This window comes from Gossypium arboreum, chromosome 5, assembly GCF_025698485.1.
Source record: "Gossypium arboreum isolate Shixiya-1 chromosome 5, ASM2569848v2, whole genome shotgun sequence".
NCBI classification, from domain to species: domain Eukaryota; kingdom Viridiplantae; phylum Streptophyta; class Magnoliopsida; order Malvales; family Malvaceae; genus Gossypium; species Gossypium arboreum.
This window is the reverse complement of record NC_069074.1, coordinates 18,751,968-18,824,056: the sequence shown is the minus strand read 5'-3', so window position 1 is coordinate 18,824,056 and position 72,089 is coordinate 18,751,968. Positions and strand designations below refer to the sequence as shown.

General features: G+C 33.8%; 5 protein-coding genes, 2 long non-coding RNA genes and 1 other non-coding gene across 10 annotated transcripts in view; 5 read left to right on the top strand and 3 right to left on the bottom strand.

The window, feature by feature from the left end:
- The window catches only part of LOC108452160 (cytochrome P450 81Q32-like), a 2,078-nt gene extending 70 nt beyond the window's left edge, over positions 1 to 2,008 (bottom strand). The window contains exons 1-2 of the mRNA XM_017749920.2: positions 786 to 2,008; positions 1 to 710 (exon numbers count right to left, since the gene is read on the bottom strand). The exon at positions 1 to 710 is cut by the window's left edge and continues 70 nt beyond it. Coding sequence (XP_017605409.2) covers positions 90 to 710; positions 786 to 1,793 — 1,629 coding nt within the window. The 5' untranslated portion in view covers positions 1,794 to 2,008 and the 3' untranslated portion in view covers positions 1 to 89. The remainder of the gene's footprint in view (positions 711 to 785) is intronic.
- Positions 2,009 to 17,621: 15,613 nt separating this feature from the next.
- Positions 17,622 to 17,694, top strand: TRNAR-CCU (transfer RNA arginine (anticodon CCU)). The gene has a single exon. It is a non-coding gene; the product is annotated as a tRNA-Arg (tRNA).
- A 1,576-nt stretch (positions 17,695 to 19,270) lies between these two features.
- Positions 19,271 to 21,673, top strand: LOC108450478 (agamous-like MADS-box protein AGL104). Of its 3 annotated transcripts, none has more exons than XM_053027778.1 (10): positions 19,271 to 19,585; positions 19,788 to 19,841; positions 19,969 to 19,984; positions 20,109 to 20,170; positions 20,283 to 20,310; positions 20,405 to 20,457; positions 20,591 to 20,690; positions 20,784 to 20,834; positions 20,933 to 21,060; positions 21,146 to 21,673. In XM_053027778.1, exons 1-10 carry the CDS (start codon positions 19,401 to 19,403, stop codon positions 21,384 to 21,386), a joined length of 918 nt encoding a protein of 305 aa, XP_052883738.1. In that variant the 5' UTR covers positions 19,271 to 19,400; the 3' UTR covers positions 21,387 to 21,673. The 3 variants fall into 3 exon arrangements, with proteins under 3 accessions (XP_052883738.1, XP_017603611.1, XP_052883739.1); XM_017748122.2 differs by having other exon boundaries at positions 20,396 to 20,457; XM_053027779.1 differs by having other exon boundaries at positions 19,273 to 19,585; positions 20,396 to 20,457; positions 20,933 to 21,045.
- A 3,081-nt stretch (positions 21,674 to 24,754) lies between these two features.
- LOC108450637 (putative cyclin-A3-1) lies at positions 24,755 to 27,439 on the top strand. The gene is made up of 8 exons (XM_017748354.2): positions 24,755 to 25,331; positions 25,651 to 25,883; positions 25,987 to 26,062; positions 26,171 to 26,247; positions 26,359 to 26,392; positions 26,484 to 26,633; positions 26,717 to 26,851; positions 26,945 to 27,439. The coding sequence occupies exons 1-8, from the start codon at positions 24,975 to 24,977 to the stop codon at positions 27,050 to 27,052; spliced, it is 1,170 nt and encodes a 389-aa protein (XP_017603843.1). The 5' UTR covers positions 24,755 to 24,974; the 3' UTR covers positions 27,053 to 27,439.
- A 588-nt stretch (positions 27,440 to 28,027) lies between these two features.
- On the bottom strand, positions 28,028 to 29,054 carry LOC108452675 (zinc finger protein 7-like). The gene is made up of 2 exons (XM_053028846.1): positions 28,775 to 29,054; positions 28,028 to 28,656 (listed from the first exon to the last, which is right to left on the bottom strand). The coding sequence occupies exon 2, from the start codon at positions 28,630 to 28,632 to the stop codon at positions 28,105 to 28,107; it is 528 nt and encodes a 175-aa protein (XP_052884806.1). The 5' UTR covers positions 28,633 to 28,656; positions 28,775 to 29,054; the 3' UTR covers positions 28,028 to 28,104.
- A 5,471-nt stretch (positions 29,055 to 34,525) lies between these two features.
- LOC128293189 (uncharacterized) lies at positions 34,526 to 37,024 on the top strand. Its single transcript, XR_008283297.1, has 3 exons — positions 34,526 to 34,657; positions 35,130 to 35,214; positions 36,768 to 37,024. It is a non-coding gene; the product is annotated as an uncharacterized LOC128293189 (long non-coding RNA).
- A 15,859-nt stretch (positions 37,025 to 52,883) lies between these two features.
- LOC108452596 (cytochrome P450 81Q32-like) lies at positions 52,884 to 55,525 on the top strand. Its single transcript, XM_017750398.2, has 2 exons — positions 52,884 to 53,888; positions 54,785 to 55,525. Exons 1-2 carry the CDS (start codon positions 52,953 to 52,955, stop codon positions 55,400 to 55,402), a joined length of 1,554 nt encoding a protein of 517 aa, XP_017605887.1. The 5' UTR covers positions 52,884 to 52,952; the 3' UTR covers positions 55,403 to 55,525.
- A 2,125-nt stretch (positions 55,526 to 57,650) lies between these two features.
- Positions 57,651 to 58,592, bottom strand: LOC128292640 (uncharacterized). Its single transcript, XR_008282608.1, has 2 exons — positions 58,543 to 58,592; positions 57,651 to 57,920 (listed from the first exon to the last, which is right to left on the bottom strand). It is a non-coding gene; the product is annotated as an uncharacterized LOC128292640 (long non-coding RNA).
- Positions 58,593 to 72,089: the final 13,497 nt, after the last annotated feature.

Here is a 72,089-nt window from a genome sequence, read left to right as displayed (position 1 = left end):
CAACATCTGGATGTTGGATTCATCGCATTTCCATATGCCTTAAGAAAAAAAATTATACAAATAATAAAGATTACACAAAACATCTTAGACTAAATTTGAGAGAGGAGGTTGATCATGGCTGGGCGTGGCCTACATTTTACAACCAAGGGCTGAGCCTTGGGCATGGTTAGCCCACTACCTTCACTCATATCCACCATCTCCTCACCAATTCTCTCCCACTCAAAGCACTGAATCAGAGATCCCAACGTCAAAGGAATCAATCCCATTGCCATGCTCTCTCCCGGACACCTCCTCCTGCCTGTCCCAAATGGCAACAACGTGAACCCATTATTTACCGCCTCTGGTCCTACAAACCTGTCGGGCTTAAATTCACTAGCCTTTTCCCATATTCCTGGATCATTCTGAATGGCCCAAATGTTTACCAACAGCATTGTGCCTCGCGGGATAGAGAACCCCCCCACGGTGCATTCCTCGGATGACTCGTGCGGTACCAAAACTGGGCTTACGGGGCACATCCTAAACGTCTCCTTTATGATGCCGTGGAGGTATGGGAGTCTACCAAGATCTGATTCCTCCATAAACCTGTTTTGTCCAATTTCCATGTCTATTTCTTCCCGAGCTTTAGAAAGGGTTTTTGGATTGTTTAGCAAAAGTGACAGAGCCCACTCCACGGTCCCAGCTGAAGTATCTGTTCCAGCTGATAATAATACCTATAGACAAAAGATAAATACAACATGAATTACAGGAGATATGGAAGCTGGATTTTACAATGGAGAATAGCTTACTTGCATCATGCCTCTGATGATATCATCTGTATAATATTCAGGATCAGTTTCTTGCAAAGATAATAGAACAGCAACCATTGTTTTGCTGCTCTGTTCAGAATATGAATCATTTGTTAATTTTCTACGTTCTTCAATCAAGCTCTGCATGAATCCGTCTCTCTTCCTCTGTAATGCTATCAGCTTTTTGTCAATTTGACTGAATCCAATCCATTTCAAAACCGGTAGAAAATCTCCAATACTTGTGGCTCCACTCAATTCAAAGGTCTCTGTCACAATTTCTTTGAACTTTCTTTCTTCCTCAAGTTCTTCCTCTCCTTCTCCATAATATCTCTTCCCAGTAATCATCCTCATCATAACATTAAGAGTTAACTCAATAAACATCGATTTCATCTCCACAACCTGAAACTCACCACCCTTTGAACTCCTCCTATAAAGCCTGAGAATCAAAGATCGGATTTCATCCATTCGTATCCCGCGATACTTTTGAACACGATTGGATGACAAGAGTTCAAGAACGGCCACACGCCTCAAGTTTCTCCAGTGGTCACCGTACGGGGCCCAGGGAAGAGTAGTATAATTGTAACCAAGGTGTTTGCCAGCGAGCAGGCGAGGGCGGTTTGCAAATACGATGTCGTTTTTGGTGAAACATTCTTCTGCAGCAGACGGAGAAGACACGACGAGGACAGGGCGAGACCCGAAATGAACGAAGAGAATTGGACCGTGCTGCTTCGAAAGCTTAGCAAGGGTGCGATGGAGGGGCCTTTTTATGAGATGGAGATGGCCTATGACGGGAAGGGAAAGAGCAGGGCTTGGTGGGAGACCTTTGTTTTGGAGCAACCTTCTGGTAAGAAAATAGAGGAAGAGAAAGAAGACAATGTAGCAGAACAGTGAGGCTTCCATGGCTAGATTAGATTTTACGCGGTAATCCATCCTGATAGAATCATTTATAGGAGAATGGCAGTTCGGCAACTGGTGATGGGAATTAATCTGAGTATGGGATAATATCATAATACTAAGGCTTGCGTCAGTTGCGTATGTTATCTATGCAGAAGCAGGCAGCTGTATCCTACAGCCACTAATCTTTATTACTGATATGGCGTTTCTAGCACAGCCGTATGATAAAGATGTGCCAAATTATATAGATCCACACGAGATCATTTGCCCTTCTCTTTATGAATCTATAGTCTATTTGGTAAGTTGGTCGGGGACAAGCTGAAGCTATGGCTCCAACTAAATACCGCCAACATTAAGGCGACAGTTTGCTACTCTGGTCCTGAATCTTGATTCCTAAAGTGGTCCAGCAAGTAGCCTAGCCTTGCCAAACTTGCATAACCAAAAGGAGTCTCTTGTAATGTCTGACACTATTTAGAAGCCAAGAAATGTGTATTTTGCCATTGAATTTTCGATGCTTCAGTCTTCACTTTCCTTGAGTGTTAATCTTCTGTCAAGTTCAAAGTACTGAAATGGAGTCTTGCAAAAAATTCATGTTAACAATCACGATCGTAGTATTTTAGTCAAGCCGTGATCAAATCAGGTTGAATATGATATAAGAATTCATAGTGTACAATTACAGGTCAACTCTGTGCAATCACCACAGTAAGCAACCTGTGATAGGAATCAATGGGAAAAGATCATAAAGAGGTATTGCGTGTAATATTTAATGCAAAAGCAAGCAGCTATCTTCAAAAGCCTTCAGTTTCTTTTCCTGATACAACATTTCTAGCAGTGCCGTACGAAGAAAATGTTCCAAATGATATACATCTACTCAGAATCATTTGCCCTGTTTTTTATGTATATAGATCATCTATTTGGTAAATTCGTCAAGGACAAGCTATTGTTCCAATTTAAATCCCTCCAACAACATGCTATTCCTTTAGACTACAGTCTAGAAGGCTTGAATTCTTCGACATCATATTAAACTGTCATCTATTTTAGTGACTTTTTTATTTTATTTCCCATAACACTAGAGAGCAGGAAGTTCAGCTGTTTGCAAAGTCTTCTGTAGATTACTAAATCCAGTCCAGAAATTAAAAACATCTTCCTGTCACAATCTTCTATTACAAAAAATGGGTGAGAATGGTGACACAAGCTTATTATATCCATTTAAAAAATGCAAGACTATGCCTTTTTCCAAGTGATAAAGATTTAAGAAAGCCGACTTAGCTGCTAGGACAAAACATATTCAAACTGCTAGAACTAACTATTAGCGTCAGGACAGATGTTCTTCAAAAAAGGCATCAAGGCAGATTATTCTCCCAGCACAAAAAGCCAAAATGGCACTCGGTTAGCTACGAGACTCCAAAACTTAAATTATTTATCTGTCACTATAATAAAAGTTCAAAATTGTTTTATACGAGTAAAAATTATATTTTATAATAAATTTATATTTTATTTTACTAATTTTGTTTACGTATCTAAAAGTTTGTTGGAAAATTATAATTTCCCAATATTTAATTAAATTATTTAATAATTATTATAAAGTATTTATACTAATTTTAACTAAATTACAAATTATTCTGATAATTAACTCAGACAAGAAATACAAATTTAATGTTAAAGAAAAATAATCCAAAAAGAATATGAAATGATAGAGTAATTAGATAACTTTACGTGAAATATTTATTTTCTTATTTAACTTTTTAATAATTGTATTATTGAATAATTTTTAGATTAACCTATTTATGATACTTTGATTTTAAGTTATGTTGTTTATTTAGAAAACAAATTTCTGAACACTTTTTTTATAATTTTTAGATTTTAGATTTTATAATTATATAATTATTATTAATTTATATTATAAAATATGATATAAAGAATGAAAATAAATTATATATCAAATACGTGCAAAGAATTATAATTATTATTTTAATAATTCCACTTTTATCTAATTATTTTTTACATCTAAACAGATCATTAAACATTGTATCATCAAAATACCAGTTGGGAATAAAAGTTTATGCTAAATCTAAAACACTGAAAGCCAGTAAACAAAATTATTGCATTTTCCAAGATCAAGCGAAAATTTAAATTGGTTATATAAAAACATTTTTCATTGCATGGGCAGGAGACGGGATTTTTATAAAAATAATACTAAAATTTAATTAATTACGAATATAGGTTGAGATAAATTATTTATGAAAATATGTGTTTGTACAATATTCGTTAGTGTCACTTAATACATCGACAACACCACCTCTTTTTCAATCAATCATCATGTAATCATTTAGTTAAAAAAAATATTGGTGCTGTCATTGTGTCTCGCGGCACCTATATCTTTATTTGTAAAAATGCGAGTATACCTATGAAAAAAAATTAATGGTGTTATCAGTCTATCAAGTGGCACCTGTGATGTTTATAAAAAAATATATGTAAAAAAAAAAGGCTGAGAAGAAAAAAATATTTTTTAATTAGTATTGTCGGTGTGCTAAGCATCATTGATGGTACTTTAAAAAAAAAAAAAAAGCTAACACTTTGCCGCCGATGTGACCGATCAGTCACAGGCTCCCTCCTTTATTTTGTTTTTCAAGTTTTTTTATTTTTCTTTTCTTCCCCCTTATAAAGAAGCCATGGTCCCTCCCCCACATGTTGAAAGAAAAAAAAATTGTTTTCTTTTTGTTAGTTGTTGGTGTTTTAAGGGAATATTGATTTGTATCGGTGGTTTAGAAAAAAAAATTGATAGTTTCTAATTATATTTTTAGATTTAATGTTTAAAATTATAAAAATGATATAAAAATTAAGTAATTATGAAAATGGGATGGGGAAATTAATTACAAGAATGAGTTGTTTGCTATGGTTTGTTTGTATTTATATTTATTTATTTTTATGGGTTATGATAAATTATTTTAATTTTTTGTTTAAATTGTTATTAAAATTGTTATTGTTTGTGCAAATATCAAAATGGATTCTTTGATCAAAATAATCTATCACGTGGCAATGATGATTAAAGTGCCGGTAAAAAAAATTGTTACTTGTTATTCATGAGTATATTTATAAAGTTGCACATCATTTTTTATTTAATTAACATATTTAATTAATGCAGTAATTTAATATGTACAGGGTGAATACCTTGTGTCCATGGTTCGAGCTACCGGCTGGACAAACATATTTTTCCATACTTGGATGTCGTCAGATTTGGAACATCAGCATTGATTCAAATGTTTGAGTTGAGGGCTAACTTTAATATCCGCATTAATTGAGCGGTAGTGTCCGGAGACCCACACATTTTATTTGTCGTGTAGGAAGTGCACCATCACCTTAGAAGATGTTGCATTGCAACTTGGGCTCCTAGTTAACAGTGATGCAATCACGGGTTCAAGTAAAGTGTTCAAACCTATGACGCTTTGCTATTAGTTGCTTGGACACTCGCCTACTAATGGTGAAGCTAGGTTTACCAATTTGAAAATTTCTTGATTAAGGTAAAATTTTGAAACCTTATTGAGTAGTGTCATTGAGTGGGAGAAGATGTATGTTGCTCAAACGTATATACTGTAGTTGATAGGGGTACTTATGTCGAACGCAAAATAATAATAAAGTCCACATCATGTACTTGTCTTTATTGGCCGATTTGCAAGTTGCCCGTTCGTACAGTTGGGGTTCAACAGTATTAGCAACGTTATATCGTAAATTTTGTCAAGCGACAAAACACGATACCCAAGATATAGGCGAGTGCATGATACTGCTGTAGTTTTGGGCACAGTACAGGATGTCATGTATTGCATTAGTGAGTCACCAACCATGCGTGTTCCCGCTGTAAATAGGTAAAAAAAAAAATTAAACTTCAATCAAGAATTTTATTTTATTTATGAAAGTGTTCTAATAAGTTTGCTTTATTTTTGGATTGTTTACTTGCCCTGGTATCGAGAAGTTCAAAATCATCATTGTCTACCAATAGACGATTGAGGCATACCTCGTGGAGGAGATAATTTTTCCAAAATAAAATTATATCCATGTCATGTGATTATTTTATTTATGTTATTTGACTCATGTCACTATAACAATGTTATTATTGTGCAATTTGTATGGATGCCATATACTGTGTCGGACGTTGCGACTCTCATTTCCCAATCGGCTTATCAACATTCACTCGTGTAGTGCATTAACACACCTATGTTGAATTTTTCAACTGTTGAGTGGTACAATGGGGATCGAGTTCTGCAACAAATCGTGTAATGACCCAAAATTCACGGGCATCGGAAAAGTACATTAACAGGCCTCCGTCTTAGTAAATCGAGTTCGAAATAATTACTAGAAATATTTATGAGTTTAGCGATGTGTTTGATTAGGTTTAAATTAGGTGAATTTAGCTTAATTTAGAGTAATTAGTAAAAATGACTAAATTGAATAATGAGTAAAAGTTTAATTATAAATTAGTAGGAAATAATAAGGACCAAATAGGAATTAAGCCTATTTGGGAAGATGAGGCGACAAAGGAGTAAAAAATCTAAGATTTTCCTTAGTTATATAGTATAATTTTGACAAGTGGATGGTAAAAAATAAATAATAAATAAATTATTATAATATATTATTAGCAACTAAAACAAATAAAAGAAAGAAAATAAAGTAAAGAACAAAGAAAAGAAACAGAATAGGCAAGAAAGAAAGAAGAAAGAAAAGAAAAAGGAGAATTAGGGTTTGAAGGTTTGAAAGTTTAATAGGTAAGTTAATTTAGCCCTTTTACTTAATTTTAATGTTTTAAAAGCTTTAGAACAAAGTTTTGATGAAATTAAATTAATATTTTGAAAGTTATTAGAATTCTAAATATTGTTCATGTTGAATAAAAAAAATGAAATAGGGGTTTAATTGAATGAAATTCAAGTTAAAATAGATATAAGGATTGAATTGAAAAGTAAGCTATAAGTTTTGTGTTTTAGGGACTAAATTGAGGAAAATTTCGGAATTAAGAAAATATGTTGAAAATTTAATAGTTAAATTTGAGTTTAAATGAAATTTGAATAGACATAAGGTGTGAATTGGTGTTATAAATTTGGTTATTAACATTTTACATCAAAACAGTTTTGGGAAGTAGCAATGCTCTGACTTTGAAAATTCACTAAAACTTTTATAAATTGAACTATAGGATGAAAAAATATGTAATTAAAACTTATTGAGTCTAGTTTCTTATAGTATAAATAGTGTAAGCAGTGAATTGATGAATCAAGAGATATTTGAAATTTTGTAAGACTGGTTTGGGGTGATTTCGAGATGCCCTATTTTAACTTTGGAAAATCATTATAAATTGTACAAAATTATTATGGAGTGTAATTTATATTTGTGAATTCCTTAATGAATCTAGTTTCAAAATAAGTAAACAAGAACCTTATTCGAGTTCTGTACAATGAGATAATTTATTTTAGTAGAGAGAGGTTAGAACTGTCAAATGAAATAACAGGGAGTATTTAATGAATAAACTGTACTAATTGGCTAGAACAAAAATTCTGAAAATCTTATGGTGAGAAGATATATGAGTCTAGTTTCAGGAAAATTAGTGGATCTTAATTTGGAGTTTCCTAGCTCAAGATATAAATAATTTAGTAACAATGACTCAAGTAGACAGCTTAATGGTGAAATTATATATATACATTAAAATGGTTAAATTTGCATGTTTAGGCTCATGGATTAAATTGAATTGTGTTATATTGATGATTATAAATTATTATTATTTTCAGTAGTTAACAAAGAACCCAAGACATCGGCGCACAAGGAAAGGAGAAAGCTATCGAGGATTAAAACGAGAAATTCACGGTTTGTATTACTATAATTCAAATTACTTTTTATTAAATGTTTTATATCAATTCTATATTTAATAAGTGAATTATAAGGTAAGTATTGATATTTGATTTGAATGAGAATTGAATTGAATGGTGAATGTGTATGTATAATTGAATTGTAAATTGATTTGAATGTGAAAATTTTAATTGAAAAGTAATCTTGGAATGGAAATGAAAGTGAATTGAGAATTGAAATACCCTATTAACTAGTCGGGCTAAGTCGGATATAATTGGCATGCCATAGGATATGGAAGTGTACGGATTTGCGGCTTTATCGATCGAGCACTTTATGTGTCGTATCGGGCACCTCGTGTGTTGTATCGGCACCTCGTGTGTCGTTTTAGGCACTTTATGTGTCGATATCGATCAGTACTATGTACCGTTTTAGGCACAATGTGCCGTACTGGTGTGTTTGGGTTGGAATCCGTGTATCCGTTAAAGTCCGAAATGTTAATAGGGTGAATAATTGAAATGAGAAGTTCAAATGAATTTGATCGATTGTACTAGTGAATATGAAAGAAATTAAAATTGTGGACTGAAAATTTAGATTGGAAATGAAATGCATGGATTTAAAATGATTGTGGTGATTAAAACACAGTAAATGTGATTTGTAACTAAAATTGAATAATAGCTAAAGATTGTTTATTTATTGTTATTTAATGATAACTTAAAAAAAAAAAGAATTGTTATTTGATCTGAGTTCTTATTTTATTTTTTAATTGCTATTGCAATTTAAATTATGGTAATACCATCGAGTATGAAATACTCAAAGATACTGATTGTTTGTTTCCGCATGCAGTTAATAGAAGTCTAGTGTCTGGTCCAAGATCCGAGTGATCCCGACTTCAATGAAAAGATTTTGGGTGATGTTTTCTTTCTTAATTGAAAGTGGCATGTACTAGGTGTTGTATAAGTTATATAGATATACTTGTAAAGTTAGTTATAAGAATGGTATACCATATTTTTGTTATTAGTTTGATAAAATGGTAAATATTATATTATATAATTTGGTATAAGTTGGAATGAAAAAAAAATGAATGAAGTTATTAGTTAATTTGGATTAATATTATGAATGTTTAGTTATTAAATGACTATGTTAATGAATTGGTTATGATTTAGATATATTTAGGTTTAAACTGCTTTTGATTGTGCCATTGGTTTTGGATTAGGTGGTTTTGGTTTGAATTTGCGGGGTTTTATGTAAAAAATTAAGAAGAAATGCTGTCGAAATTTTTGTAAAAAATATATATATTTCCCTGAATACTCGAACAAGTCCCGTTTCATTCCACTTTAATACTTGTGTTGGGCTTCGAAAGTCCATTATAGGGACATAATTCTTCAATTATACTATGAATGTTATAATAATTGTAAAATATCCATAAGTTGTCTGATATATCCGGTAATGCCTCGTAGCCCTGTTCCGGTGACGGTTTTGGGTTAGGGGGTGTTACATTTGTTGGTATCAGAGCTATCAGGTTTAGCTGATTCTCTGGCTATATCGAGCTCGAAATTGAGTCTAAAAGTACATGCCACTTTTGAGTCGAAATTGAGTCGGGATTTTGGATCTTGATCTATTTATTTGTTTTGTTTTATAGATTAAAGATGTCGATGAGAGAATAAATGATCTTGATGAAGAAATGCATCCTGGAGAAGAAGAATCTTACGGGTTAGATGAAACTGAATCGGTAACACCTAGTATTAACCCGATGAGAAACCAACCTCCTAGAGCAGAAAGAAGAAATGATAGAGATGATTCTGATACAAATAGAAAAATTGCCGATGCACTACAAAGAATAGTGGAAATTGTTCTGCTATGACTTCGGCCCAATTCAAAGACGGGCCCGATAAAGGAATTGAGAAAGTATGGTGCCAATGAATTTATGGGTGCGAAAGGAGTCGATCCATCTGAGTGAAAATTGGATGGAGTCGACCAAAAGAATTTTATGACAATTAGATTGTACCCAAGAGTGTTTGATTTGTCTTTGTATCGTTGTTACAAGAAGAAGCTTACTTATGGTGGGAATCGGTGGTTCGACACTTACCGAGAATCAGATAACTTGGGATCTATTTCGAAGGAGTTTCAAAAGAAATATATCGGAGAAATGTACATCGAAGACAAGAAACAAGAGTTTTTGACGTTACAACAGGGTGACATGTCAGTAATAGACTATGAGAGAGAATTCTCGAGACTCAGTAGATATGCCTCAGAGTTTATTCCAACTGAAACTGATAGTTGTAAGAGATTTTTACGGGGTCTACGAGATGAGATCAAATTACAATTGGTATCTCAACGTATTACTGAAATGGTAGATTTGATTGAGCGAGCTAAAATGGTAGAACAAGTGTTAGGTTTTAATAAAAAGACTCAAAGTGTTAGACCAGCTGGGAAGCGTACGGGAACTACCAGTTGGAACCCTCAGCCGAAAAGACCAAAAGAATCTCAGGGTGGTTGGAGATTCAGTTTTAGATCAGACAGAGGTGAAAGAAGCCAGGGAAAACAGACGACGGTATCCACTGGTAGTATACGGGGTCCACCTCGAGATGTTGACATTCCAGAATGTGGACATTGTGGAAAGAGACATTTGGGTGAATGTTGGAAAGTGACCGGAGGTTGTTTCGTTAATGGGTCGACGGAGACATTTTGTTAAAGACCGTCAGAAGAATAAAAATGATACTCTGTCACATCACGTAAATCGATATCTACTACTCGAGGCGAGGTCTAGGTAGAGGTAGTTCGGTTGCGGAGGAGGAGTGGTAGAAGGAGCGATGATATTATTACTCGCCGATCTGAAGCGAATACCAGCTAGAGCTTATGTGGTCAAAACTCGTGAAGAAGGCAATGCCCACGATGTGATAACAGGTATATTTTTATTGTATTCTGAGCCTGTTTATGCGTTAATTGATCCTGGATCTTCACATTCTTACATTAATTCAAATTTAGTTGAGTTGAGAAAATTAAAATCCGAAATGTCTAGAGTGTCTATTGAGGTGTCGAGTCCGTTGGGGCAAACAGTGTTAGTGAATCAGGTCTATCTAAGATGCCCGTTGATTATACAGAATAAAACTTTTCTGGTTGACTTGTTAATTATGCCATTTGGGGACTTTGATATAATTTTGGGCATGGATTGGTTATCCGAATATGGGGTGATTTTGGATTGTTACAAAAGAGGTTGAGATTCGAGACGAGAGGATGGGGACGAGTTGAAGTAAGTGGCATCCGTACGATTGGTCCGACACGCATCATTTCGATAATAAAAGCTAATAAATTGCTTCAAAGAGGTTGTTCAAAGATATTTGGCATATGTTATTAATTCGATTCGGTTAGAAGTCGGTGTAGTCAGATCAGGACTGTATGTGAGTTTTCAGATGTATTTCCTGAAGAATTGCTGAGCTTACCACCTAACAGAGAGGTTGAATTTGCTATTGAAGTGTATCTGGGTACAGCACCAATCTCTATACCTCCGTATCGAATGTCGCCCACTGAGTTGAAAGAGTTGAAGGTGCAGCTACAGGATTTACTAGATCGTGGATTTATCAGACCAAGCATTTCACCCTGGGGAGCTCCAGTATTGTTTGTTAAAAATAAAGATGGTTCTATGCGGTTATGCATTGATTATCGACAGTTGAATAAAGTGACGATCAAGAATCGGTATCTGTTGCCTCGTATAGATGATTTGTTTGATCAACTTAAGGAGCTTCAGATTCTCAAAAATTGATTTGAGATCCGGTATTATCACTAAAGGTGAAGGAAACCGATGTGCCTAAGACTGCCTTTCGTACTCGTTATGGTCATTATGAATTTTTGGTGATGCCGTTTGGGTTGACTAATGCCCCAGCTGCTTTCATGGATTTGATGAACCGCATTTTCAGGCGTATTTAGATCAGTTTGTGGTGATTTTTATTGATGATATATTGGTATATTCGAAGACAGAAGCAGAACATGATCAGCATCTTCGAATTGTTCTACAGATTTTACGAGAGAAACAATTGTATGGAAAGTTCAGTAAAGGTGAATTCTGGTTATCAGAGGTTGTATTTCTGAGACATGTAGTATCTGCAGACGGAATTCGGGTTGATCCAAAGAAAATTGAAGCGATTGTCCAATGGAAACCACCCAATAATATATCAGAGGTACGCAGTTTTCTCGGTCTAGCTGGGTATTACAAGAGGTTTGTAAATGGATTCTCAAAGATAGCACTACCAATGACTAAACTACTGCAAAAGAATGTTCCTTTTATCTGGGATGACCAGTGCCAGAAGAGTTTTGAGACTTTGAAGCAAATGTTGACAGAGGCACCCAGTATTAACATTACGAGTCGGGAAAAGATTTTGTCGTGTATAGTGATGCTTCTCTAAGCGGTCTGGGCTGTGTATTGATGCAAGATGGGAAAGTCGTAGCTTATGTATCTCGACAATTAAAAACACATGAACGTAACTACCCGACGCACGACTTGGAGCTAGCTGCAATAATTTTTGCTTTAAAGATTTAGAGGCATTACCTATATGGTGAAAAATGCTACATTTACACGGATCACAAAAGTCTTAAATATCTTCTGTCGCAGAAGGAGTTGAATTTAAGACAGAGACGGTGGATCGAACTTCGAAAGATTATGATTGTATTATAAATTACCACCCGGGAAAGGCAAATGTGGTAGGTGATGCATTGAGTAGAAAAGCGTTGGGGAATTAAGGGCAATATTTGCTCGACTTAGTATTAATGATGATGGAAGCTTGCTAGTGAATTAAGGGTTAAGCCGATGATGTTTGATCGATTAGAGCAAATTTCGGATGAAAGATGATAGATTATTGAAGAAAAGAGAAATGGTTCAAAATGGTACAACCAAGAGTTTTAGTATTGACGGTATGATTGTTTGAGGTTTCAAAATCGAGTTTGTGTTCCACTAATTCGAACTAAAGAGTTAATTCTTCGAGAAGCACATGATGTTGCTTTTGCTTTGCACCTCGGTGGAACAAAGATGTATTGTGATTTACGAGAATTATATTGGTGGCTGGAATGAAAAGGGACATAGTTGAATATGTCAAGAAATGTTTGACATGTCGTGAGTAAAGGCGAACATCAAGTTCCTACTGGATTACTTCAGCCTATTAGCATTCCTGAGTGGAAATGGGATCGTATTACAATGGATTTTGTTACAGGATTGCCATTGTCAGCAAGTAAAAAGAATGCAATTTGGGTAATTGTTGATCAGCTTACAAAATCAGCTCACTTTATAGCTGTTAGAACAGATTGGTCATTGCAGAAGCTTGCAGAAGTGTATATTCGAGAAATTGTTAGATTACACGGTATTCCGGTGTCAATAATCTCAGATCGAGATCCTCGGTTCACATCGAGATTTTGGAGACAGCTACATGAATCATTGGGTACTCGACTTAACTTTACTACGGCTTTTCATCCGCAAACAGATGGACAGTCCGAACGGGTAATACAAATATTAGAAGATATGCTTCGGGCTTGTATCATTGATTTTTAATCAGGTTGGGAACGTTATTTGCCATTAGCTGAATTTGTCTATAACAATAGTTTCCAATCTAGTATTCAAATGGCTCCGTATGAAGAATTATATGGTCGAAGGTGTCGATCACCGGTATGTTGGACAGAACTGAATGAAAGAAAAATGATTGGGCCAGCATTGATTTAAGAAACAGAAGAAACAGTTAAGAAGATTAAAGATAGATTGAAAGCAGCTTTTGATAGGCAGAAATCATATGCAGACTTGAAACGGCGAGACATTGAATATTCTGTTGGTGATAAAGTATTCCTCAAAGTATCACTTTGGAAGAAAGTTTTGAGATTTGGCCGAAAGGGTAAGTTAAGTCCACGTTTTATTGGGCCGTATGAGGTTGTGGAAAGAATTGGGCCTGTTGCCTACCGACTAGCTTTACCTCCAGAATTACAGAAAATTCATGATGTTTTTCATGTTTCGATGCTCCGGAGATATAGATCGGATCCTTCCCACATTATTCCTACTGAAAATATTGAATTTCGGTCTGATTTGACTTATGAAGAAGAGCAGGTTCAGATATTAGCTCGAGAAGTAAAAGAGCTGAGAAATAAACGGGTCCCTCTAGTAAAAGTGTTATGGAGGAGTCATAGTATGGAAGAAGCGACTTGGGAATCGGAAGAAACGATGAGAGCACAATATCCTCATCTATTCTCAGGTAAATTTCGAGGACGAAATTTATTAAGGGGGGAGAAATGTAATGACCCAAAATTCACGGGCATCGGAAAAGTACATTAACAGGCCTCCGTCTTAGTAAATCGAGTTCGAAATAATTACTAGAAATATTTATGAGTTTAGCGATGTGTTTGATTAGGTTTAAATTAGGTGAATTTAGCTTAATTTAGAGTAATTAGTAAAATGACTAAATTGAATAATGAGTAAAAGTTTAATTATAAATTAGTAGGAAATAATAAGGACCAAATAGGAATTAAGCCTATTTGGGAAGATGAGGCGACAAAGGAGTAAAAAATCTAAGATTTTACTTAGTTATATAGTATAATTTTGACAAGTGGATGGTAAAAAATAAATAATAAATAAATTATTATAATATATTATTAGCAACTAAAACAAATAAAAGAAAGAAAATAAAGTAAAGAACAAAGAAAAGAAACAGAATAGGCAAACGAAAAGCAGGGAAGGAAAGAAAGAAAGAAGAAAGAAAAGAAAAAGGGAGAATTAGGGTTTGAAGGTTTGAAAGTTTAATAGGTAAGTTAATTTAGCACTTTTACTTAATTTTAATGTTTTAAAAGCTTTAGAACAAAGTTTTGATGAAATTAAATTAATATTTTGAAAGTTATTAGAATTCTAAATATTGTTCATGTTGAATAAAAAAAATGAAATAGGGTTTAATTGAATGAAATTCAAGTTAAAATAAATATAAGGATTGAATTGAAAAGTAAGCTATAAGTTTTGTGTTTTAGGGACTAAATTGAGGAAAATTTCGGAATTAAGAAAATATGTTGAAAATTTAATAGTTAAATTTGAGTTTAAATGAAATTTGAATAGACATAAGGTGTGAATTGGTGTTATAAATTTGGTTATTAACATTTTACATCAAAACAGTTTTGGGAAGTAGCAATGCTCTGACTTTGAAAATTCACTAAAACTTTTATAAATTGAACTATAGGATGAAAAAAATATGTAATTAAAACTTATTGAGTCTAGTTTCTTATAGTATAAATAGTGTAAGCAGTGAATTGATGAATCAAGAGATATTTGAAATTTTGTAAGACTGGTTTGGGGTGATTTCGAGATGCCCTATTTTAACTTTGGAAAATCATTATAAATTGTACAAAAATTATTATGGAGTGTAATTTATATTTGTGAATTCCTTAATGAATCTAGTTTCAAAATAAGTAAACAAGAACCTTATTCGAGTTCTGTACAATGAGATAATTTATTTTTAGTAGAGAGAGGTCAGAACTGTCAAATGAAATAACAGGGGAGTATTTAATGAATAAACTGTACTAATTGGCTAGACCAAAAATTCTGAAAATCTTATGGTGAGAAGATATATGAGTCTAGTTTCAGGGAAAATTAGTGGATCTTAATTTGGAGTTTCCTAGCTCAAGATATAAATAATTTAGTAACAATGACTCAAGTAGACAGCTTAATGGTGAAATTATATATATACATTAAAAATGGTTAAATTTGCATGTTTAGGCTCATGGATTAAATTGAATTGTGTTATATTGATGATTATAAATTATTATTATTTTCGTAGTTAACAAAGAACCCAAGACATCGGCGCACAAGGGAAAGGAGAAAGCTATCGAGGATTAAAATGAGAAATTCACGGTTTGTATTACTATAATTCAAATTACTTTTTATTAAATGTTTTATATCAATTCTATATTTAATAAGTGAATTATAAGGTAAGTATTGATATTTGAGTTGAATGAGAATTGAATTGAATGGTGAATGTGTATGTATAATTGAATTGTAAATTGATTTGAATGTGAAAATTTTAATTGAAAAGTAATCTTGGAATGGAAATGAAAGTGAATTGAGAATTGAAATACCCTATTAACTAGTCGGGCTAAGTCGGATATAATTGGCATGCCATAGGATATGGAAGTGTACGGGATTTGCCGGCTTTATCGATCAGGCACTTTATGTGTCGTATCAGGCACCTCGTGTGTTGTATCAGGCACCTCGTGTGTCGTTTTAGGCACTTTATGTGTCGATCTCGATCAGTACTATGTCTTGTTTTAGGCACAATGAGCCGTACTGGTGTGTTTGGGTTGGAATCCGTGTATCCGTTAAAGTCCGAAATGTTAATAGGGTGAATAATTGAAATGAGAAGTTCAAATGAATTTGATCGACTGTACTAGTGAATATGAAAGAAATTAAAATTGTGGACTGAAAATTTAGATTGGAAATGAAATGCATGGATTTAAAATGATTGTGGTGATTAAAACCAGTAAATGTGATTTGTAACTAAAATTGAATAATAGCTAAAGATTGTTCATTTATTGTTATTTAATGATAACTTAAAAAAAAAAAGAATTGTTATTTGATGCTGAGTTCTTATTTTATTTTTTAATTGCTATTGCAATTTGAATTATGGTAATACCACCGAGTATGAAATACTCGCGTCACGGTTGTTTTTTCGCATGCAGTTAATAGAAGTCTAGTGTCCCGGTCCAAGATCCGAGTGATCCCGACTTCAATGAAAAGATTTTGGGTGATGTTCTCTTTCTTAATTGAAAGTGGCATGTACTAGGTGTTGTATAAGTTATATAGATATACTTGTAAAGCTAGTTATAAGAATGGTATACCATATTTTTGTTATTAGTTTGATAAAATGGTAAATATTATATTATATAATTTGGTATAAGTTGGAATGAAAAAAAAAATGAATGAAGTTATTAGTTAATTTGGATTAATATTATGAATGTTTAGTTATTAAATGACTATGTTAATGAATTGGTTATGATTTAGATATATTTAGGTTTAAATTGTTTTTGATTGTGCCATTGGTTTTGGATTAGGTGGTTTTTGGTTTGAATTTGCAGGGGGTTTTATGTAAAAAAATTAAGAAGAAATGGTGTCGAAATTTTTGTAAAAAAATATATATATATTTCCCTGAATACTCGAACAAGTCCCGTTTCATTCCACTTTAATACTTGTGTTGGGCTTCGAAAGTCCATTATAGGGACATAATTCTTCAATTATACTATGAATGTTATAATAATTGTAAAATATCCATAAGTTGTCTGATATATCCGGTAATACCTCGTAGCCCTGCTCCGGCAACGGTTTGGGGTTAGGGGGTGTTACAAATCGGGTGCAAACAAGATGTTTTGGTCATTCCACAGAACTTTGACAATGTCCACGGAATTACTAAGAAGGGAAAATAAGCAAATAATTTAGCATTGGAGCATCAACAATATATTGTATTGTGGAACAACCGAATGGAGAGGAAGCCTCTGTTCAAATCTTGTTTGTTTAATTTGACACCCTCGGTCCACTTACCAACGTTAGTACATGGAGAACGGGTTGCCTTATTTATATGGTGGTTAGTTTATGGTACAAAGTGGACCGAGTCAATCACATCTGCCTTTTGCTCCTCAACTCGAGCCCGAGTCAGAACTTGTGGGGTCATACATACAACCGGAGGGTAGTTCTTATCATCTAGAGTAGCGCTTTGACAATTTTGCTTTACGGTCCCAAGTCTACGTATATCTTCCAGAGATGCTCGATTGCACTATTTATTTTTTTGGTTTCTTTCCATTTGTATACCTGTATTTTCACTAGTATTTTAAAACAATACATACGGGTGTCATTTGATATAGTTGTGACACCAATAAAAAAATCAAATGATTATGTGATGATTGATTAAAAAAAGAGTATGGTGCCATCAATGTGTTACGTGGGACTGACGAGTACTGTAGAAAACAGCTCATTTTCATAAATAATTTGTCCCCAACCTATTTTCGTAATTAATTAATTTTTTATATTATTTTTATAGAAAAAATATCCAAGAGACTAATGGTTCGTCTAACTTTTATTTTAAACTTATTAGTTTCATATAAGTTAACAAGGCGCTTGTAGCTCAGTGGATAGAGCGTCTGTTTCCTAAGCAGAAGGTCGTAGGTTCGACCCCTACCTGGCGCGATTCAATATTTTTGCAGAGATTTTATTCGCGGTTGAAACTAAATCCAACGGACATTAGATATCATTATTTGTGTAAGCGTCAAGTTTTGGTACAATTCTAATATTAATTCCTTCAAATAACAACTTTGGTTTCAAATTCCTTCCATTTTAGGGTGAAAAGACTGACTAATTGCAAATTCTATTCAAACCAGTGGATGATCCAATGAAAAGAACACAAGCCAACTGACCTCATTGGAATTAATACGTTTATGAGTTCCCTTGAAAAAAACTATATATTTCTGGTAAGCGGCAGAGCTATATCTTGACATTCAATGGTGTGCGTCTGTGTTGGTTGGGAGTCTGGAGAGAAACAAAACAAGACAAAGATTGCCTGCTAGAAATATGCAGAGATGATCACACGTGTGGTCAGTTACTGGTACCAGGGAAGGCACGGCAAAATCATTGTTTCGAAGAGAACAAGAAACGGGCGACACGTTGCTAATTTATTTGGCTTTTTCTTTAAAGGGTTGTCATCTTCGTTAAAGAGGTCAAAGAAAAACACAACTGAAAGTGCGACACCATGTGCTGCCTGAGACCCCTTTCATCATGCATTCTTACAATTTATCTCGATCAGATCAAAACCAGAAAAAAGGATGCTTTCTTCCACTACTTTTTTTTAGTTTATTTGTAACTCAATCGAATTCTAGTTAAGATGGTCGATTTCTCTTGTTTTCTGATTTCACTCGACGAGGAATGTGGGTTTTGAAATTTCTTGGGAGATACCCTTTACTGTTTATTAACAACCATGTGATTATCAAGTCAAGGAAAATAATTTCTTTTATAATTTTGATGTCTATGTTGATTGTTATCGACGAGGAATATGTGTTCTATATAGGTTTTCCATAAAAAGTAATCTCTCTTATAAATAATAATTAATTACTATAATTGATACTATGGATCCATATTGTTGATATAAAATTAGTTACTAAATATTATGAGTTTTCTTTTTATAATCTGGGTTGTTAAGATCAAATTTAACCTGTTATGCTTATAACATAAAATTTTTACCAAGAGATTATTAACATCAATTTTGTTTAATTCAAAATTGATATTATAATTTTCATTTTAATATTTTTTAATAAAAAGGTATGAGTAATAAAATTTTCAATTCAATTATACAAATAAATAAAATTTGATTATAGTTCAATCATTTGACTGTTATACATAGAATCGTGATTCCACCATTCACACTAAAGCGTAAAGAGCTCGGAATGAAGAAGAATGAGTATAGAGTTGTACAAATATATATAGCTAGCTAATCGACCTTGTTTATCGCATGTTTAGACTACAAACTTCATATTTGTTTGATACAGATGGCAGTTTCTTTGATTAAAAGTAACTGGCCACAGGATCACACCGCCATCTGTCTCGTCATCTTCTGCGAATTGCCTGACAGTGACAAAATCCATTAATTATTTCCCTCATCTCATCTCATCTATCCTTTTCAAGCCTCTTCTACTCCTTCATTTATTGGCCGCCAAGAGGCTAAATACTATTAATGTAAATCCCAAAGCACTTCAGTATATATATTTAAGTGATGGTGTTTTTTATCCTTTTTCAAATACAACATTTTTCAACTTAACCATATCCTCCTCAAACGGTGCAGATTTGTTTGAAAAAGAAAAAGAAGTAAAAGCCAGGCCCGGGAAGGGGGGAATAACTAAGTGATGGGTAGAGTAAAGCTCCAGATCAAGAGGATTGAGAATACAACAAACAGGCAAGTCACTTTCTCAAAACGGAGAAATGGGCTTATCAAGAAAGCTTATGAACTTTCTGTTCTCTGTGATGTTGATGTCGCTCTTATCATGTTTTCCCCATCTGGAAGACTTAGTCTCTTCTCTGGTAATAAAAGGTCTGCTACAACCTACTACTTTTTCCATTTCTTAATTTTATCACTGCATATATTATATATCGAAATTGTTAAGTTGTCGCATCCTAATTATACACACACGTATATTAATTAAGATGATCAGAGAATAGGAACATAAATTGAATAGCTTTCTTATAATTAAGGAAAATCCTGTTATATCAGCTTTGGTTTTGTTGTACTGAAGCATTGAGGAGATTCTGGGACGGTATGTCAATCTCCCAGAGCATGAGCGAGGAAGGTAAGAGAAACTCAGTTTAGATATTTTCTGTTTTCTTTTTTTGCCCCTAGTGAGAGATTTATGCGGTGTTATCGCCATGATTGATGTTGGTGTGTGTTGGCTTGTTACAACGCGACCATACATGAAGGCTGCGTAATAAGGAGGTATAGACGACACCCAACCCACCCCCCCAAAAAAAGAAAAAAAACAAACAAACATATATCAGTGCCTGTTACTTTTCATGGCTTTTAAATTAAGATGCAATTTTGTGTTTTAACATATTTGCAGTTCCTAATAAAGGCACTTGGTAAGCTAAGGAATGAAGCCGATCAAACCTCCCAACCAACCAGGTTTTGGATTCTCAATTTCTCCAAATCAAGTCCTCTGATTTCTCATTTTTGTTTCTTCTAACTTGATTATAGTTTCCCTTTATATATATTTTTGTCTTTGCATGTGAAGCAGCCCGGAGAGCATCAATCCCCAACTTGAGGTAATTGGCGGAGAGAACATTATAATACGATGCTAATAAATTGTTTGATTTCTTAGGTAATCACATCGTTTGACTTAAATTTTAGGAGTTTCAGCAAGAGATTATAAACTGCAAGTCTCGGATTGCCAATATGGAGAAACGATTAAGGTTACTTAAACTCTTGTATTAGCATTAATTTAGACCATAGAACCTACATTAATCAAGACCCTCATCACATCATGCTCTTTTTGTTGGTTTTTTTTTTTCACTGAAATTAGCTAAACAAGAAAACTTGTTTCAGAATATTTGAAGGCGATGCTTCCGAAATCACAACGTTGATTCAGGCCGACTACCACGAGCAGATCCTGGAGGAAACACTGAAACAAGTGCGCTTACACAAGGTATAGAACAGCATATATAGCATTTATTTTTAGCTGCCTCTACATGGTATATAAATATATGCTGAAGTTAATGAAATTTTGTTACCCAAACAGCAAGTTTTAGAGGAAAAATATACTTCTCCTGGTCCTCCGCCAACTACAAAGGTATTATTAAATGAGTAAAATGCTCTTTTCATATACAGATTTGATATATTAGAAGTAATATTTATAAGATGAGGTTATAAAATCCAATATATTTCTAGGTAAAACTTCCACCAGATGCTGGAGATGTAAATGGCTTTGTTACAGCAAGTTCCAGCAGTATCTCCAACCATTTCTTGAACTTTTTGGATTCAAATGGTCTTCTTCCTCCAGGGTGTGCATCAATTATGTATAGGCTTTACTGAAATATTTTTTTTCTTCGCTTGAAAAGAGAAATTTTTTTTTTTAAACAGCTTTAATTTTATATTTTGCAGAGATGAGGCACCAGCTATAGCTGAAATCTTACCACCACATTCCACTGATCTCCTGAATGAAGAAGAAATAAATGTTGAGGAGCATTTAAGTCTCACAAGAGGTTTAGAGAACCACAATAAAGTACAACATCCTGAATTTGGACAAGTTAATGATGTCATGTTCCCTTGGACTCAACTCTATCCAACAGGTAGTACTTGGGGACCAAACAAACTAGTTCGTGGTTGGGCTTTTGAAGCTTAATTGTCCTACTTCTCTTACAAACTTATGGCCCGGACAATTCTCCATATTAAAGGATATGGGGTAATATATAAAATCTAGAATTAGAATGGAGATTTTGATATTTTATACATGGAAATGAAACAAAAATAACAAAAAATGGATCATTGTTATATTGTACTTTATATACAATACGATAATGTTTTTAGCAATAGACATTACATTTTATTATCTTTTTAATGATAAATGTATACACCGAGAATTTATCACATAATTTTTATTTTTTACATAATATTTAGAATTATCTATAATTTTTTCTAATTTATAAATAGAAGGATAATTTATTTCAATTCATACCTTCTCATGTCTACTTGAGATAGTGCATATGTATTCTCATGTCTACTTGAGATAGTGCATATGTACAGGAAAGTAATAGGGTGGCCGACAGTTTTGGCAACCTTGCCGCAACAGGTTTTGGGGCTCTATATTTCTGCTGGCCCTCCCGATTTTGTTCCTAATGTTTTGCATGATAACATTAATCGTTTAGCATCTAGGCTGGTTATTATGTAATTTCCATGCTCTTTACTAATTTTTATTAAAAAAATAGAGAGCAAAGGGATCAATTCTATCTATGCCAAATTTGTTACTTTAATTCAGTGAGTTATAGATATGATAATATTTAAAAATGAAAATATATCTTATTGTTGACTTATTTTGTCGAAATATCCTTGAAAATTCCATTAAACATTTTCAAGATTTTAAAATTCTAAAAACATTTTAAAATAATTCGACATGTCAATCCAAAACTATTTTCAAAGTGTTTTTAAACGCATTTCAAAAAGTTTTACAATATATGATCAACCTATTTCTTTATAGAATTGATCTTTCCTCAAGTCTTTCTAAAATGGCAATGGAACGATCCCTCCCTCTAGAGGATTAATCACGAAGATTGGTCCCTTTTCTTCTGGAATAGATCACTTGTGTTTAATAGTTATATTTTTAATGTAAATAATCGATCTCCCTTTTTAGAGGATCAATTCCTTTACATATAGCAGTGTCTAAAATTGTGACTTTTTATGCTACAATGGCTATAAAATGAATGTGATATACTCAAACACACTCCAATAAGCAAGGGATGCATACTCAAAACAAAAAATCAAGAGAAATCAAGAGAAAACACATTTGAGTTTTAACTTTCTATATTTTTCTCTTGGACATTTTTCGTAAGAGTTTTACTGTAAATTTTTGTACAAATTTTTATTCATTTTCATTGAGAGCTTACACTTTATAAACACCCATTTTAAAGAAGTCTTTTTTAATTATTGTAAATGAATCAACTGAGTTTTATCTATTGATGAAAACACATTAACTTCGATCTCATATTCTCATGTTCAGTTCGAATTTAGTGTTTTAAGTTGTGTCGTTGGGATCATAGATTTAAGTTGAAGATGAGTCTCGAGCTTCAAATTGACTGTTTGAATGTCAAACAAAACGATGAAGAATCGCCAATAAATTATTCAAGCTTTGGTGCTTGGTTATGGAAATGGGAGATTTATTCATAGTTGCAACGAGGCAGCTTGAGCCCAAAACAATTTTGGAATGGAAAATAAAATTCAAACCTTGCATTAAGATATGTAGCACGTCACTTTTTTTTATCTACAAAATATTATTAAGTTTTTAAGTACACACTTGAAATATCTGGAGGGTGAAAACATAAGGAAAAACAAGTTTTGTAAAATTTAATATCTATATTTTAGAAAATAAATCATGTGACCCATGAGTATAAAGAGATTTGTTAAATTTTTTTTAAATAAAATAATGTATCAAGTTTCGATAAATATTGTCTGAAGATTGGATTGATTAATTTGGCATTGGTTTATTAATGGTTGTTATTTGATTAAGTTGAAGTACCATTTAGCTCTTGATATGTACACTAATTTATCTCTTGTTAGGTAGAATGGACCTTGATTAAGGTTATGGAATGAACAAATTCCCTCAAAAGTAAATAATTTTATATGGTGATGTATGACGAATTGTGTCCCAACCAAAATGAGACTTATTGAAAAGCATTTTAGTGTGAGCAATAGTTGTGTTGGTTGTGGGGAAGTGGAGACTTCGGATCATGTCCTTTTCTCGTGTTCCATAGCTTAATCAATCTAGAATAAGGTGAACGGAGAGCAGTCGAAGTTGTCGACACAAGGTGTTACAGATTCTGATCAATTCGACGGGTTCGTCTTATGTACGTCGTTATTTAACCATTTGTTGGAGCATGTGGACCCATCATAATTTGTTGATATGAAAGGGTACTAACTTGATGGTTGAGGATATTGTTTGAGTGACTGATAATTTCTTATAGCAATGAGAATTTGCATAGAATGTTTTCAACAGTACTTACGTACCCACGACGTTGGATGCTACAACGGCAGCCAGTTGGAGTCGCCTGACAGCTGGTAAGCTTAAATGTAACATAAATACAACATTTTTTCAGGAGGCAAGATGGTTGAGTTCTGTTGCGGTAGTGTGAGATCATGTTAATCAGTTGCTGGGAAGTTTATTGAGCACCTTGCTGTTGTAAGGAACCCTCATATAGCCGAGATAAGTGCCATTCATGAAGTGTTGAAATGGCTTTGTAAGCATAACATTGATGATCTGATTGTTGAGTTGGGCTGTAAGATTGCGGTTAATGCGCTTAAGGAAAATCAAACTGACTTGTTTGGATTTGAATTGTTGGTCTAGGATTGTCTGTTTCTTTAATCCGAATTTACCAATTTATCTTTTAGTTGGATAAAACAGGAAGCTAATAAGATGGCTCATTAAGTAGCGAGGGCGTCTTTATTGCTAACTCCCTACTATGAGTTTGAGGTTACGTTAGAGTTTTTATCATCTATTATTCATGTTGATTTAACTGTTACTCGGACAAGAGAGTAGAGCATATAAAAGTGGGTGTATGGATTTTGATCTGTTATTTGCTTGATGCGTTTAATTAATGATATTTGAGCTTGTTAAAAAAAATGTTAAATTTATAATACTTCTACCATGGCATTAAAACTTAAACCAAAGTCTTCAAAAAAAAAAATGTAAACCAATTATAAAACTTACAGGCCTGCCTTTGAAGAGCAGAAAGCAGAAAATTGAATCGGGTTGGGCTGTATACTTTAGGCCTTCTAAGAGAAATTAAGAACAGCGGGCGGCTGAATTGTGGAAAACTATAAACTTGAAAGTAAAACACCCGCGGTGGTACCATTACTAAATCCCCCGCCTCCAAACCTCTCCTCCTTTGTTTTCAAATTTCAGAACCCCCAAAAAAAAAAGAAAATCATTTAAAAATTAAAACATAGAGAGAGCCCGCAAAAAACAAATCCCCAAACTCAAAAAAAACTTAAAACTGAGCGGTGGGTTTTATTACCAAATGCCGCCAACCCCCCCAAGTTTTGAAAACAAAATCCCAAATGGCGCTTCTCATTTTTACTCCTTTTATTCCCCTCCCTCTTTTTCCCTCACTTCAACCCCCCTCCCCATCTCTCTCTTCTCTTCGTTTCCAGATCTTCCCCCTTCCTCTTTCTTTCTTTCTCTCTGCAACTGCAACAGGTTGGCTGAAGAGTGAGAGAGACAATGGCGGATCAGGAGAACTGTGTGAGAGTGACAAGGGCCGCGGCCAGGAAGCGAGCTGCCGAGTCGGCGGGATTGATGGAAGGGAGAGTCATGAACAAGAAAAGGGTTGTCTTGGGGGACCTTTCCAACTTGTCCAATGTTGATGTCTCTGCGAATAAAGTTCAGGGGAAGGAAAACAAAAAGAAGCAAGCTAAAGGGAAGCTGAAATCAAAGGCGGAAGTCGCAAAGCCGGCTTTGGAGGTGAAAACAGATGAGGTTTCAGTTGATAAACCGGTGGATATCGATGCTAAATCTGTTGACCCACAAATGTGTGGGTATTACGTATCTGATATCTATGAATATCTTCGCCAAATGGAGGTATTTTTTCCTCTCTCATTCACTATTTTTAAACATGATCTTCTTAAGGTATCCCAAATTTATAGTGTCTTAAGCAACGAATCTTTTTAGATTGAAAAAAAAAATCTGTTTGCCCTTAGCCATTATTTAAAACTTCACGGGCTTTGATCTGGGATATTGCTTTACTCTGACCATAGTAACTAAAATAGGCAATTTGGGTTTGATTAATATGTAAACGTTGGCAATAGTTTAGGGATATATTGGTAGTCAGTCTGTTGCATTTAAGCTTCTCCGATCAGTTCACTAAAGGACTTTTTTTGGGTGATGCAATTAATATTAGGCGGATCCGAAGAGAAGACCTTTACCTGATTATATCGAGAAGGTACAGAAGGATGTTAGTACAAATATGAGAGGGATTTTGGTGGATTGGTTGGTGGAAGTTGCAGAAGAATACAAGCTTGTTTCGGATACTTTATATATAACAGTTTCCTACATCGATAGATACCTGTCTTTAAATGCTCTCAATAGGCAAAGGCTTCAGTTGTTGGGTGTATCTTCAATGCTGATTGCCTCGTAAGCCTTTGACTTCTTTGGTAATTGGTGTTTTTTCTTTATTTGAAATTGTGGGATATGTTGTACTCACTTTTTGCTCTTTTTCTGTGATTGTTTCAAGTAGAAAGTACGAAGAAATCAACCCTCCAAATGTGGAAGATTTTTGCTATATAACAGATAATACATACAGGAAAGATGAGGTATTTTTTTTTCCTTCTTTATACTTGACTACATTTACCCTTTTCACTTTCCATATGTATAGTACATTGCATGATTCATTGCCTGAAAGTTATTGCCTCAATTTGAAGGTGGTGAAAATGGAGGCTGATATACTCAAGTCCTTGAAGTTTGAATTGGGCAATCCTACTGTTAAAACATTTCTGAGGTAAGAATGTTTTAGGATGTGGATTTGTGTTGACAATACATATCAAGTAATGCCAATCACCAGAAACTTAATGCTTTGCTTCTGGTTTTTGTTTTCTCTGATGTTTTTCAGGAGATTTACCAGGGTTGCACAAGAGGATTACAAAGTAGGAAAAATGCCTTTTTTTTTTTGCAATTGTTAAGTCAAAGTTGTTAATATCTGTTATTGACTGTATAATTTCTTTTGATCTTCCTCAGGATTCCAGCTTGCAGCTAGAATGCCTTGGATGTTACCTTGCAGAGTTGAGTTTGTTGGACTATGGCTGTGTAAAGTTTTTACCATCAATGGTTGCTGCTTCTGTTATATTCCTTGCAAGATTCATAATTGAACCTAAGATGCATCCTTGGGTAAGAGTTTCTTCTTTCATGCCATTTTAGGTGTTGATTTGTCCATAGGTGGTGAATTTTTACTTACCATTTGTGTCTTGCAGAGCTCTGCTGTGCAAGAGTACTCGGGCTACAAAGCCTCTGATCTAAAAGAATGTGTCCTTATCATACATGACTTATATTTGAGTAGAAGAGGAGGTGCACTTCAAGCAGTTAGAGAAAAATACAAGCAGCATAAGGTATGTACACTAAATACTATGCATTGATACAATAATCATTTATATTGTCATGTGGTAGTCTTATTGAAATGACGTTGATTTCTTTGGGAGCAGTTCAAATGTGTTGCAACCATGCCTGCTTCTCCAGAGATTCCAGCTTCTTATTTTGAAGATGTTCAAGAAGTTGATGTTTCATATGTTGAAGATGTTCAAAGCAGTTAAGAGTTTGACATATGCTATTTCTGATGTGTAACTTCTATAGAAGGCCTAAATGTGGGTGAAAAGAATATTTGAACTTAAAATGGACTGGCACTTGAGCTTGCTAATCTTTTATTGGTTGAAGAACTCTCTATGGGTGTGGCATCTATGATGTAAGCGATTGTTGGTAGTGATACTAACTTGGCAAACATTTTCTCACATGAGCAGGACTTTAGTATGTTAATGATTCATAGAAATCAATATTGAAACATGATTGGCAGATTGTAAGTATTTCTTTTGGCTTCTACTGCTTTTGAAAAGTTGAACAGTCAATCTCCAAGCTTTGTGGTTAACTGAATTATGTGAAACTGTTTTGTTGATAAATGGATGTCATTCTCTGGAAGCAATAAATATACATTTACCCTTTCTCTAAGATTAACTATATGTCTGGTTTTCATCTAATTGATAAGTTATCAGATCTAATTCTGGCATAACAATTTGTTGAGATGTTCAAGACTTGTGATTGTTGTTGTTGTACTGAAACTTCATTCTGGGTTTGGGTTGTTTCTATATAACCGAACTTGGATCTTAAATTGTTATCCCTTTGCTTTCTGTTTGATAAATGTCAAGCCAATCAGTTTTATATTTCTCAATTCCATTCCCCCCCGTGGATCTCCTGGCATAGGGTTAGGAAAAAAAATGCAATTTCTTTTATGGATAGCTGTCTGAAGTGATAATCTATGGTTTTCAACAGGTTCGCACATAAGAAAGGTTATGCTTCTTGGGTTGGATATTGGAGTAGGGCGTTCATGCTCTGAAATCAGAATTATGCTTCTTACCAAGCCAGTTATACTGCTATTAACGCAAAACTTCCTTTTGCAAGAAGTGATATGTGCTTTGGAATTTTGTTCATCCGTGCAATATCGATAAAGTATGAAATGGTACTGCCACCAGTTCTAATGAACATATCTGTGCTTTGGAAGTGATCGAAACATAAAGTTTTGGTTGTTAAAAGTGCACTAGAAATCTCATGAAATAGGCATTACAGAACATTTCATTTAATTTATGGAAGGAGATTATAACCGGAGGTCCAAGTCGATTTTTAGCAACTCTTCTGGTGATTTCAAGGATTGCGAGTCCACATGATAACTTCCTGGCCAGTTCAAACTTGTATCTCTGTCAATGGATCCAGTCCATGCCCCCACAATCTCTTTGTTGGAATCATTGAATCTTGCAACCACAGGTCTCCAAGCTGTGTTCAGTTGGCGCGCAACTGAATGGGGCTGAACACCAAGTGATCGGGGCATTGGCCTATTTACAGGCAAACCCACCCTTGCTATCAGTGTCTCCGACTGATACCGTCTAACTACTCCCCTCTCCCGTTTGTGGGCGTTCTGGTGGCCACCGAGTGCTTGTGAACTGCAGAACTTCCTCCTGCAGAAGTTGCAAGAGAAGACCTTGTTGGGAACATATTTTGATTGGAAACCACCCTTTGGTGCAACAATATCTCCGTGCCTGCCGAGACTCAAGTTAAGCCACTCTGTTGAATTGTCTCTGTCGTCGCCTTCATCCCGTCTTTCATCCATTTGATGATTGCTTTTCATTTCTGCCACCCCTCGAGTTGAAACCTGGAAGGTCTTAAAAGCTTTTTAAGATTAACGAAACTATAGGATCATCGAGGAACGCCCTACAATATGTAAGCAGATATGTAAAGGAAAAAGAAGTGGCAACAGAGATGTCTCCCACCTTTATCACGTTTCTCAGTGAATGGATCCATTTATTTCGAGTACTCTTGGGGCACTGTTCATGTCTTGTCACCTTTTTTTTCCCAGGAAAACCTTTTCTGTTTATATCTTTTCATAGCACTTGGATTCCTAGCAATTCAAGAATCAATGTGGTGCAACAACAATTTCGACACAGTCATATCATAATCTTAAAAATTATACGAATTGCCTGCCATGATATATGTGTTACTCTTGTCAAAAGATTCCAATGCCAGGTTATGTTTAAAAGCAAAAGTTCATTCAGCGAGTTATCAGCTGTTCACACTAGCTAAACCAGCCTATCAACAGTCAATCCATAACTTTTTATTGACCAGATGCTTGCTTTTGGCTATTAATGTGTCGTACAGGTATAATTTGATTGGACATAATAGCGTTTTCACGACAACAGCATTCCCTGGTGATATTGACAGTGCTATTAATGTGTCGTACAGGTATAATTTGATTGGACATAATAGCGTTTCACGACAACAGCACTCTCTATTGATGGTGCTTTCTGCTGTAGCATTATATGACGAAGACATTCTCCAGCAACAATGTTCTTTGGTGAAAACAGTGCTTGGATGAGTACAGTCAAGGCGCCAATTAAGTACCAAGCTCTCATTTTGGTTTGATTTTCTGCAGCAAGGTTACAGATTGATAGATATTGATGCTCAAAACACCGTACTATATATACTTATCGTCAAGGTTTATATGTTCTCCAGCTGATTTAAGTACCAAAAGTAGTTCATACATGTCAACTTGCTGTAAAATCATACACCAAATGCCATGAAATGAGTGAACACTGTTTGGTCTCCTTTTCACGTGGCTTGATAGTTGCAACATCCCAGGTGGGGGCTGATCCTATATAGATTTCCACGTTCTTTGTCGTTCCATAAAGAAACATTAATTCGACATTCCCTCAACTCATGGGTGAACTGGAGGGTAATGCCAATGGAATACGTAGTTGTTTTCCATATGGCAAAGAGTGGTTTTAACTTTTAAGTTGGATATTTATATAGGCAAGTGCATTGACCACAACTTCATTAAAAATGTGGCATCCTGTATGACATATGACTTGGATAGAGGGTGACCTAACTTGAAGTTATCTTACATGTAAAATAAATATATGATGCTTGAAATTTAGAAAGTTTTGATACAAAATAAGTATTAAATGGTACGAGGATGAAAATAGAAGAATTGATGATAATTTTCTTCTTTAGCTTCCCTGTTACATATTCTCTCCCCAGCTGTGTTCCTCCATCGACCGAGGAACCCATAAGAAAAAAAAAAAAATCCTGAAAAAAAAAAATCCTGAAATGAAGTTGGCAGCTTCGTAGGTACAAAGAATCTTGCTGTTTTGTTGCACTGAGACAGGGAATTATATCTGAACTAACAGGTTAAAGTGTGTGTGATGGCAATCCCTGATTAGGTGGTAAGTTGTTGCCGACTCTTGAAGATGAAGCTTGGTAGTGATGGAAAGGGAAGATTAGTGGATTGATGAGTCAGGGTAATGAGGTTGAAGCTGAGGGGCACCTTATCCTAAACAAAAAAGCAATAAGTTAGTGGGTGAAAGGGTCTGACATTATTGCATGTGGTGTTCCTCTCAAAATGGAATGCGCCAAAGTACCAAACACCCAACTTAATTCATCAAAAGACTGATGGGATGGTTCCCTAATGCATCATCCATCACTTCCTGAAACTCTCTCCCCTCAATGAACCACTCGAGTTTGAAGCCTAAAAGCAGGACCGGAATTCAGCCTTTTCTGTCATAGTTCAACAATACATAACTAGGCTACAAATGCTTTTATTTTTGTATGGCGCAAATCTAAATAATGGGGGCTGCTGGGCTAATGAAACAAGGCGTTGTGTTGGGTGAAATTTTAGCTTTACACTTCCCCCACTCAACATTAATGCTTAGAATTTCCAGTCAAAAACGTAAGCAAACGTATAGTATTTGTATTCCTATTTTCAACGAATCCATAATTGTACTGGCCCAAATGGCCGTATGGACATGGTTGATCTAAGTTGAACAATTGGGCCCAATTATGAGTTACGCTGGATGGTTGCCCTTAATTATTCATTGGTTATTTTATTTAAATTTAATGACTTTATTAAAAAGAGAATTAAATTTTAAAGGGATAGGCCAACTTGAGCTGAGCTGTAGCTTTAAAGGAAGGTAAGTGTTATTAATACTGTTTCTTTTCTTCACTAAATTTGAGCTTAATCGCTACTTAAAAAAAACATCAAACTACTTATTATTCAATTTAATAAATTGGATTCAATATCACCTTTTCGCCAAATTCGAGTACATAAGAAAACAAAACCGCCTTTAATCAGCGATATCTTCCCTAATTACTCTTGCAGATGGGGTACTTCATTTTCCATACAGTAGTCGGTTGAGTGGATATCGTAAATTCCTCTGCTAGTCTTATCACGATTCAACAGTTTGTTTTTACACTATTCTAAACTATAGGCTACACTATCTAAAACTTGGTTGAATTTCGGATATGTATTCTAAATTATTTATTTATTTTAAAAAAAAATTACTTTTGGCCTTTGCCTGGACATGAAACGTGCTTTTGCATGTGTAAGGAAAAATGTTCTATCCTATCCCTATGGAAGAATGGCATGGCTAATAGCTACTTCATTACTTTCCAAATCAGACAAAATAAAAAAAACCCACACAAAGGGTAAAATCATAAGAGCCAAGATTTGTATACCAAAGAACTATCAGTTATCAAATTCCATAACTTGGAGGTGGAACTCCCCCCCCCCCCTCCTTATTTTAGGGACTGAATTCCATAATAGGAAGAAATAAGATTCTAGGAAAGCACGCAAGAGCATATTCTACTGTACACAAAAAACAAAAGTGTTCTTCTTCGTGAGATGCGTCCCATGTTTGCAGGGTATACGTCTCAAACAAAACTACCATCTCCTTTTTCTGAATTTTCCTAACAAACCCCACTTTGCTTTCTCTGCTTACTGCTTTTTCAGTTTTCACTCCAATCCTCGTCATCATTGGACATCCCATTTTCTTTCTTTGATCGATCATATGCTGTAAGATCTTAAATATCTCTTTCTCTCTTTTTTTCTCCCACGCTAAGAAGAAGGAAAAAGAGACCAGGATATATTTCACTCAAGGCAATACAACATGCAGCACTTTCAACAGTCTCTGCAAGTGGGGTTGTTGCAGACACTAATGATGGGAATGTTGGTACTCTCTGTGTTCGTGTCTGTCTCAGGGTATCAGAAGGAAGAGCCAGTGGTTGTTGGCATGAAGGGTCATAATCCACCACATGATAAACACAAGCAACCTGTGAAGGTCAAGCAGCAGCACCACCAACGTTTTAGGCATTCCTTTGATGTATTCTATTCAAGCAAGAGGGAAGTTCCAAACGCCTCAGATCCACTCCACAACCGTTGAAGCTTATTTTGATCTGTAGTGTTTATGTTGATGCTGGTGACTTTGTGATGGATTAGTTAGACTATGGAACACGTGAATTGTTTTTTGGTGCATTTTGTCAACGATGGTGGAGTTCTTGTGGGGGAACTCTGTTTTATCTTTATATGAACTCTAATGACTCGAATTTTAAGGTTATCAAAAAAATATATTTTTGGTTTTCGTTTTTGAAAAATAGATTAGTAAATAATTATTAAAAATATTTATGAAGTTAGTCGAGTGGTTAATTAGAGTTTAATGAAGTAAATTTAGCTTAATTAAGGATAAATGAATAAAATGATTAAATTGAATGAAGTGTGAAAATTTAATTATAGAATAAAGAAAATTGAGGGGATTAAATAAGCAAATAAGTCAAAGTAATAAGCAAATAAGTCAAAGTAAGTGCCAAGTGTGTGATAATAATAAAATACATGTGTGATAAATAATATACATACATTTGTAATACATGTATGTATTTACTTATTATTTAAGTAAGTATTAATGTATTTATTATTATTAAATTGATATTATATGATAAATAAATAAAAGAAAGGCAAGTGTATGAAAATGATTTGATATAAGTGTATAAATAAAATATACACATTTGTAATACAAGTATTTGGTAATAAATAGATATTTATTTAAATATTAAATTATTACTATAATTATTAATTAATATTAATGTTATATTATATTATGAAATAAATTAAAATAGTGACAAATGTGTGGTAATTATAAAATACATGTGTAATAAATTGAATACATACATTTGTAATATGTATATTTAATTATTAGTAGATATTTATTATTTATAAAAGATATTTATTAATTAAATATTTATATTATAAGATTTTTATGTAATAAATATATTAAATTATGACAAGTGTGTGGATAATAAATGGATACAAATGTAAAATAAATATTTGATATTAATTAGATATTTATTAAGTTATCATATATATATATATATATATATATATATATATATATAAAGTAAAACAAAAGAAAAAGAAATGAAAAAAAAAAGATAGAAAAGAAACAGAATGAAACGAAACAGAGAGCAAGGAAGGAAAGAAAAGAAAGGAAGGGAGAAAAGGGAAATTTGATATTTCAAGGTTTGAAAGTTTAATTGTCAATGTGATATTGGAAATCTCGGCTAAAAAAGGACAAGACAAAGTCAACGGGAGTTACCTCGAAAATTATGGTTTGTATTTTTATAACCCGAACTTAATATTTAATTATTGAATTTATTATTTATTATGTATGGTAGGTGCATTGATTAAATTATTTGAAATAAAATGAATATTGATTGAAATTGAAGGGTGAATTTAATTAATAATTGTTGTATTTTAATTGAATGTTATGGTAAATAATTAAAGTATGAATTATTGGTATTGTGTTTTTATTAAAATGATTTGATTTGAAAATGTGGTGAAATAATTATGAACATGTGTTTATTGTGGAATTTAATTATATGAAAATGAAAAGTAAATTGAATTGTATTAAATTATGAATTAATGTGAATAATTGAAATATATATATTGATTTGAATGAAAATGTATGAGATTGTGAAAATGTGTGAATATATGTAATTATTGGAATGGTATATTAAGGAAAGAATTATTGAATTGAGAAAGTGAATTATAATTGATACTGAACTAAGATAGAAATTATACTGAAAAGTGAGTTAAATACCCTATCAACTAGTCGGGCTAGTCGGATATAGTTGGCATGCCATAGGATATGAAAGAGTACGGGTTTTTGCGCCATCGATCGAGCACTTATGTGCCGACTCATTTATTCATCATTACCATTACTGTTGCCGATTTGGCACTTTGTGTGTCGAATACTGTTATATTTACCGTTATCGATTCAGCACTTTGTGTGTTGAATATTGTTACTGTTACTGTTACTGTTCAGAATTTGTTTCGATGAGGTACTCTGTGTACCGTATTGTAACAGCCCGATTTTGGGCCTAGTCGGAACAATGGTTTCGGGACCACTATTCCGAGGCCAGAGAAAATTATTTTAGTATTATTTTATGTGTTATAATATAATTTTATAAGTGCATGTAAATTTTGGTAAGTTAATTTTAGCAATTTCTAGTCCAATTTCGAAAAAGGACTAAATCGCGTAAAAGGTAAAAGTTGTGTTTTAATACCTAAAGGTATTAAATTGCCTTGTATCTTAAATTGGGGGTCTTTAAAGTGAAATTAGGCCATTGAAATTGTGATGGCCGGCCATGGGAGACAAAAAAAATTGTTGAAAAGTCAAAATTAGGCGAAATTGGTCACCAATTTTGACTAGTTTTATTATTAACAAATTAAAAAGAAAAAGCTATCATTTTTTTCTTCTCCTCCACCTAAAATGGCAGAAAAGAAAGGGGTTTTGAAGCTCTGAAATATCAGCCACTTACATCCCTTGCTAGTAAGTGATTTTTAATGTCTTTCTTGATGATTTTTACATTTTTGGAACCCCTAAAGCATAAGCTTTCATATGAGGGGTTTATTTTGCAAAATGATGAAGAGTCCAGGGTTTTGCCATGAGAGTAAATGTGTTGTTTTCTGTGTTTTTATGGAAGATTATGAGTCCTAGTTGTCTAATAAACAACTTTTGTGAAAGAAATTACATGAAAACACCTTAAAAAAGGCTAGATTGCTAAGTTGTAAAATGAGTTGTAAATGTGTGAAATAGTTGAAATTATGAGTTGCTATAGTTATGAAAATGGTTCATCTAGACTCAAGGAGTAAAGAAATGTGATAAAAATTATTTTACGAGCCTAGGGGTAATTTGGTAATTTTGGCAAAATATAGGGGCAAAATTGTAAAAATTGCTCAAGTGTGTCAATGGACTAATTTGATCAGTACATTGTTTTAATAAGTTGAATGTGATATTTTAGATGATGAAAATCGAGATTTGGACCTAGAACGGAAAGAAATCGATTAAGGGATAATTACGTCTTTTTTTACCTTTGTGGTATCGAGGTAAGTTCATATGTAAATGTTGGTAACATAGTTATTATTTTAAATGTTTTGATGTTATTTAAATGATATGATAATTATTATGAGATATTATACTTGTGATAATTGTTTGATAATATGTCAAATTATATGATATACTTGGAAAATGTGAAATACTACCGAGTATTGGTATCGGCATTCCGTAGAAGATGGTTGAGACACCTGATTGGGAAAAAGGTCCCGTTGAACCTTAGGAATCGATTAGGATACAAGTGACATGTCACTGAAATATTTGGGCATCCGAGCTCGTTGAGTTGAGTCCGAGTTCACTTATGGATGCGAATGTTCGAACTCGTTGAGTTGAGTCCGAGTTCACTTATGGATGCTGTCCGAGTTTACTTATGGGCGGGTTACATGGTAGCTTGGCTACATATGTGGCATTTATGTGCAAACTTTCCATGTATCCGAATTATATTCCGATGTGTTCAATGGGTAAAATTCTACTCAAATGGAGGAATACTCGAGATGAAAGGGACGTATTGATAAATGTTGTGAAATGGATACTTTGAACAGGTATGTACTTAACCCTCGGGTTGAAAACTCGACATAACAACAAAATGGTAAGATGGTAAATGAAAATGTGATATGAATGTCTCGGTGATGATTATACAAATGATGTTGTATTAATTTTGTGAACAATGATCATGAATGAGTAATTTAGCCTTGACAGATTTGAATTACTGCAGTAGTGTAACTTTGAAAATACACTAAAAATAGTGGAAAGTGAGTTAGAGGCAGAATAAAATATGGGATTAAAGCTTAATAAGTTTATTTTCACATGAAAGAAACAGGGGAAGAAAAAGAATTCCATATTGTGTGATATTTGAATTCTTGTGAAATAGGGTCTGAATGAATTCGAGATCCCCTATTCTGACTTTAGAAATTCACCAAAAATTATACAAAAATTATTAAGAGTCATAATTTACATTCATGGATTCCTTATTGAGTCTATTTTTAGGGGAAATAAACGGAATGGTCGTTGAAATTCTGTACAGGGAGAAATTTGGTTTGTAGTGCACAGGGGTCAAAGTGGTCATACCCTGAAATAGGGGAGAATTTAACTAATAAACTGTACTAATTGGCCCAACCGAAAATTCTAGAAAAAAATTATTAAGTATAAATATGAGTCTAGTTTCAAGAGAAATAGACGAGAACATTATTTGAGTCTTGTACTATGAGATAATTGAACTTTAGTACAGAAGGGTCAGAACTGTTAGACAGTGAATCAGGGGTAAATTTGAGGAATAAACTGTACTATTTGGCTTAACCAAAAATTCTGGAAATTTTATGGAAGAAAGGAAAATAAGTCTAGTTTCATGGAAAATTAACGGAACTTAATTCGGAGTTTCGTAGCTCCAGATATAAATAATTTAGTTACTATTACTCAGAAAGACAACTTGTAGTGAACTTGAGAATGTGTTGTAAACATTGATAAAACAAGTTAATGAGTTGCTTATTGTTTTCATATGAACTTACTAAGCGAAAGCTTACCCCCCCTTCTTTCCCATGTTTCCTAGGGTTGTCAGGTTAGCTCGGGTTGGAGTTCGTCAGAGATATTATCACACTGTCAAGCTAATGTTATTGGTGTAGTGATTTCAAGTTCTTTGAGCCTATGGCATGTATAGGAGTTTAAATATTAGAGTATGTGATATGGCTTTAGCCATATGTGTTGGCCTATTTTGATTATGGGGTTGTAAATCCATTTTAATTATGCATGCATGTGCTATGGTATTATGTGATGAGTTTATAATGATTATAGCATGAATGTGGTAAAGATGTGAGTAAAATCTATGATATCTATTGCATGTGAAATTGCCATAATCATGACATGTTAGGAATGTTTAAGTACCTAATTTTGCCATGTTGTATGTTATTGTATAAGTATGAGTGCATCTGTTGTGAGTGTGACAAAATGGCTTGGAAAATAGCCTTGTATTTGTCTAGGTTTTTGGACACGGGTTCGGGACACGGGCGTGTCCCTAGCACACGGGCATGTGCTCTATACCCACACGGGCGTATGAAGCCTTGATGCAAGAGATTTTCTAAGTTTTTCATGAGTTCCCGGTTGGGTCCCGAACCACTCCAGATGTATGTTTTGGGCCTCGTAAGCCCGTATATGGGATAAATTGTATGTGAAAAGAAACGTTTTTAATTATTTAAGATTTCATGGCCTTGTTTAGTATAGAAGTGTTAGTAAAAGTCAGGTAGCACCTCGAACCCCGTCCCGGCGTCGGATGCGGGTGAGGGGTGTTACACGTATTGCTACTGTTACTGTTACTGTTCCGACTTCGGCCGATGAGGCACTATGTGCCGTATTGGTGTGTTGGTTGGATCCGTGTATCCGTTTGAGTCCGAGTAATGTTAATAGGGGTAAATAAATGTATAAAATAACTGATTATTTCTGAATAATTTACTGTTACTGAATAATTGACCGTTACTGGATAATAGACTGTTACTGAATAACTGAATATTACTGAATAAATGATCATTACTGAATAACTGATTGTCACTGAATAACTTAATTGCTACTGAATATCTGATTTTACTAAATAATTGACTGTTACTGGATAACCAATCAATTGATCGATACTGAATAACTGGTTATTATTGAATAATTGATTGTTGCCGAATAACTGACTGTTACTGAATAAATAATTGTTCTAATTGTTAATGAACATTACTGATTGATTAATTGCTATTGAAATTAATAAATGATTTGAAATTTAAAGTAGACCAAAACATTGGTTGAAAAGTGAATGTTTGAATACTCATTGAGTTTGAATAGTTCGATATATATAAATTAATAAGTTTTATAATTGCTTAAGTGTTCAGATTATAGAAATACCACTGAGTGTATACTCATTGACGGTTTGTTTCGTGCATGAGTTAAGTTAAGGCTAGACTGTTGAATCAACATCCCGCATCGATCCCGAATTCAATGAGGTAAAGTATGTTGAGTATTGATAATGGCATGTACCTAGGATGTTTAATGAGAGTCATTTAGGTTGTAAAAGTATTGATGAAATAAGTAAATTATGGTTGGCAACGGTATATAGTATGAATTTTGAAATTTATTAAAAATTCGTAGTGATTCTAAATTAGTTCCAAATTGGATTTACTGTTCATATTGAACCGCGAGGGCCCATTAAAGGGACAACATCTTAAAACTAGGATGAGTGTGAATATTTATTTTAATTAATGACCGGAATTGGATTGTACTGACTGGTAATGTCTCGTAACCCTGTTTCGGCGACTGTAAAGGGTTAGGGGACGTTACATGAACTGCAAGCAATGGTGGGGTTTTGCATTTCCAAAATCTTGTTGAATTTTGTGGACTTCACCGCACCATATGTGTAAATGAAATATATTACTAGTAAGTAATGAATAAAATAAATTTTTTTGATAGAATGAAGAAAACTTGGTCTAACAATTATTTAACTGTGTGTTGCTTCCGTCGGCTAATTGCCACTTTCTAACACCAAAATTGTCGTTTACTTTATGTTGCCCTCCATAGTTGATTTGCTTGCTGTTCACTTTTACGTTCAGATGGTTTTGGTGGTATCTAAGAATAATTTCTCTAAATATAATACCTCGATATTTGATCCGATCATTGGGTTTGAGTTACGCGATGTCACATTTGTTACCGAAGCAACTACGATAAATTATATTCAATTTTATACCATTAAACATTCAAATACAAGTAATATAAGCATATGATACGATATATAATCATTTTCGGGTCATAAACGAGCTTATGAAAGCTCTAATGCTAAGTTCGAATTAGGATCAAACTGTAAAGTTTTCAAAATCTTAGGTTGACGTTTTAACTTCGGGGATTCCTTGCCATGACATAACTCACTAACTTGGTCACGTCGTGACGACGCTAAATGTAACACCCCATAGCGGTCCCGATTGTCAGGTCTGAGCTATAGGATGCCATATTCGTTGTTGGAGCAACTACAATCAAATATATTCAATTTATACCATTATACATTTAAATAAAAGTAATACATGCATATGATATGATATACAATCATTTTCGAGTCTTACACGAGCTTATGAAAACTTTATTGCTAACTCGAGGTCCAGTTAGGACCAAATCATAAAGATTTCAAAATCTAGGGTTGACATCGCGACTTTAGGGGTTCCTCGTCACAATGCAATATATTAACTAGGTCTCATCACGACGACAAGGGTCCAACGTTGCGACGTGACCATCTGTTTGCAAATAGTCTAAAATGGCACCAACTTACACTTACCTAAATAAAAATTCAACATTTCTAATGTACTTTTCCAACAAAATACATATGTTTCAAAAGTTCAATTCTATACAATAGTACCTTATTCACAAATGTACTAATACAATGCAACCATTTCATCAATACCATACAACTTATAAGCTAATTTTCATAGTACCACCATTTAAGCATTTGACATATATATACATATTCAAATAGATCATAAACATATCAACTAATTTATGCATTTCAAATCCTGTGACCATTTCCAAAATACCAATTCTAACTTCACAAATAAACATGACCACATATTATGCCAAAATTAACTCAACCTAGGTACATAACAAAACAGAACTATACAAACATTGTTGAGTCGAAGACCTCTAGCTGGATGCTAGATTATGCTTAAAAACTTTAGAATTTAACTGTGTCTGGAGAAAACAAATCGTTCGCTGAGTGATAAAACTTAGTGGTATTCCATGATTCAAGTCAATATATAGTACAAGTATAAATAAATGCAAACATTCTACTCTATTTCAATTATAGCCAAATCGCATACATACTCATGCCAAAACTTCCATTACCATATAGCTTGCACATATCCATTTTGCACATCAATTTATTACATAAATACCTAAACATATCAGTCATGCTATTCAACATTAAGGTATTCTTTTGTAACATATCAACTAATAACATAAACCTAACCATGAATTCATATAATTAAACTATGCCATATATACATATACTTGTCATATTATCTTTCATTCATTTCACATTATCATCCATAAGCATATACTTATTCAAACACAGTCATTAACTTGTACGCAGACACCTTAGGGCTCGTTTTTAACTTATTTAGCATGATCTTGCCCATGATGTCGAATATCGCATTTCATATGCGTGCAATTGTACCAAATCAATCACATTTCATTTCAATTTACCATGTATACAAATCGTGTTTATATAACCCTATTAACTAGACATAGACTCAGAACGGATACACAGATTTGTCACCCCGGGTGGCCCGACAACAATGACTCTAAACATGTACAACCACCTCGGGTTGCCGAGAAACGATGACTCAACATGTCATTTTACCACCCCAAGTTGCTTGGCAACAATGGTTTTAAATCAATATCCTGACCTTATAGTATGCCAACTATATCTAACTCTGTCAGAATAACTAATAGGGTAACCAATTTTCCAATTTCATTATATGATTCAATTTATATTCTAACCTTCTCAAATCATCATCATTTCACAGTTTCATCACATTTTATAACATGTTTCAATTCATTTTCAAGCCACATATCACATTTCAATCAAATCATTTTACTTTCTATTTCATTCAATTCAGTCCACTTTTTGGATATCCAATCTCAATTATAATAATTCAAGTCAAACAACGATTATTAACTCATTTCAATACCACATTATGCAAAATATCATGAATATGCAATATCTGGTTTGATCTCGAATCATAGAAATACAAACCAAAATTTTGCGCCACTCGTTGTCGACTCTCGTTTTCCTTTCCCTCTCGACAGCACAGTGTTGTCTTTAGCTACGAATAATAATTAAGCAATGTCACAATATCAAAGTCAATCAAATCACATTCAAATATAAAGCCAAACATATTTTGCAATGTAACACCCCTAACCCGTATCCGCTGTCAGAACAGGGTTTCGGAGCATTACTACCATTTACAGATCACTAAAAAAAAATTTAAATACTTACCGATTCAATGCATCATATAAATAAATATATTATCATTCAATCAACAGTTTGACACTTGTATAAGCATCAAACGGCAACATTGTTAGTATACTTGCACATATCTCATATAAATTCAACATTGATATATCTATTTTCTCGACATATCGCACTTGAGTTTAATAATAGTCTCAACTTACATAATTTCCTTGTATCAACATATCAAAGATAATCATATATGTACATGTCATGAAACATATCATGCTCTTACCGTTTCTTCATAAGCATATATCATTCATTTCATTATATCAATATTTCATGCTCCATCATTTCCATATATTTTATGTATATTTATTAGGTAATAGCTTATATCAAACTTAACATAAATTATATTCCATGTACTTATACTTATTTCGTTTATCTATCTTCATAATTATTTCATATAACCATTCGTCATCGATACATATTACACGAATATCAATTGTTCAACAGATGTTAGGCGTCTCCCATCCACGGTCTTATTTATCTTTGACATGATGCCATAGTGTCTTTCAACTATAGTCTTACTCATTTCTGTCATGTTGCCATGGTATCTTTCAACCATGGTCTTGTTCATTTCATATCACATTGCCATGGTATCTTTCAACCATGGTTTTACACATTTCATATCAGGTTGCCATGGTATCTTTCAACCATGGTCTTACACATTTCATATCAGGTTGCCATGGTATCTTTCAACCATGGTCTTACACATTTCATATCAGAGAGCACACTCCCGCGAACCTCATCCTTACAGTGAAATTACCAGTCCAGGCTAAATCCCCTGTAATATAAAGTTATAGAGTATTGTCGGGATTACCAGTCCAGGCTAAATCCCCTGCAACGACAATTACTCTAATGAGCTTGGATCAGAATTACTAGTCCAGGCTAAATCCCCTGCAACGACAATTACTCTAATGAGCTTGGATCAGAATTAATCAGGCTAAATTCAGACCCTAATTCGGATTACCCGTCCGGGCTAAATCCATTTTACACGTATTCTTCGAGAGGGCTATATCAGAATAGGATCACCCGTCCGGGCTAGATCTTTTTTACCATCAATTCCTTTCCAGAGATCCATCGAATTTTTCTTTCATTCAACTGTGATTTATTTTCAATTTATATCGAATATTATCAATATTTCATCAAATATCATGAATTGAACATTCAAATCATATTTTCATCACATAACCACATATTTCAAGTATTTAAAATACAATTCAAGTTACACAAACTTACCTCATTGCTTGTTTGTGTTTATAATTTCATTAATCCGATATCTTTTCTTTTCCACGATCAAGTCTCATATTTGAGTCGTCCGGATCTTTATAAATAAATTTGATCATCATTTTCATTCATTTCATCTTCTAATGCATTTAATTAATGCTCTAGGCAAAATTACCATTTTACCCCTAAACTTTTAATTAATGACGATTTCGTCCTTAGGGTCAGGAAAATAAAATTCTTGCAATTTAATCCTTATTTCCAGCTATTATTCTCATATATATTGATAACAGTCCATGAATTCTATAAAATATCAGAATTTTCTATAATTTCAACACTTTTCAATTTAATCCCTAAAACATGTTTTCCCCCGATCTTGAACTAAATTAATAATTTCATTCAATTTTGTAATTTAAATAATAAAATAATCCATTTCATGCAATTTGGTCGTTTCTGACATTTTTACAAAATTACCCATAAAGTTTTACTTTTATTCAATTTAGTCCCTAAGCCTAAAATATGCAAATTAGCCATGCTTAATGAATATTCATATATGTTTTCCTCCTCCTCCTCTCCATTCCACATCCTTGATGTATGTAGCACACTTGTAAGTAACATTATCTATAATCTTTATTATTTACTTTTATGAATATTCAAGCTGTCCATCTGTGTCATAGTCACTAAATTATTTATATCTGGAGCTATAGGACTCCAAATTAAGATCTGCTAATTTTTCCTGAAACTAGACTTATATATATTCTTACCATAAAATTTTCAGAATTTTTGGTTTAGTCAATAAGTACAGTTTATTCTTTAAAGTTACCCCTATTCTGCTGTCTGACAGTTGTGACCCTTTTTCAATAAAAATTAATTAACTCATTGTACAGAATTCGAATGATGTTCATATTTGTTTCTATTGAAAATAGACTCATTCAGGATTATGAACATATAAATTTAAGGCCCTAATTATTTTTATCCAATTTTTTTATGATTTTACAAATTCAGAATAGGGGAACCCGAAATCATTCTGACCTTGTCTCACAAAATTCATCATATCTCATGATTTAGAATTCCATTGCTTACATAATTTCTTCTATAAGAAAGAGACTTAATAAGATTTAATTTCATATTTTATTCATCCTATAATTAGATTTCTACAATTTTTGATGATTTTTCAAATTTAGACTACTGCTGCTGTCCAAAACTGTTTTAGTACAAGATATTAATTACCATGTTATAACATCCTTATTTTCTTTTCTACACCATTTCTCATCACTTTCTCTTATTTTTCTTCACTAACATATCAAGAACATAGGACCTTATGTAAGAAAACTCTACTATAACATTATTTCCAAGCTTTATCAATAATAACAAACTTAAAAACATATTGAAATCTTGATGTACTTACTTTTTCTTATTGACTTCAATCTTTAACTTGATTTTTCTCTCTCCTCCAGCTTCGATTTCTTGAATCCAACTTGATATTCTTGCTCCCCATCATCTCCTTGCTATTTTTCTCTCTTGATGGCTATGGAAATTCTTTCAATTTTTAGGTGAAAATAATGAATTTTTGGTAGAAGGACTAAATTGTAAAGAAAGCAAACTTCTTTTCTTCTTCTTATTTTACGTTAGTTTGCATGGGAAAGGAAATGTGTTGATAATTCTTCATCTTTCCTTCCTTTTATACTAAATAAATAATAATATAATAATAATAAATATCTCATAAAATATTAATAAAATAATATTTATCTAATTAATTAATTTAAAATATCATCAACATAATCATTACATTCTAGAATTCTCTCTCTTACTAATTGACCATTTTGCCCTTCATGATCTTTTAGAATTCCATCCTTGAGTCATCACTTAATTTGGTAAAATTACGATTTAGTCCCTCATAATTTTTTTACCTATTCAATTTGGTCCTAATTCATCAATTTTTCTTGGTTTCTAGATCATTCCACCCTTAAAATATTTTCACCATTAGTCCTTCAACTTTTTTATATTTACACTTCAACCCCTTAATTTTTGAGTATTTACTCTTGTGCAACAAGACTTTTCTCATCTTTGCAATTTAGTCTTTTCTTGAATTAATATATCATAATATACTTCTCTATATTGACATCACTCAAAAATTCCCTTTTTGTCACTTTATTTCCTTATTTTACTATATCACGGATAATATTTTACTGTAAAAATTTTTGAGGTATTACATGCAATTTATTTAATTTAGTCTCTAAACTTGGGACAAACGTAATTTCGGTATAGAGCTTCGAATTAAAATTTGATTTCAAATTTATTCATTAAGGACCTTATAATTTCTATTCTTATTACTATTTCATAACGTATTTTTATTTTATTCAATTTGGTCCATAATGTACAAAGCTAACAATTAAGCTTTACAATTTAGTCTTTTTCATAATCTAAGCTTAATTTCTATTAATTTCACACCTAATTCATCCAATTCTCAACAATGAAAACTTATCAAAATTTCAACAATTAAACAAATTGATACATGGACAAGCTAAATCAAGCTCCCATGATCATAATTCTATAAAATTTACATAAAACTAGCTTAATTTACATTGTTAATTTGTAATAGTTGAGTGCTTTTAAGCTCAACAATGATGGTTTTTGTTTTCCTTCAAGTGGACGATGAGGCTTGATAAAGATGATGGTTTTATTTCATCTTTCCATGAACTTTAATGCATATACATTAATTAAGATTTAATTAATCTAATTTAATTAAGTTAATTAAGATTTAATCATGTTTATTTTATTCTTAATTAGTCTAAGTGGAAACATCATCATGTGATTAGAAATGGTTAAATAACCATGTTTGCCGATTTGGTTAATTGCTATATAGGTTTTCAAGCCTTTTCCTAATTAAAACTCTATAGCGATTGAACTTTTACAATTTAGTTGTAACACCACGATACCTGATCCAATCGTCGGGTCCTAACTACAAGATGCCACATTTGTTGCCCAAGCAACTACGATCAATTATATTCAATTACATAATATTAGACATTCAAATACAAGTAACACATATGTATAATACGATATGAAAACGAGTTTACAATAGTTCTTCTGCTAACTTGAGATCGAAATAGGATCAAATTGTAAATATATTAAAGTACCAAGATATTTTGAATTGTTAATAAATATTTTAGTAAAATCAATTGGGAATTGAATGGTTAATTTTAAAATTAATTTTATAGTGCATAATTTAAATCTCTAACAAATATTTATATAAAAAGTAAAATATGTATCAGGATTAATATGTCAATATTAATTTTTCCAAAATTATGACTGTGATTTTGATCGAATATATTGAAACTTGTTTTCGACTAATTAAATGTGAGCTTATAAGAAATAATAAACAAAGGAATATATAAAATTGGGTAAGTCTGAAGGAAATCGAAATTTTGGAAAGCATATATATGAGTATGCAACCAATTAACAAACATATATAGAGAGTTAGATAAGTCTTTTAGGATTTTGTAATTCAAGAATTAAAAGAGAGTGTTAGATAAGTTGGTTTAGGACTTGATAAAATATATATTTTTAATATAAAATTTGTATTAAAATTATAATTTTTTTTATATAATCACAAGTGTTTTTATTCGTTTATAGTGTAAAATCGATATTGTCTAAGTTGGGAATGATATTCAGATAAAATCTTTTTAATAGTGATGATTTTGAATTCGAACTTGATTTAGGGACAAAATTCATTATCACTCTCTCTAATTACTTGTTGACTTAATAACAATTACATGAAAACAAAAAACCTTTGAAATAATATAAAAGCTAAAAAAACACATGAAACCAAAGATATTAAAGTTTTAATTAAAATACATATGCAATATTTAATAGTTGAAAAAAGGAAAAAAATACGTTTAGTTTAAAAACTTTTATTTGATATCTAAAAGTTGAAATAAAGAAACAAACAAAATTAATATTTAAAAGTTGGAAAAGGTTTTAGGATTAAAAATCTTGTATTAAAAATGACGTAATTTGAAATAATTTAATATTTAAACATTAATGAAAAAGAAAATCAAATGAAACTCAATATTATATTAATTTTAATTAAAAGTGTGACATTCGACCCGTTATCGAATCTGATTGTGTGACGTCATATTATGTTATTAAAACAATTCAGATTTATTTCACATAATTTTATAAAGTTAATTTCATAATCGTCGTTAAAAACAATAAACCAGAAATACAAACATTCATAGTACACTGCTCATGGTTAATGCCTGGGCCATCCACAGGGATCCTAGTATATGGGAAGACCCAACCGAATTCAAGCCTGAAATGTTTGAGGGAAGTTCGGAAGAGAAAGAAGGATCGAAATTTCTTCCATTTGGACTTGGGAGGAGAGCCTGTCCTGGCGCTACCATGGGCTTGTGTCACGGACTTAGGATTCTTGCCTCACTATCCGTGCGGCCTTAGGCAGTTTCTTACTCCAAAAACGCCTAAGTCAGCCTAACTTCTACAAAAGAAGGATTCAACAGAATTTTTCCCAAAACACAACTTAAGCGAAAGCACCTTAAAGCCAAACAAGATGAAAGAAGAACGAGACAAGAACAAGCCAAAGAAAATAAGAACACAAGAGAGAGATTTGAGAGAATGCTCTCAAGAATTCTTATTGCTCAAAACTCAAGTGATTTACAATGAGGAAGAGGTCTCTTATTTATAGTTGAGCCTCTCCAAATCCAACAGTACAAAATTAAGTACATCAATGGCTAAGATTAAAAGGCACCTACCACCAAATATAAAATCATATCTTCTAAGATTACATATCTTATCTAAGATATGTAATCTTATAAAATAATATCTTGTAAGATCATGTTTCCATATTTGTCTAACTTGTAGATGGGCCTTCAATCTCTTCAAGCAATGGCCCGATCGATTGGGCCAAATAACCTCCTTCCTTCTTGATAGTTCACACAGATGTGTCATGGTTGCGGGCTCCCATGCGCAACCCGTGACATTCTCCCCCACCAAATCTAGCGACGCCCTCGTCGCGTCTTCCGCATGGTATCGATCTATCTTGTCTTGGAATTGCCACAAGGCTTCAAAGGGTTCCCAACTCATCTCACTATCCGGAATCCTTCCATCGGACTAAGTATTCACGGCCATGCCGGTAGTACTTACGCCCCGACCACGATCCGCTTCAATGTTCTCGACCTCTCGATCATAGGCGACTTTTACCCCATTGGTGCTCGTTCGGACTTGCTTCGATTTGGGTCTCCTCCATCTTCATGGAATGGCTTAAGCATACTCACATGGAATCTTGGATGAACTTTAAGCTTTTCAGCAACTCAAGCTTGTAGGCCACCTTGCCTACCTTCTTCACAATTCGAAATGGCCCTCATACCGAACGAGTCCTTTGTGTAACCCATCATGTCGCAGAATCGGTGTAGTTTGGCAAGCGGGTCACCAACTCGAAATTGCACGTCCCTTCGATTTTGGTCCGCCCATTTCTTGTTGCGCTTACTTGCCTTATGTAGACAAGCTCTAGCTAGATCGTTTTGCTCTTGCCAATCCCTTGCAAATCGATAAGTCTTTGGATTCGATCTGCATAACGAGTTGCAATCGCATTGGGTGTAAGCGGTACATTGCCCGTCACTATCTCTCAAACGGACTCGGTTCGTTGCCCACTTCGTTGTAAATTGTATGAAAACGGGCCACATCCAACAACTTTGGCCAATCCTTTTGTGTTGCACTTACATAGTGTCAAGATACGTCTCCAACAATGCATTCACTCGTTCGGTTTGCCCATCGGTTTGTGGATGCATGCTAGTAGAAAAGTTTAGGTCTCGAGCCCATTAACTTGAACAACTCGTCCAAAATCGACCCGTGAACCGCCCATCTCGATCATCGATGATAGATTGTGGTACTCCCAATACTTCACCACATGTTTAAGGAATAAGCGAGCTGCCTCCTCAAGAGACACTCCTTGGTTGCGGGATGAAAGTTGCATACTTCGAAAACCTATCCACCACAACAAAAATACTCGCAAATCCATCAGATTTAGGCAAGCCTGTGATAAAATCCATGGACAAACTCTCCCATGGGCGCTCCGGAATGGGCAACGGTTGTAACAAACCAGCAGGGGCTTTCAACTCAACCTTATCTTGTTGGCATATTAAACAAGTTTTCACATAGGTCTCCACATCATCACCCATGTGAGGCCAATAAAATCGATCCTCCAATAGAGCCAAGGTGCGGTGTACTCCGGGATGGCCAGCCCATTTTGAATCATGACATTCCTTCATGACTTCTTTTCGTAAATTCCCATGTTGAGGCACATATAGACGTCGCCCATGAGTGTATAGTAATTCTCCCTCGAGCCAAAATCGCCTTGTCTTTCCATCTCTAGCAAGCTCCATCAGATTTTTGGCCGTGGGATCATGGGACAGTCCTTCTTGAATGCGCTTTAATAAGGGACTCTCGGGTTGGCTTATCGTTGCAAATTCCATTTTTCGGCTAAGTGCATCGGCCACAATGTTGGCACTCCCCGGCTTGTATTCCATGGTAAAATCAAACTCTGCTAGGAAAACCTGCCAACGAGCCTGCTTGGGGGACAACTTTTTCTGGGTTAAGAAATAGCTATTTGCAACATTATCAGTGAATACCACAAACCTGGAACCCAGCAAATAGTGTCTCCATGTGCGTAAACAATGCACCACTGCCGTCATCTCTTTTTCTTGCACCGTGTATCTTCGTTCTGTCTCGTTAAGCTTTCGACTCTCGAAAGCAATCGGATGCCCATCTTGCATCAACACCCTCCAATCGCATACTCAAGGCGTCGTATGCGTACCTCATACGCCTTTGAAAAATTTGGCAATGCGAGATACAGCTCACTCGTCATCGCTTGCTTCACTTGGTTGAAGGCTTTCTTACACCGAGGTCCCAATCCCACACTTTGCCCTTTTTCAACAGTCCGTCAAGGGTGCGATGATCTTGGAATAGCCTTCAATGAAGCGACGGTAGTAATTTGCTAATCCAAGGAAAGACCGCAACTCCGTCACCTTGGTTGGTGGCTCCCAATCGGCAATTGCTTGAACTTTACTTTCATCCATTCAATCGTGCCACCTCCCACAATATGGCCTAGAAATGGCACCTCTCGTTGGGCAAAGGAACATTTCTCCTTTTGACATATAGCTCATTTTCTCGTAGAGTTTGGAACACTTTCCCAAGTGTCCCACATGTTCTTCGAGCGTCTTACTATACACCACAATATCGTCAAGATAAACAACCACAAAACGATCCAAGAAAGGTTGTAATACCTTATTCATTAGGGTACAGAATGTGGCCGGAGCATTTGTCAACCCAAACGGCATCACCAAGAACTCAAAGGACCCATATCTAGTTACACAGGCTGTCTTGGGCTCATCCCCTTCGGCTATTCTCACTTGGTGGTACCCCGATCGCAAATCCAACTTAGTAAACCATCTCGCGCTACCAAGTTGATCGAACAAATCTGCAATAAGAGGAATGGGATACCTGTTTTTTATAGTGATTTTGTTTAGGGCCCTGTAGTCGATGCACATTCTCAAAGATCCATCATGCTTCTTTTGAAATAACACAGGTGCACCAAATGGGGCTTTAGATGGTCTAATGAACCCGGCATCTAAAAGCTCTATCAACTGCTTCCGCAATTCCTCTAGTTCCGGTGGAGCCATTCGATATGGTGCCCTTGCTGGCGGTTCAGTATTGGGCAACAGCTCAATCTTGTGGTCCACCTCCCTCTTTGGTGGCAATCTTTTGGGCAACTCCATGGGCATTACATCTTGAAATGACTTTAGCAACCGTTCCACTTCCTTTGGAATTTCCCCCTCAAATTTATCATCCATATTGTCTCTCAAGGTAGCTAGGTAGGAGACTTCATTTCGACGGACTCCTTTGGCAAATTGGATTGCCGATAAGGTTTTTCCCTCCATGCTTCCCTTCCTTTTCATTCTCACCATATATCGTTGATTTGCATCGGAGATTGTCATGTAGTTCTCGGAAGGGTGAATATCCGCATTAAGCCTATCAAGTAAACTTAATCCAACTACAAAATCGTAATCATCAAGTGGGATTACCTTAATGGTCGCTTTGCCCGTCCACTCGCCAAGTTTGAGTTCCACCCCTTTTGCCACCCCCGTTATGGGAATGCTTTCTGAATTTACCGTTTTGATTCGTCCCGAATCTTCCTCGATTCTAAGGCCCAGTTCCTTTGCCATTTCTTTAGACATGAATAAATCAGATGCACCAGTATCAACAAGTGCATTCAATCTTTTGCCAGCTACGATGATGTCCACAAACATCAGCCCATTGCTTGACTTCTCTTCGACACCTCCTAATATCGAATTGAGGCTTTTGGTGTCATCTTCGGTCTCCTTGCGTGCCTCCATGGCATGAAAAGCGGCTCTCTTTGGACAGACACTTATTCTATGTGGGCCTTGGCAGAGATAGCACTTCATTGGTCCTTTTCTATCCCAAGGCTTACCTTGACTAGACTTTGGGCCTTCGTCGCTCTTTTCCCTTTGATCCTTGTTTCCCCCACCATTGTCTTTTGGTCCCGACTTGGGTTTGGAAGAATCGTTATTATCAAACTTTCTTCCCCCAACATCATAGAAATTTTCTGCCTTTGCCATAGCTTCGGTCAATTCGGTGATATCTAGGCGACGCAACTCTTGCTTGGCCCACATTTTTAAACCATCCTCGAACCAATAGAATGCTTCTTTCTCATTCAAGTCTGAGATCTGAAGCATCAACTCGCTGAATTCCCGAACATAATCTCGAACAGTACCTTGTTGCGTAAGTTTACGCAACTTAGCACGAGCCTCCTTTTCGGCATGTTGTGGATAAACGCTTCTTCAACTCTCTTTGGAACTCCTCCCAAGTTCCAATGGTCGTTCCTCCACGTTTCTCATCCGTGGACCCACGTCTCCACCACAAGAGAGCAACATCGAAAAGTAAATGGAAGCGGTGTTTACCTTGGTGGCATCATCCTCAATGCCAATTGCTCGAAAATATTGCTCCAATTCCCACAAGAAGTTGTCCACTTCTCTCGCGGACCTAACTCCCTTGAACTTCTCGGGTTTTGGAACATCCACATGACGTTGCTTCGGTCCCGAAGCCAACATCCCACTTCCAGGCGCCTTACGATTTCGAGCTCCCCTGCTCAAGCAATCTCTTCTTTCATGGCAGTCAACAGGGCCTCAAGAGCTTCATCCCTCCCTGTCAGTTTGTCCGAAGTGGATCTGAGGGAGTCCAACACAAACTCCTTGCTATCTTCCCTCAGTTCCTCCATACGGGTTAGGACCTCTTCGAGTGTCTCCTTCATGTCACCAACGGACTCCTCGAGATTGACCACTCGAATCTCCAAGCTCGACAGCATATCCCTCGATCGACTAGCCTTTCTAGCCCTCCCACGGGTCTCCATTGGCTCATTCTGATCAACAACTTCTTTCGACATATCTCGAAAGTGCTTTCGAACCGGCTCTGATACCAACTGTCACGGACTTAGGATTCTTGCCTCACTATCCGTGCGGCCTTAGGCAGTTTCTTACTCCAAAAACGCCTAAGTCAGCCTAACTTCTACAAAAGAAGGATTCAACAGAATTTTTCCCAAAACACAACTTAAGCGAAAGCACCTTAAAGCCAAACAAGATGAAAGAAGAACGAGACAAGAACAAGCCAAAGAAAATAAGAACACAAGAGAGAGATTTGAGAGAATGCTCTCAAGAATTCTTATTGCTCAAAACTCAAGTGATTTACAATGAGGGAAGAGGTCTCTTATTTATAGTTGAGCCTCTCCAAATCCAACGGTACAAAATTAAGTACATCAATGGCTAAGATTAAAAGGCACCTACCACCAAATATAAAATCATATCTTCTAAGATTACATATCTTATCTAAGATATGTAATCTTATAAAATAATATCTTGTAAGATCATGTTTCCATATTTGTCTAACTTGTAGATGGGCCTTCAATCTCTTCAAGCAATGGCCCGGTCTGATTGGGCCAAATAACCTCCTTCCTTCTTGATAGTTCACACAGATGTGTCATGGTTGCGGGCTCCCATGCGCAACCCGTGACACTTGCGGTTGGTTTTATTGGCACTTGGTGCAGCTATGCAATGGTTTGAATGGGAAAGGGTAGGGTCAGCCGAAGTAGATATGACCCCTGGTACTGGACCAGCTTTGTCCAAGGGTACGCCATTGGAGGCTCTGTGTTCTCCACGGCCTGATTTGATTAAACTCCTCTCTCATAATTGAAGTTTGAGTGCCACAGAGAATAGCCTAGCCTTAAATAGTTTGGTGGTAATAGTGTGATACATACAGCTATACAATAAGTGCTGTTTGTTACGTGTATAATAAATATATTCCATTCTGATCTGTACACTTGACATCGGTATATGTATAAGCTGGAGGATTAATTTGATATTTAGGAGAGAGAGTTGCCCCCCAGCATTAGAAAATATGGAAGTAACTTTGTTCAACATCATACTCTGCATCTCCATTTTCCTCTTTGCATTAGTTTTCAAATCCATCGTACAAAAATGTCCAACTCCAAGAAATTTACCACCTAGCCCTCCAGCTTTGCCAATCATAGGCCATCTCCATCTTCTAAAAGAACCATTTCATCGAACTCTTCATCAACTTTCACAAAAATATGGCCCCATTCTCCTCCTTCAGTTCGGAACTCGTAAAGTCCTTATAGTCTCCTCAGCATCAGCAGCCGAAGAGTGCTTTACAAAAAATGATATCATCTTTGCAAATCGCCCTCAGATGCTTGCTGGCAAACACCTCAATTATAACTATTCTACTATAGGATTAGCACCCTATGGTGATTATTGGCGTAACCTTAAGCGTCTCACTACCGTGGAGCTCTTCTCCACAAGCCGGCTCGCCATGTTTGCCGGCATCCGGCAAGAGGAAATGCAGTTATTGCTAAAGGAACTATTCCTGGCCTCCACCAGGAAACCGGCAAAGGTGGAACTTTCATCAAAGCTTATGGACCTTGTTTTCAATATTATTCTAAGGATGATTGCTGGAAAGCGATATTATGGTAAAGATGTAGTGGATAAAAAAGCCATGGAGTTTCAAGACATCATGAAAGAGGCCACGGAGCTCCATGGAAGCACAAATTTGAACGACTTTTTTCCTGTGCTTCAGTGGGTTGATTTCCAAGGTGTAGAGAGGAAGATGAAGGGAACCATGAAGAAACTTGACAAATTCCTACAGTTCCTTCTTGAAGAGCATAGAGAGATGAGGGCAGACTCAACCCATCAGTCTTCGGGTTCATCTGATGCGAGCAACAAAGCCACAAAAACAACTTTGATCGATGTCATGTTATCCTTGCAACAAACTGAACCGGAATTCTATACTGATGAAACCATAAAAGGAACTATATTGGTAAGATCCATGAATCTTGAAGTATGGACTTCTTTTTATGTTTTTGTTTTTGTAGGTCAACATGCTCAAAGTCTCCCCTTCATGCGTCATCCATAGTTAAGTTGATAATTTTTTTAAAAAAATTAATTAATTGTCAGAAAAAAAATTGTATTTTAACAAATTACTTTTGTTTTCCACAATTTGCAGCACAAGATAATCCACATCATGTGAATAGTGATGACATCTGTTTGCAAGCTGTTTTTTTTTTTTTTTGAAGTAAAGATTCATTATTCAACTTTTGAGAAGAAAGCTCCAAGGTCAAATTTTATAAAAAGTCTGTGTAGTAGGTTTTAGTAAATTTTAAAAAATTTCGGTGTTTATCTTTTAAAATTAAATACAAAATATAACTAATTTTTTATAAATATAATTTTAAAGTTCTAAAAGTAAAGTGTTTAAATAATAATGTATTTTTATAAATATTTTATAGTTTTTATTGTATTTTTTAAAATGTATTTTTCAATTTTGATGTCAACCTTTTTTTTATTAATTCTGTAAAATAATTTGACTGTGTCTTATCTTGGTGGCATGACTATAATTATATAAATTGTTTTCTTATTTAAAATGAAAAAATATAATATACAAATAATTTATTTGATTATAAAACATGTGGAAGTGTGTACATCATGTCATGTCAAATTATTCGATAAAATTAATATAAACAATTAACCGAATATACACATTTAGAAAAATAGAGGAGCTAAAAAATTTATAATAAAGAGGCTAAATCACCTTAGATAATTCTTAGTATTAAATATGGATATTTCTCTGAAATATATATATATTTAAGTATTTGATATACATATCCCTTTTGACCTTTCCAATTCCTAAGTTCCTAGATCTTTAAAACATGTTTGTAGGCAGTGCTAGGTGCGGGAACAGAAACTTCATCCGTGAGCGTGCAATGGGCAATTTCACTTCTTCTTAATCACCCTGAAGCCATGCATAAAGCTTGGACTGAAATAACTGCTGAAGTGGGACAAGACAAGTTTTTAGATGAAACAGACCTGCCAAAGTTGAATTATCTACAATCCATAATTTCAGAAACTATGAGGTTATTTCCACCAGCACCATTGCTATTACCACATGAATCATCAAAAGATTGCGTGGTTTGTGGATATAGTGTACCACAAGGAACAATGTTATTTGTTAATGCGTGGACCATCCAAAGGGACCCTAAGCTTTGGGAGGAGGCCACAAGATTTATGCCAGAGAGATTTGAAGGTGGGGAAGAAGGTGGAGGGTGTAAACTACTTCCTTTTGGTGTGGGAAGGCGGGCTTGCCCTGGGGCTAATCTAGGCAGGAAAGCGGTAGGATTGGTAATTGGTTCCTTGATTCAGTCATTTGAGTGGAATAGAATTGGCGAGGAGGAAATCGATATGAGGGAAGGCACGGGGCTCACCATGCCGAAAGCTGAGCCCTTGGTAGCTTTGTGTAGTCCTCGCCCAGGCATGGTGAACCTCCTGTCCACAATCTGAGACATATAGCATTATGAACCCATGTATAGGTGAGCACATCAGGATGCACTTTATTCAGCATAATGCATATATACATGGTCTTTCTTTTATATAATAAAAATAAAGACGAATGCTTTCTTAGAATTTGTTTATCCCGAAGTGAATGAAGTAATGATTGGGATCATTTTTTTAGGCTTGCTCCAACCCAAAGCAAAACTACATCTAGGAAACTTTAAACGAAGGTCGTTGAAATCCACGTTGCAAAGTAGCCTTAATTTGGGAGAGAAAAAACCTTTTGCTAACATCTTTTGTTATTTTACAAGCACTAATAACAAATATGAGGAGTTTGAGTATGGGTGTACATTTTTCAATTATTACAACAATTTTTATTGTTAGGCAACCATAAAATGGCTAAATCAAAAATTAATGGAGTTGAAATACTTGTTTATGTCATGTTGAAGGTGTGGAGGAGGCTGCTAAAGAGAAGGAAGCCAATTTTTATTTTTATGTGAGTTAGCAATTTATTAATTTAATTGATAATATTTAATTATTATCATGATTTAATTTTAGAAAAGAAAAAAATATTTTATTTATTTTAAAGAGATTTTATCTTTTACAAGTGTTTTCTAAATTATTTTACAAATGACACAAGTTATGAAAATATTTATGTTGGATTATTGTCACTTAATATATACTTTTATTTTTTTCGTTCTTTGATAAATGATTTTTAACTCATATTTCGAAATTAAGTATTTTCATTAATTAATTTAGATAATTAAATTTGAGAATTAATTATAATATTAATTAGAAATATTTTTCCTACTTAATCTAAAAACAAAATTTAACTAATAAACGATTCGTCAGTGGATTTCTATAAAACGAATTAATTATTTGATCATTATTTTACTAATTGTTTTATGTAAATACTAATTAATTAATTAATTATTAGACATCTCACACATCCATATATTAAAACTATATATTACAACTTTATATGTGTATGTGTTTTATGTAAATACTAATTAATTATTAATTATTATTAGAGATGGGGAGTCATAATATGTAACACCTTTAATCCGTATCCGTCGCCGAAACAGGGTTTCGGAGTATTACTAGAATTTGCAGATCACCTAAAAAAAACTCAATTAAATACTTACCGATTCAATGCATCATATAAATAAATATATTACCATTCAATCAACAGCTTGGCACTTGTATAAGTATCAAACAGCAACATTTTTAGTATACTAGTACATATTTCATATAAATTCAACATTGATATACTTATTTTCTCAACATGTCACACTTGAGTTTAATAATTGTCTTTAACTACATAATTTTCTTGTATCAACATATCAAAGATAATCATATATGTACATGTCATGAAACATATCATTCTCTTACCGTTTCTTCATAAGTATATATCATTCATTTCATTATATCAATATTTCATGCTCCATCATTTCCATATATTTTATGTATATTTATTCGGTAATAGTTTATATTAAACTTAACATAAATTATATTCTATGTACTTATACTTATTTCATTTATCTATCTTCATAATTATTTCATACAACTATTTTGTACATATATTTCCATATGACCAGTGTAACGCCCCTACGCTTGAAACCATCACCGGAGTCAAGCTTGAGGTGTTACTAAACTTATCTTACCTTTTAAACAACTCTAAATCACTTATTTTAATTTTCGGAATAAACTGTTTTTCTGCATCATGGTTACTTAAAAATTCATTTCTCGAGTTTCAAAACTCAAAATTAAGATCCGTAAATTTTTCATGAAACTAGACTCATATATATATCTACTAATTTTTTTCTAGAATTTTTTACTTAGCCAATTAGTACAGTTTATTAGTTAAAGTTTCCCCTATTTCAAAACTCGACTGCACTGACCTCTTCTTACTACGAACCATTTTTATTCCTGTACAAAATTCATATGACTAAGTCGTTTGTTTCTCTCAAAACTAGATTCAACAAGCATTCTAACCATATAAATTATACCTTCTAATTAGTTTTGTACAATTTATGGTGAATTTCCAAAGTTGAAACAGGGGATCCAGAAATCGCTCTGACCCTGTTTCACTAAAACTCAGATATATCATAAAATATAATACTTTTACCTGTTTTGCTTATTCTATAAGAAAATATACATAATAAGCTTTAATTTCATATATTATTCATCTTCAAATTATGTTTCTACAATTTTTAGTGATTTTTCAAAGTTACATCATTTCTGTTACTTGAATCTGTTTTTAGGTTACTTTCACATTTTTCATAATTTTCATGTGATAATCATCATTCAATCATACATATTAATAAACATGTATATCATCAGCTATTTTCTTAGCTAATCACTAGCAAGTATTTACACATCATTCATTATTCATATTATACCAAAAGTAGCTAAGTTTCTATACATGCCATACCTAAAACAAAACGTCTAGTTATACCGAGTTATTTCTTTGATAGTGTGATCGGCCTCCGACATTTCCTTCGATCCCCGAGTGACTAGATAAGTACTATAAGAAGAAGAAAATAAAGAGATTAAGCACTAGGCTTAGTAAGCTTACAAGCAAATAAATCACAACATTCAACATAATGGATAATTATGCATAATATCATCTAACATCATAAATTTCTTTACTTCTCAATTTCTATCTTCTTCTTTATTCCCTTACCTTCTTTCTTACCGACCTTTCCTTTTCATAAGTATAATCTACTTTTCCTTTGCTGTTAATTCACTGTAATTTAACTCAGTATCCTGACCCGTTGAACCACTCGGAATACTAAGGATACTAGGGTCGCTTCTGTCTATCAATATCTCGCCAATGCCATGTCTTTGACATGGACTTACATGAATTATTCCTGTCTCCAATGCCATATATAATATGGACTTACATGGCTCAATCCTGTCTCCAAAGCCATATTTCTAATATGAACTTACATGGCTCATTTCATTACGTCTGTCAACCCTAATATCCTAACATTCCTAGGGTTCAACCAGGGCTTTCTAACACTTTTCCTCTGTCACTTCACCTTAAATTCGACTTTAAATATTTCCATAACATAATATATAAATGCTGAAATTGACAATAATAATGTAAAATAAAAGAATATTGCATTTATTTACTGTAAACTTACCTTGATACAAAATGTGACTAAACCTTACAATTTAGTCCTTTACTTTTCTTTTCCTCGTTCTTCTTTGGATTCTTGATCTATAATATAAAATATTTCTACTCATTAGAATTTATTTGATTTCTATTTCACTTCACAATTTATGCTGTTCAAAATTCGAAATTTCACTTTTACCCCAAAATTTATAGTTTTTACAATTTAGTCCTGCTCAATTCACCCATCAATTGAACTAATTTTTCTAAATTAACACTTTTATTTTATCATTATAAACTATTTCACAGCCTTTGATATTCTGAATTTCAACACCAACATCTAATTCACAATTTTGCACACAATTAGGTCCTAAATACCATTTTCTATCAAAATGACTTAATAAAACAACCTTAATATGAAATTAGAACTTCAATTTCATAATAATTCATCATAAACTACCCTTACTCAGCCAGGGTAACTTCCAATTTCACCCACCAAATCAAAAACTAATGAATTAGATGATTGGACCTAATTGTAAAAGTCACAAAAACATAAAATTACTAAGAAATAGTAAAATTGAACTTACATGGTGCAAAAATATGAAAAACCAGCATAAGAGACCTGCTACGGCGTTTCGGCTGAGAAAGATGAAGAAATGTCTAGATTTTCAATTACATCATTTTTTAACTATTAACTTTTATGCTAATTCCAATTTTGTCCCTTGTTCACATTGTTTTCTTGCTTATTTCATACCCAAACCGTCCAGCCATTAACCTTTGGGTCTAATTGCTCTTTAAATCCATCTTTTAAATACTTAAGCTATTTACTCACAATTTAACAAATTTTGAGCTATTTTCGATTTAGTCCTTTTAATTAATTAGCTATCCAAACATCAAAATTTTCTAACGAAACTTTAATACTAACTCAATGACACTTCATAAATATTTATAAAAATATTTATAGCTCGATTTTAAATTCGAGGTCTCGATACCTCTTTTTGACCCGTCGACCTAATAAATTATTTTAATTCACTAATTTCACCATTTCACAAATTCTTCTAAATTCTTACTTGACTCATAAATATTAAGCTACTATCTTGTTCAATCTTATTTGTCCGATTTAGTGATCTCAAATCACCATTTTTGACACTCTTGAAAATTAGGTCGTTACATTCTACCTCGGATTTGTGGTTTCGCAACCACTGTTCCGTTTAGGCCCTATTTCGGGATGTTACATTTCTCCCCCCCTTTAGGAATTTTCGTCCCGAAAATCTTACCTGTGAAGAGATTTTGGTACTATTTTTGTATAGCCTCTTCGGGTTCCCATGTAGCCTCGTCTACCCCATGTCTATTCCATAGTATTTTCACAAGTGCAATACTTTTGTTCCTTGATTGCTTTACCTCTCGAGCTAGAATCTTTACCGGTTCTTCACCGTAAGTCATGTCTGGTTGAATCTCAACCTTTGTCTAAGAAATCACATGTGACGGATCTGAATAATAACGACGTAGCATAGACACGTGAAATACATTTTGAATCTTCTCTAACTCAATCGGGAAAGCTAACCAATATGCTAATGGTCCGACTCTCTCAATCACTTCAAAGCGGTCAAATAAAACATGGACTTAGTTTGCCTTTCTTGCCAAATCGAGAACTTTCTTCCACAGGATACTTTCAAAAAAACTTTGTCACCAACTTGATATTCGATCTCTTTTCTTTTAAATTTGCATATGACTTCACCGTCTGAAGTCGCTTTTAAACAATTTCGATAACTTTCACTTTTCTTCTTTCTTTAACTAGATCAACCTCAGAATCCGGCTTTCTTTAAGCTCATCCAATATAAAGGTGTGCGACATTTACGTCCATACAAAGCTTCATAAGGTGCCATCTTCAAACTCGATTGATAACTATTATTGTAGGCAAACTCTACTAATGGTAAATATTTTTCCCAAGCGCCTTGAAATTCCAAAGACACAACATCTAAGCATATCTTCAAGTACTGAATAACTCTCTCGATGACCGTCGGTTTGAGGGTGGAAAGTCAGTACTAAAACTCAACTTTGTGCCCAAAGCCTTCGTAATTTCTTCCAAAACCGTGAAGTAAATCTTGGATCTCTGTCTAAAATGATCGATAATGGTACCTGTGTAGTTTGACTATCTCTGACATATACAACTCGGCCAACTTGTCAAGTGAATAATCCATACGAACTGGGATAAAATGAGCCGACTTCGTTAACTTATCAATCACAACCTATACTGCATCTTTCTTTCTCGGTGTAAACGGCAATCCTGTCACAAAATCCATAGTAACTCTATCCCATTTCCACTCAGGGACTAGCACAGGCTGCAATAAACCTGAAGGTACCTGATGTTCGGCCTTTACCTGCTGACAGATCAAACATCTAAAAACAAACTTTGAAATGTCCCTTTTCATTCCTACCCACCAGTACATTTTTTTTTTAAATCATTATACATCTTTATACTACCTGGATGAATAGACAAAGAACTACTATGTGCTTCCTGTAAAATCTTTCGAATAAGCTCATCATTCTTCGGTATGCATACCCTGTCTCGGAACATCAAACAACTGTCGAATCGATCTGAAAATCGACTCTACATCCGACTCAGACCGATCTCTTTTGGTTAACAACTCACTTCATCATTTTTTTTGAGCTTCACAAATTTCTTCAAGAAACATCGGTTTAGCTCTCAACTCACTAAGATAAAACCATCATCGATAAGGCTAGACTAGTGTTCAAAGCTCTTAATGCAAATAACGATTTCCTACTCAAAGCATCAGCAACAACGTTTGCCTTACCTGGGTGATAATCGATCACTAGCTCATAATCTTTAATCAACTCTAACCATCTTCTTTGCCTCAAATTCAACATCAAATATTTCAAACTTTTGTGATCAGTGAATATGTGGCACTTCTCACCGTACAAATGATGTCTCCAAATCTTCAAGAAAAACAATGGCAGCTAGCTCTAAATCATGTGTTGGATAGTTCTTCTCATGTGGCTTTAGTTGTCTAGAGGCATAAGCAATTACCTTCCTTCCTGCATAAGTACACAACCAAGTCCATTCATGGACGCATCATCAGTAAATCACAAACTCCTTACGGTTCTAGTTGCACTAAAGCAGAGCTTTAATCAACAATGCTTTTAACTTGTCAAAACTCTGTTGACACTTCTCAGTCCATTCAAACTTGACATCCTTTCGCAGCAATCTTGTCAGCGGGGTAGCTATCATGGAAAATCCCTCTACAAATCGCCTATAATATCCGGCAAGACCAAGAAAACTTCTAACTTTTGATACATTTCTAGGAGGCTTCCAATCAACAATGGCTGAAATCTTGCTCAGATCAACCTTAATACCTTCACCTGAAACAATATGTCCAAGAAAACCAACTTCTCGTAACGAACTCACTTTTCTTTGAACTTGACATACAACTGATTATCTTTCAGAATCTGTAAAACTGTTCTCAAATGCTCTGCATGCTCAGTCTCATCATGAGAATAAATCAAGATATCATCAATAAACAAAACTACAAACTTATCCAAGTACGGTTTGAAAATTCGGTTCATTAAGTCCATGAAAATGGCAGGAGCATTAGTCAAGTCAAATGGCATCACAAGGAACTCATAATGACCATACCTAGTCCGGAAGCGTCTTCAAGACATCGACTCTTTAACTCACAACTGATAATATCCGGATCTCAAATCTATCTTGAAAAACACAGTAGCTCCCTTCAATTGATCAAACAGATCATCAATTCTAGGCAATGGATACTTGTTCTTTACTGTTACCTTGTTAAGTTGCCGATAATTTAAGCAGAATCTCATCGATCCGTCATATTACCTTGTTTCAATTCCAGGAATTCCTTTCTCTTCTGGTCAATAAACCTCTGACTGATGTACTTTTTACGAAATTCCTCCTGAAAGAAATCCCAAGTGACCCTTTCCTTTGGTACAACTAATACAAGTGTCTTCCACCAGTAGTAGGCTGAGTCTCTAAGAAGTGATACTACACATTCCATACATTCCTCGGGTGTACAAGATAACTCATCAAAGACTCTGAGAGTATTTTCTAACCAAAATTCTGCTCTTTCTGCATCATCATCTTTTGTTGCTCGGAACTCTTCTGCCCCTTGTTTCCTGATTCTATCAACTGGTGGCTTTTCTCTTATCACTGTACCTGTGATTGGGGGAGCTTGAGCTACATGGGTAGCCTGAGAATCATGAGGGGGTGGAGGTCTAACTGCCGGATTCGTACGAACGAACTCGGCAAACAAATCATTCAAAGCTTGGAAAAGAGCTTCTCGAGTCACTCCTCCCTGATTAACTGTTACTGGCCTATTCTCAGATGGCGCTACCCCTTCTACGGGAGCAGGCGCATTACTTTCTACATCATCATCACCAGCTCACTCGGGATCCATTACAATAAAACAAAATATTTAAAAATCGTCAGGAGTCGTCACACTATCAAAACACAAGTATGGCATGTATAGCTAGACTTTTTCTCACACTAGCTGTTCCGAGAACCGACTAAACCTGCTCTGATACCAATAAATGTAACGCCCTCACACCCGAAACCATCACCGGAGTCAAGCTTGAGGTGTTACTAAACTTATCTTACCTTTTAAACAACTCTAAATCACTTATTTTAATTTTCGGAATAAACTGTTTTTTCTGCATCATGGTTACTTAAAAATTCATTTCTCGAGTTTCAAAACTCGAAATTAAGATCCGTAAATTTTTCATGAAACTAGACTCATATATATATCTACTAATTTTTTTCTAGAATTTTTTACTTAGCCAATTAGTACAGTTTATTAGTTAAAGTTTCCCCTATTTCAAAACTCGACTGCACTGACCTCTTCTTACTACGAACCATTTTTATTCCTGTACAAAATTCATATGACTAATTCGTTTGTTTCTCTCAAAACTATATTCAACAAGCATTCTAACCATATAAATTATACCTTCTAATTAGTTTTGTACAATTTATGGTGAATTTCCAAAGTTGAAACAGGGGATCCAGAAATCGCTCTGACCCTATTTCACTAAAACTCAGATATATCATAAAATATAATACTTTTACCTGTTTTGCTTATTCCATAAGAAAATATACATAATAAGATTTAATTTCATATATTATTCATCTTCAAACTATGTTTCTACAATTTTAGTGATTTTCAAAGTTACATCATTTCTGTTACTTGAATCTGTTTTAGGTTACTTTCACATTTTCATAATTTTCATATGATAATCATCATTCAATCATACATATTAATAAACATGTATATCATCAGCTATTTTCTTAGCTAATCACTAGCAAGTATTTACACATCATTCATTATTCATATTATACCAAAAGTAGCTAAGTTTCTATACATGCCATACCTAAAACAAAACGTCTAGTTATACCGAGTTATTTCTTTGATAGTGTGATCGGCCTCCGACATTTCCTTCGATCCCGAGTGACTAGATAAGTACTATAAGAAGAAGAAAATAAAGAGATTAAGCACTAGGCTTAGTAAGCTTACAAGCAAATAAATCACAACATTCAACATAATGGATAATTATGCATAATATCATCTAACATCATAAATTTCTTTACTTCTCAATTTCTATCTTCTTCTTTATTCCCTTACCTTCTTTCTTACCTGACCTTTCATTTTTCATAAGTATAATCTACTTTTCCTTTTCTGTTAATTCACTGTAATTTAACTCGTATCCTGACCCGTTGAACCACTCGGAATACTAAGGATACTAGGGTCGTTCCTGTCTATCAATATCCTGCCAATGCCATGTCTTTGACATGGACTTACATGAATTATTCCTGTCTCCAATGCCATATATAATATGGACTTACATGGCTCAATCCTATCTCCAAAGCCATATTTCTAATATGAACTTACATGGCTCATTTCTGTTCTGTCCTGTCAACCCTAATATCCTAACATTCCTAGGGTTCAACCGGGGCTTTCTAACACTTTTCCTCTGTCACTTCACCTTAAATTCGACTTTAAATATTTCCATAACATAATATATAAATGCTGGAAATTGACAATAATAATGTAAAATAAAAGAATATTGCATTTATTTACTGTAAACTTACCTTGATACAAAATGTGACTAAACCTTACAATTTAGTCCTTTACTTTTTCTTTTCCTCGTTCTTCTTTGGATTCTTGATCTATAATATAAAATATTTCTACTCATTAGCATTTATTTGATTTCTATTTCACTTCACAATTTATGCTGTTCAAAATTCGAAATTTCACTTTTACCTCAAAATTTACATTTTTACAATTTAGTCCTGCTCAATTCACCCATCAATTGAACTAATTTTTTCTAAATTAACACTTTTATTTTATCATTATAAACTATTTCACAGCCTTTGATATTCTGAATTTCAACACCAACATCTAATTCACAATTTTGCACACAATTAGGTCCTAAATACCATTTTCTATCAAAATGACTTAATAAAACAACCTTAATATGAAATTAGAACTTCAATTTCATAATAATTCATCATAAACTACCCTTACTCAGCCAGGGTAACTTCCAATTTCACCCACCAAATCAAAAACTAATGAATTAGATGATTGGACCTAATTGTAAAAGTCACAAAAACATAAAATTACTAAGAAATAGTAAAAATTGAACTTACATGGTGCAAAAATATGAAAAACCAGCATAGGAGACCTGCTACGGCGTTTCGGCTGAGAAAGATGAAGAAATGTCTAGATTTTCAATTACATCATTTTTTAACTATTAACTTTTATGCTAATTCCAATTTTGTCCCTTGTTCACATTGTTTTCTTGCTTATTTCATACCCAAACCGTCCAGCAATTAACCTTTGGGTCTAATTGCTCTTTAAATCCATCTTTTTAAATACTTAAGCTATTTACTCACAATTTAACAAATTTTGAGCTATTTTCAGTTTAGTCCTTTTTAATTAATTAGCTATCCAAACATCAAAATTTTCTAGCGAAACTTTAATACTAACTCAATGACACTTCATAAATATTTATAAAAATATTTATAGCTCGATTTTTAAATTCGAGGTCTCGATATCTCTTTTTTGACCCGTCTGACCTAATAAATTATTTTAATTCACTAATTTCACCATTTCACAAATTCTTCTAAATTCTTACTTGACTCATAAATATTAAGTTACTATCTTATCAATCTTATTTGTCCGATTTAGTGATCTCAAATCACCATTTTTGACACCACTGAAAATTAGGCCGTTACATTCTACCTCGGATTTGTGGTTTCGCAACCACTGTTCCGTTTAGGCCCTATTTCGGGATGTTACAACCAGTTCTTGTAAACATATCACACAACCATTTCACATAACCATTCGTCATCTGATACATGTTACCTGAATATCAATTGTTCAACAGATGTCATAGCGTCTCCCATCCACGATCTTATTTATCTTTGACATTGATGCCATAGTTTCTTTCAACTATGATCTTACTCATTTTCTGTCATGTTGCCATGGTATCTTTCAACCATGGTCTTATTCTTTTCATGTCACGTTGTCATGGTCTCTTTCAACCATGATCTTATTCATTTCATGTCACGTTGCCATGGTATCTTTCAACCATGGTCTTATTCATTTCATGTCATGCTGCCATGGTATCTTTCAACCATGGTCTTATTCATTTCCCGTCATGTTGCCATGGTATCTCTCAACCATGGTCTTATTTTTTCATGTCACATTGCCATGGTATCTTTCAACCATGGTCTTACACATTTCATATCATGTTGTCATGGTATCTTTCAACCATGGTCTTACACATTTCATTTCAGAGAGCACACTCCCGCAATCTCATCCTTACAGCGGGATTACCAGTTCAGGCTAAATATCCTGTAATATAAACTCATAGAGTATTGTCGGGATTACCAGTCCAGGCTAAATCCCCTGCAACGACAATTACTCTAATGAGCTTGGATCTGAATTACCAGTCCAGGCTAAATTCAGACCCTAATTCGGATTACCCATCTGGGCTAAATCCATTTTACACATATTCTTCGAGAGGACTATAACAGGATAGGATCACCCGTCCGGGTTAGATCCTTTTTTACCATCAATTCCTTTTCAGAGATCCATCGAATTTTCCTTTCATTCAGTCGGGATTTCTTTCCCTTTTTATCAAATATATCAATGTTTCATCAATTTTCATACAATGAACATTCAAATCATATTCAAATCAATAACATACATTTCAAGCATTTAAGAATATAATTCAAGTTACACGAACTTACCTGGCTAAATTGCAAAAATATCAAGATTCAGGGGCATTTTGGTAATTTACTATTTTCCCAATTTTCACCCGATCTTAAATTGATAATTTCATTCAATTTATTAATTTAAATAATAAAAAAATTCATTCCTTTCAATTTGGTTATTTTTGACATTTTTACAAAATTACCCCCTGAAATTTTACTTTTATTCAATTTAGTCCCTAAGCCTAAAACATGCAAATTAGCCATGCTAGTTGATTATTCATATATATTTTCCTCCTCCTCCTCTTCATTTCACATCCTTAATGTATATAACACACTTGTAAGTAACATTATCTATAATTTTTATTATTTACTTTTATGAATATTCAAGCTGTCCATCTGTATCATAGCTACTAAATTATTTATATCTAGAGATATAGAACTCAAAATTAAGATCTAATAATTTTCCCTGAAACTAGACTCATATATATTCTTACCATAAAATTTTCAGAATTTTTGGTTTATCCAATAAGTACAGTTTATTCTTTAAAGTTACCCCTATTCTGTTGTCTGACAGTTCTGACTCTTCTTCACTAAAAATTAATTATCTCCTTGTACAGGATTCGAATGATGTTTCCGTTTGTTTCTCTTGAAAAAAAAACTCATTCAATATTCTAAAAATATAAATTTAAGCCCCTAATTATTTTTATCCAATTTTTGATGATTTTTCAAAATCAGAACAGGGGAACCCGAAATCATCCTGACCTTGTCTCACAAAATTTATTATATCTCATGATTTATAATTCCATTGCTTACATAATTTATTCTATAAGAAACTAGACTCAGTAAGATTTAATTTCATATTTTATTCATCCTATAATTCGATTTATAAAATTTTTAGTGATTTTTCAAAGTTAGACTACTGCTGCTGTCTAAAACTGTTTTAGTGCAAGATATTAATTACCATGTTTATAACACCCTTATTTTCTTTTTCTACACTATTTCTCATCACTTTCTCTTATTTCCTCTCTCCTTCAGCTTCCATTTCTTGAATCCAACTTGATATTCTAACTTCTCATAGTCTCTTTAACATTTTTCTCTGTTGGTAGCTATAGAAATTCTTTTTATTTTTGGGTGAAAATGGTGAATTTTTGATAAAAGGACCAAATTGTAAAGAAATGAAAACTTCTTTTCTTCATCTTCTTCTCACGTTGGTTTTGCATGGGAAAGATGGATGAGAATTCCTCATCTTTCTTTCTTCATATACTAATAAAATAATAATAAAATATCTTATTAAAATATTAATAAAATAATATTTATCTAATTAAATAATTATAAAATATCAAAATATCTCTAGCATCATTATTACTTTCTAGATTTCTCTCTCTTCCAATTGACCATTTTGCCCTTTATTATCTTTTAAAATTTCATCCTTGAGTCATCATTTAATTCGGTAAAATTACAATTTAGTCCCTCATAGTTCTTCACCTATTCAATTTGGTCTTAATTTATCCATTTTCCTTAGTTTCTAGATCATTCCACCCTTAAAATATTTACACTATTGGTCCTTCAAATTTTTCATATTTACATTTTAACCCCTCAAAATTTGAGTATTTACTCTTGTACAACAAAACTTTTCTCTCTTTTACCATTTAGTCCTTTCTTGAATTAATATATCATAATATACTTTCCAATATTGACATAACTCAAAATTTCCTTTTTTGTTACTTTATTTTCTTATTTTACTATATCAAGGATAATATCTTACTGTAGAAATTTTCGGGGTATTACATTTCTCTCCCCTTTAAAATAAATTTCGTCCTCGAAATTTCCTTGTTTTCTTTTGATCATGAATTTCATTATTTCTATAATTCTATAGTTTCTTTCACATTTTATTTTCAATTCAATATTTCACATTTGCCTCTCAGAGCTTTTACCAACAGAAATAGAAGATAATATCATATGAATCTTATTATCAAGTGTTTTATCACATATATTGGCTTGGAAAACCAAAGAAAGATAAAGTAGTACCATTTGTGAATTAATCAGACTTGCGATAATTTCTGTCTATTAGCATATTTTTCTAACCTTTCCATATATTGATTATAGCATCCAAACATGAACAGTTGCATATACCTCTGAAAATATCAGTACATATAAAATACCCGTATAAAATCCCAAATTTTTTTTACTGTAATATACCTATTTATAACGGCTATATTCAAATATTTTTGCAATTTATTTGCCAATCCATTGACTAGTATAGTCATCAATAATTTCACATCATTTAGTTCACTCAAGAAACTAATTCGGAAGAAATTTTCAGTTAACTGTTCTGTAAATATCATATTTGAACAAATCGATTTTTCTATAAATAACTTCTTTATTTAACAGTGGTACTGTATATCCCAGCTAGTTTTCAGAAAAAAATTGATGTCTCTATTCAGAACCCATCTTTACCTATTAACTTATTCTCAGTTCCGACTGTATTATCAATTGTTCAACCATTGAACTTTTCACTTTCCACTTCTGAACTTAATCAATATAAATCTCATGAATTTCGTTGGATATAACTGTACTAGTAAAGGGGTATTGTAACAGCCTAATTTTCAGTGGTATCGGGAATAGAGATTTGAGATCACTAAATCAGACGGGTGAGTTAAAAATTTAATGAATTAATACCTATGAGTCAAATGCGAATATAAAAGCATTTTTGAATTAGTGAATTTAGTGATTTAAAAGAATTAATTAGGTAAATTGGGTCGAGAATGAGGTATCGAGACCTCAACTTCATAAATCTAGCCATAGATATTTTTAGAAATACTTATGGAGTGTTGGTGATGTAGTATTAAAATTTAGTCAGAAAATTTTTACGTTTGGGTGGTTAATTAGATAAAAAGGACTAAATTGAAAAGGGTGTAAAAGTTGCTAGAAGATTAAATAGCTCAATTGTCAAATGAGGAAGGACCTAAAGTGAAAATAGTCCTAAAGGAGATATTTTGGGCGGCAATAGCTGAGAAAAATCAGGAAATGGATGAAATAAGGGCAAAATTGGAAAATTGCCAAAATTGGCTAAATAAAAATGGGACTAAATTGGAATATCTAGAATTCTCTTCATTTCTCTTCATATTCATCAGCTGAAAAACAGCCATGGAGAAGGGTTCAAGCTGGTTTTCATACTCTAGCTTCATGTAAGTTTAATTCTTGCTTTCTCCTTGAAATTTTTATGTTTTTGTGACTTTTACAACTAGGTCCACTTGTTGAATTCATTAGTTTTTTATTCTATGAAAGAAATTGAAAATTGTTATGAATATGGGCTGGAAGTATATGATGATTTGGCATTGAATTAGAGCTTTAAATTATTTATATGTTGATTTTATTGAAAGAATTGAATAGAAAGTGAATGTTTGGGACCTAATTGTAAAAGAGTTTGAAGTTAAATTTTCATATGGAAATTCTGAATTTCAAAAAATTATGAAATAACTTATAATGTCTATAAAAAATGTTAATTGAGAAAATTATCTTAATTGAGGGGTTAATTGAGCAAGGACTGAATTGTATGAGTTGTGAAATTTGGGGCAAAATGGAAATAAACATTTTGCACTAAAACTGTTTTAGACAGCAGCAGTAGTCTAACTTTGAAAAATCACTAAAAATTATATAAATCGAATTAGAGGATTAATAAAATATGAAATTAAAGCTTATTGAGTCTAGTTTCTTATAAAAGAAATTATGTAAGCAATGGAATTGTAAATCATCAGATACAATAACTTTTGTGAGACAAGGTCAGAATGATTTCGAGTTCCCCTGTTCTGACTTTGGAAAATCATAAAAAATTGTATAAAAATAATTATGGGCTTAAATTTATATGTTTAGAATCCTGAATGAGTCTATTTTCAATAGAAACAAACGAAGACATCATTCGAATCCTGAACAAGAAGATAATTAATTTTTAGTGAAGAAGGGTCGGAACTGTCAGACAGCAGAACAGGGGAGACTTCAATGAATAAACTGTATTAATTGGCCCAACCAAAAATTATGAATTTTTTATGGTAAGAAGGTATATGAGTCTAGTTTCAGAGAAAATTAGCGGATATTAATTTGGAGTTTTATAACTCAAGATAAAAATAATTTAGTGACTATGACACAGATGGATAGCTTGAATATTCACATAAGCAGATAATGAAAATTATGGATAATGTTACTTACAAGTGTGTTGTTTATACTAAGGATGTGGATGGAGAGGAGAAGGAGGAAAAATATACATATATATGAATGACTCATGTATAAATTGATCACATGCCCGGTTATAATCGATGAGTGTTGGATTAGAAATGATATAATGTTTTATTTGGAATATTTATTATGAAATTATGATTATCGTTATAATACAAAGATTGAACTTGTGAGTTTATATGGCTAAATTTTAGTGATTATTTGTTAATTTTATGAATTTTATGATGAGTTATTTCATATGTATTGATGATAAAATCGTGAATCATGTAAAAGCATGAAAATTGAATAAATGATCAAATTGAGCATTTCAGTTCAGTGACAAGATGAATTGAAGGAAAAGACCATGGTTGGACCATGGAAACAAGTGATAAGTGATAGCTTCGGCTACACTTATCTGATCAAGGACAAATGAAAGTGATAAGTAATAACTTCGGCTACACTTATCTGATTAAGGACAAGTGAAAGTGATAAGTGATAGCTTCGGCTACACTTATCTGATCAATGGCAAATGACAACTGAAAAGTGGTAGCTTCAGCTACCTGATCAGTGAAAAGTGGTAGTTTCAGCTACCTAATCAGTGAAAAGTGGTAGCTTCGGCTACCTGATCAGTGAAAAGTGGTAGCTCCGGCTACCTGATCAGTGAAAAATGGTAGCACCAGCTACCTGATCAATGAATAGTGGTAGCTTTGGCTACAAGTGACAAGTGACAAGTGACAAGTGATTTCTGTATAAGAACATATCTGGGATATGGCATCGGTGTGATATATCCTACTGTATAAGACCAAATCTGGGATATGACATCAGTGAGATATGTGATTACGTGTAAGACCATAGCTGGGCTATGGTATCATTATGTAAAGATGTGTAAGACCATAGTTGAACTATAGCATCGAAAAAAATGAAGTACTCAATTCCGTAAGATGTTCACTAATTTGAAGAAGTTTGGTAAGTATTACATGGAATTATGTGACATAAGGAAATACGAGTTGATGAGACATGAGCATAAAACTTGGTTGATGGATGAATTCATTTGTGATTAAATATTTCTACGCCTTGAGTGTATTATCCGTATGAATTGGTACTCCAAATGAGTT

Bases quoted from the DNA above. Each gene is read 5' to 3' on its own strand.
- LOC108450637 (XM_017748354.2), top strand. From the start codon at position 24,975: ATGGCGGATCAGGAGAACTGTGTGAGAGTGACAAGGGCCGCGGCCAGG. The intron at 26,063-26,170 runs GTATTTTTTTTT...CTCAATTTGAAG, and splicing joins ATACATACAGGAAAGATGAG to GTGGTGAAAATGGAGGCTGA. The intron at 26,852-26,944 runs GTATGTACACTA...CTTTGGGAGCAG, and splicing joins AAAAATACAAGCAGCATAAG to TTCAAATGTGTTGCAACCAT.
- LOC108452675 (XM_053028846.1), bottom strand. From the start codon at position 28,632: ATGAAAAGCAATCATCAAATGGATGAAAGACGGGATGAAGGCGACGAC.
- LOC108452596 (XM_017750398.2), top strand. From the start codon at position 52,953: ATGGAAGTAACTTTGTTCAACATCATACTCTGCATCTCCATTTTCCTC. The intron at 53,889-54,784 runs GTAAGATCCATG...ACATGTTTGTAG, and splicing joins CCATAAAAGGAACTATATTG to GCAGTGCTAGGTGCGGGAAC.
- LOC108450478 (XM_017748122.2), top strand. From the start codon at position 19,401: ATGGGTAGAGTAAAGCTCCAGATCAAGAGGATTGAGAATACAACAAAC. The intron at 19,586-19,787 runs GTCTGCTACAAC...GTTGTACTGAAG, and splicing joins CTCTTCTCTGGTAATAAAAG to CATTGAGGAGATTCTGGGAC. The intron at 21,061-21,145 runs GTATAGGCTTTA...TATATTTTGCAG, and splicing joins CCAGGGTGTGCATCAATTAT to AGATGAGGCACCAGCTATAG.